Genomic DNA, 70,178 nt, shown 5'->3' on the forward strand with positions numbered 1-70,178 from the left:
CTCCATGAATTGCCATCTGATTGCTCTATGGTTTACAACAATGCCCTGGGGCAGAAATTGCTCTGCAGCCTGGGCTCCTTGGAAGGAGTAGCTCCTTTGGTTAGTGTTCCTACTCAGGAGGGCCCCTGTGAGCTGTCCCCTTCCCTGGTTCTCTCCTGCAAACTAGCTGGCTTACTCTTGAACCTATAGCTTCATCAAATCTACCAATCTTCTCCCAGTTGCCTTTCACCAGATAGACCTTACGATTGACCTTCTCCACCTTCTGTTGCAAATAAAGCCAGTTCCTCTAGGAAGAGATTAGGACCTTATATGGTTGAGTTTGTGTGTGTGCGTGTGTTTTGTTTTATGTTTTTTCTGTAGTAGGCTCCATGCCCAGCCTCGAGCCCAATGCAGGCTTGAACTCATGACGCTGAGATCAAGACCTGAGCTGAGATCAAGAGCCGGACCGATCCATCCAGGTGCCCCAGGACCTATGCATTTTATAGCCTGCTTCTGTCCCGGGCCAAATCTCTAAGCCAGGGCTCTGGAGCTGGGGTGGGGGACAGTGGTGTGCTTCTGTCTGAGTGATGCCCTCGTTTAGGAGTGGAGCATGGGACAGAGGGGAGACAGTAGCCTCCAGTCCTCTCAGCTTGCCTCTCCTGGCACGAAGCCACCACCTTACAAGCCAGGACAGCCACAGCCAAGCCCTCTGTATCCTCGGTGACATCACACTCAAGGTGGAGTCTCCATTTCAGGAGTGGAAGCTGAGCAGAAGCGAGTCCCCACCTCTTGGCCACACTTGCCCAAACTTTGCCTCAGCCACAGGTAGCTGGTACAGGATGACAGACGCCAGTGGCCTGCCCCTCCCTTGAAGAAAGTCCTGTGACAGGGCGCTGAGGGGAGAGGGGGTCCTGTGTTCTCGGCTGCACCGATCTGGAGTGGGGGTAGGGAGAGAGGGAGCAGTTTGGGCTCAGATACCGCACACTCTTCTCAAATTTTAGTGGATTTTCCTCAATAGATATTTTATCATTTGTGTATAAGCTTAGGACCACTTCTAGATACTGTAAATGATCTTTTTTTTTTTTAAATATTTTTATTTATTTCTAGGAGAGAGAGAGAGAGCGTGAGCAGGGGAGGGTCAGAGAGAGAGGGAGATACAGACTCTGAAATAGGCTCCAGGCTCTGAGCTGGCAGTCAGCACAGAGCCCGACGCGGGGCTCAAACCCACGAACTGCGAGATCATGACCTAAGCGAAAGTTGGACGCTTAACCGACTAAGCCATCCAGGCGCCCCATTGATTGATTTTTTACACTCTTCACCCATTTTATTGGAGCCTGGGTCTGTGGAGCCCCTCATGCTGTCATGCTGAAATCCATCTCTCTCTCTCTCTTTTTAATGAGCTCTAGGCTTGATGTAGGGTTTGAACTCTCGATCCCAAGATCAAGAGTCACTTGCTGTATGGCCTGAGCCAGCCAGGGGTACCCTGAAATCCATCTCTTGCAATGGTTTTTACAATTGTTATATCTTATTGTTGGCTTGATCATTATTATAAAGATCCTTCTTTGTCTCTTGTTACAGTCTTTGTTGTTTTTTTAAATTGTAAGAAATGTCTATTTTTGAGAGAGACAGACAGACAGAATGTGAGCAGGGGAGGGGCAGAGAAAGAAGGAGACACAGAATCCGAAGCAGGCTCCAGGCTCTGAGCCATCAGCACAGAGTCCGATGTGGGGCTCGAACCCATGAACCATAAGATCATGACCTGAGCCGAAGTTGCATGCTCAACTGACTGAGCCAGCCAGGCTCCCCTACAGTCTTTGTTTTAAAGTCTAGGGGCGCCTGGGTGGCTCAGTCGGTTAAGTGACCAACTTCAGCTCAGGTCATGATCACACGGTTCGTGGGTTCCTGCCTGTGTCTTCCTCTCTCTCTGCCCCTCCCCTGCTCATACTCTGTGTCTCTCCCAAAAAACTAAATAAACATTAAAAAAAAATTTGTTTTAAAGTCTATTTTGTTTGATGTCAATATTGCTAGTCTGACTTCTTTAACTCATTTCCATTTACATGGTAAATGTTTTTCCACTCTTCACTTTCAGTCTGTGTCTTTAATCTTGCAATGGTTTTTAACTCACTGTTGGCTTCACTGTTGATTTGTTATACTAAAATTCTACTGAATCAGAGAAATTTGAAATGCAAACTGGATATTTGGCAAATCTAAGGAATTGTTAACGTTTTTTGATATGGTAATAGTATTGTGCTTATTTTAGAGTTCTTATCTGTTAGTAAAACATACTGAAGTGTTTACAGATGAACAATATGGTGCGTGGGGTTTGCTTAAAATAATCCAGTCTAAGCTGTAAGTGGGGAGGGCATGAAGGCCCCGATGAAAGAAGATTGGCCATGAGTTAATAATTATATTAATAATTACATTAATTTTTATTAATATGAGCTGGACAGTGGGAGTTCATTACACTATTCTTTCTACTTTTGTGTATGTTTGAGTTTTTTCTAAAATGAGATGTTAATTTATTTTCTTTTGCCTCCATGTGTAATATACTTCATTAGATTTTTTTTAAAAACAAATATAAGGTCATCATTAAGTTGAGTTCAAATCTTGAAAAGTTGGGGATCACCTGGGTGGCTCAGTCAGTTAAGCATCTGACTGCAGCTCAGGTCATGATCTTTCGGTCAGTGAGTTCGAGCCCCGCATTGGGCTGCGTGCTGACAGCTCAGAGCCTGGAGCCTGCTTCAGATTCTGTGTCTCCCTCTCTCTCTGCCCCTCCCCTGCTCATGCTCTGTCTCTCTCGGTCTCTCAAAAATGAATAAACATTAAAACAAAAAATTTTTTGAAAAAAATAAACTTAAAAAAAATCTTGAAAAGTTGGGATGCCTGGGTGGCTCAGTTATTTGAGCATCTGATTCTTGATTTTGGCTCAGGTCATGATCTCATGGTTCGTGGGATCGAGCCCTGCATCAGGCTCTGTACTCAACTCTGTCTCCTCCCCCACACCCCGCCCTTTCCTCCCTCTCTCTCTCTCTCTTTCAAAATAAATAAACTTAAAACATCTTGAAAAGTATCTATAACATACTTTTCACTTATGACGTAGATTATGGCTTTATAAAACCAAGAAGACTTTAAAACTTCAAGTTCTCCACGTTCTGAAACAATCTTGGGTAAGCATCTTCATACAAAAACATTCTTATTAAAATCAATTCTTATTTTTCAGTATCTGAAGTGGCCTGCATTTCAAGCCAGTTTCTAATCAAAATTTATTAGATATTCTAATTATGTATCAGAGGCTGGTGTTGTCATTTCAATCAAAACTCCTTTCAGATGATTAAGTGTTTTATGGGGGAAAAAAAGCCATGATGAAAATTGTCCCAGTTGTATTTCAAGAATTTATAAAAAGACAAATTTATGCACTGAATGGAAGCTGAGTAGAACGGCACTTGCAAAAAGAAAACACATGTGATGACCAAATTTTAAATATCAGCTGAATGTTCTGGATCAGAGTGTGATTAGCACTTGTGAATCAAACAATTAGAGCCTAATGCTTTTCAAGAGTTAAAAGGTTTCTTTTTTTATATTTGTTTTCTATAGACCTATTAATGGGATGGGGTTTTTTTACCCCAACCTCTCGAAAATGTCAACTTCTTGAAAAAAATTAATGTCATTTTGGAAAACACGAGAAACTCATTTTGACAATAGATGATTTGTCCACTTGCATCACACAGTGTCACTGATAAATTTTGCACAATTGTAATTGGTCTTGGTAACACTAGGAAACAAAAATGTTAAAATTACAGAACGTGAAATGATTGTATCATTCATCTTAAGTATGATGCCATAATATTGTATTTATTTTAACCCATTAACTGTTTCAGGATAGATCATAGTGATTTATTATTTTTTGGTCTGTGATGTTGAAAATTTCACGATGACTTTTTGGTGTATTACTTTGGATTCCAAATGGAAGCCATTTGCCATTCACCATCTTGATGCTGACTGTTTTGCAAATCTGAGCTCATTTCTCCACCTCTACTCCAAGTGGCCCGATGGCCGTGTGGATTATAGTTGGCTTCTAATTCACTTCCCTGCCACCCATCTGCCCTCCAACTCTCCCCGTTCACTCAGCCAGCTGCTGATGTGATTTATATATAAACGTCCGCTAGCAAATGGACTGGTGTCATTTGGACATTAGCAAATGGAGTGCAAACAGGTATGTGTGCAAATACCTGATAGCCGCGATACATGGTGTTGGCCCTAATGGACAGTCCCTGTGGAAAGATTTGGACCCAGTTCGGCTGCCTAGCAACATGACCACCTATTCGGACTTAACTGTATGTGTTGTGAGGGTACCCAACAAGGGCTGGGCGTAGGAAATGAGGATGCGTTGACATTTTGTGTGTGTGTGTTTGTGTAGGGTGTGTGGTGAGGGAAGTGCGAACCAGTGGCCTTCGGTCGGTCCCTTGAAACTGCGCACGCCTGCCCCATCCTCCCAGACTCCTCTTTGGGAACCCCTTTGGGGTGCCCTTTCTCCCAGGGTGCAGGATCAGCCGAGTTCTCTTTGCACCTTGTCCCTGGTGACAGTTCGCACCTCAGCCCTGAAACCAAATGCTTCCTTGCTTCCTTTCCCAGTGAACCCTTGGGGTTCAGATGTCCTTCCCAAGCCTCGCCTGCTGGCCTCGCTGCTCTGCTAGTTCAGAGTGGTAGCCGGGGGGGGGGGTGGGAGGGGGGAAGAGAGAGAGGCAGGGTGGTGCGCTCCAGCCTCTATCCCCCCCGAATTCCGAGGATGAGACAAGGAAGGAAGGAGGAACGCTGAGGAAGGGGATACCTCCAGATGCCTAGAATGTTCCAGAAGGTGGGTTGCAAAGCCAGAATCGCGGTTCTGCTGTGTGGGCTGGGACAAGTTCCTTAAGCTCTTATTTCTGTATGCCCCGTGTCTTCATTTGTACCGTGGGAGCGGTAATAATACCAACCTCGTAAAGACGGCCGGGCTCGCCGACTGTGACTGCAGCGCTTCGAGGAGCGGAGGGAGCCCCCAACAAGAGTGGGCTGTTCTGGCCCCGCGCAGACTGTTGGGGACGGACACCGGGCCATGAGAAAGACGGAGTCCTTCTTGGGGAAGCCCTGCGTCTGTCCCGCACCGCCAGGCAGCGGACGGCGTAAGAGCGGTGCCATCCACGCGGACCCCCCGTCAGCGGGCACATCGCTGCTGGACGGCCGCCCGGGTCCTGCCACACTGGAAATTCACACCCTCCCCCCGACAGAGGGCCAGTCTGTTTCCCGGCGCCTTGACTCTGGCCTGGCTTCGTGACTTCCTTTGGCTGGTAGAATGCGGCCGAAATGACATCTGCCTTCTGATAATGGGCCTCTCCTGGCCTTGTAGCTTTTGTTCATGTGCTCTGGGGTCCCCTGCAACCACGTCCAGGGGACGGAGAGGCCCAGCCGGGAGCCGGCCTCACCTACCAGACCGGGGAGTGAGGCCATCGTGGGCCACAGCCCCAGTCCAGCCCCTGGATGTCCACAGTTGCGTGGGGCCACCCCGGGCCAGAGCAGAGGGGTCAGCCCCGGGGGCCGGTCCATAAAATCACGAGCAAGCATGTGGCCATCTTTTAAGCCTTCAGATTTGGGGAGACCTGGAAGGCAGCTTCCCGGGCAGCTGGTTTGGGACGGTGCTGCCAGGGGGCCCAGGAAGGGGCCGTTCTCCCCTTTGGCCCACAAATGTGGAAACTGATATTCTTACCTCACTTCTCGCATCCTAGACGGACGGCCTGGTCGCCGAGGAAAGATGGAGCCCTGAGCAAGCCAAAGAGAGCGGCTAATTTAGAAGGGTTGCACAACCGGAGGAAGGAAGGTCAAGTTGAACAACCACGACCACCCACGGCAGGAGAGCGAGGGAGGGCCGATGGGAGGGCCAACTCGGTCATGTGAGGCTTTTCGTGGAGATTCTATTAGAACATTGAAAAAAGGGGCGCCTGGGTGGCTTAGTTGGTTAAGCGTCCGACATTGGCTTAGGTCGTGATCTCGCGGTTTGTGGGTTCGAGCCCCGCGTCGGGCTCTGTGCTGACTGCCAGCTCATAGCCTGGAGCCTATTTCGGAGTCTGTATCTCCCTCTTTCTCTGACCCTCCCCTGCTCATGCTGTCTCTCTCTCTCTCTCTCCTAGAAAAAAAAAAAAAAACATTAAAAAAAAAGTCCTGGGATTAAACCCACAGCAAACAAAACCCATGACTGATACATTTAAAAATTCACTAGACAGTCTGAAAAAAGATGGTAGTCTTTGCTGAAACTCAAATAATTAGTACACAGGGCGGAACCCTCTGTCCCCGTTTTTCTTTTTTAATCTTTATTCATTTTTGAGAAAGAGACAGAGCATGAGCGGGGGAGGGGCAGAGAGAGAGGGAGACGCAGAATCTGAAGCAGCTCCAGGCTCTGAGCTGTCAGCACACAGCCCGATGCGGGGCTCGAACTCACAGACCATGAGATCATGACTTGAGCTAAAGTCGGACACTTAACCAACTGAGCCACTCAGGCGCCCCATGTTTTTAAGATGTGAATTATATGGGGGAACCTGGGTGACTCCGTTGGTTAAGCATCTGACTTCGGCTCAGGTCATGATCTTGTGGTCTGTGAGGTTGAGCCCCGTGTCGGGCTCTGTGCTGACAGCTCAGAGCCTGGAGCCTGCGTCAGATTCTGTGTCTCCTTCTCTGCCTCTCCCCTGCTCATGCTCTNAAAAAAAAAAAAAAAAAAAAAAAAAAAAAAAAAAAAAAAAAAAAAAAAAAAAAAAAAAAAAGATGTGATTTACAAAATGGACAGAAAGGGAGGACAGATCCAGGGAAGAAAAGAACACCGGAAAAGATGGTGAAAAGATACATTAGCAGGTAAATGGTAAAGGGTTTCCTGATCTGGGAGAAAGGGAGTTGGGCTTGCAGATTAGAAGGGCTCTCGGACCCCCAGGGGGTATTACCTCTGCAAAGACAGGCATGGTGGCCCCTCCTGGCAACACTCCAGAATGCCAGGGACAAAGAAGCTCCCAATGACAAGAACAGGTTACGTCAAAAGAAGAGAGAATTAGCCTGACGTGGACTCTAGCCGCCAGCACTGGAGGCTGGGAGACGGGAAGGCAGAGAAAGAGGCTCCGAGGGCTGCGTGGGAGTATTTGCAAGTCCATAAATCCCCCCAGCGAGAGGCAGGTGATGTGCGAGGCTCTACACCCAGCCAGAGACTATAATTGATGCTCTGCCTGTCGAAGTCAGAACCCTACCTGTCCCCAAACACCTTGTAGACAAGCCTCCCTTGGCAAATCCTATCCCCCACCGCCCCGAGTGATTTTTCTGATTTCCTTAGCCCCTAACTCTGAAATACTGCTAATCCCTGCAGTTTTCTGATAATCCCAAAGCAGGTCCAGATCACCAGGCCTGCCTCCGTGGGCGAGAAATTCCCTGTCTATGACAGGGGTTCCGCTCTGCCAAGTTTGTCTTTCATTCGAACGGAGCACGGTGCCTACAGGAAATGCAAAGGCGTGCAGAGCCATGTTTCTTCCTGCACTTAAGGACCAGCTAATGGTGGAAACTGCCATGCATCACCCTGGGTGTGCTATGGGCTCTGAGATCGAGAGGAAGCATGTGTGTGCATGCATTGTGCATGCACGTGCGTGCGTGTGAACGGGGTGGGCGCAAGGCCTGTGGTTTCCTGCTTCCCATCCCAGGTAGCCTGCACACTGCGGCCTGTGCATCTACCCCGGATGTGATGACCCGGAGAATGCCGTGTTTCAGTATCTATTGATTCGCAAACAATTTCTGTGGACACGTATAAATCCTTAGGTGTGGTCAGGTGTACTTTTCCTCCTTCTGGGAACACACAGGTTTGACTTTAACCTCTGCATACTGGTCAACAGGATATGTGAGGACCGCCGTGGGGAGAAGCTCCAAGAGCCACCATCCTCTCCTAAGTAAACATCAGCCCTCCCACTAATAACATGAACCTCCATCCTGGTTCTTAATCTCTCCGGATCTCTGTAGCACTGGGGCAGAACAGAGGTGGACAAAACAGGAAATTGTGTGCGGTGTTAGAGATCTACCTTAACCTATTTTTTTAATGTTTTATTTATTTTTGAGACAGAGAGACAGAGCATGAACAGGGAAGGGGCAGAGAGGGAGACGGGGACACAGAATCTGAAGCAGGCTCCAGGCTCCGAGCTGTCAGCACAGAGCCTGACGTGGGGCTCAAACCCATGAACTGTGAGATCATGACCTGAGCCAAAGTCTGATGCTCAGCCGACTGGGCCCCCCAGGCGCCCCCAATCGGTTGACTCTTGAAAGAGGAGGGAAGGAGGGAGACAAGGATTCGGGGCACAGGGTGGGCCCCAACCTTGAAAGCACAAACCGAGACTCCACCCACTGGTAAATGGCTCCATTCCTGGCCCTGGCTCGGCATTCTTCCCAGGTGACTCCCGGTGGGAAGAGGCCTTAGGGTTTGGAAGTGTGAACTTGTACTTGGGGTTCTTGGTCCAAACCGGAAAGGGTCAAGGAAGAGGGTGCAAGCTATTTAGTGTGACAACTTCTCTCCTGGAACTGTATTTTCCTGTTGAAATTTTACTTCAAATTTGTGAGAGAGCTGGGCTTTCAAGAAAGCCAGTTCGGAATGTATTTCTGGTTGAGTGTCTTTATAGCAAGAAAGAATGACTGGCTAACATTGTGGGATCAGATATAGCAAAGTAACGGCTGCTTAAAAGTGTTTGATTCACCTCCAGAATTAGAGTGAATTGGCAAGTGTGGGCAAGTGAATTAGAATGAGTTAGAATTAGCGGTGTTTCAAGACTGCCCAACCACTGTCTCAGGTTAGTTTCCCAGAAGCAGAGCCTGAGGCAGGGATTTGGAGGCGTGTGGCTTATCGAGAGGTTCTTCTGGAAATACCTGGAAGAAGGGCGAGGAAAGGGACCATAGGGAAGAGGTCTCAGGTACAGTCTGGACGCGGGAGTCCAAGCAGAGACCTCACCACAGAAATGTCCCGACCTCAGCAAGGGGGAGGGCTTTGTACTCCCTCCCTCAATGAGATGATGGCTTCCAGGAATGGGGTGCAGGGTGGAGAGTTCCGTCAGCCCAGGGCAACCCTCCAGAGAAGGGCACAGGCATCCGCCAATCACCTGACCGAGGCCACACTAGGGGATGTAGGGGAGTTCCCTGCGAGAGTCTGTTATTCATGCCAGAGTCTGCTTCCGACGGCCCGTCAGGAGATTGCTCAACTATTGCATTAGAAACGCTAGAGAAAGGGATTTCTCCTTTTTCTCAGGCTCAAGGCTCTTCCCTTTCCCAAAAGCATGTGCCTTATTTCCTTTCCTCGGGGCTTGTATGTTTCTTGGACGCACAAGTCATACACATGACGGTAGCTGACGAAAACGCTAAGGGATAAAGGTTTTTCATGGTCTCCTTTTCCCCTTCCTCCTTGAACTGTAGGGTATTTTTAATTTTTTTTAAAATATTTTTTTAAGTTTATTTATTTAAGCAGTCTCTACACCCAGCATGGGGTTCAAACTCACGGCCTCAAGATCAGGAGCGGCACGCGCTACCGACTGAGCCCACCAGGGCCCCCCTGGATTCAAGCATTTTTATGTATTTGTTTATTTTTGTGTGTGAGAGAGAGACAGAGTGTGAGTGGGCAAGGGGGAGAGAGAGAGGGAGACACAGAATGTGAAACAGGCTCCAGGCTCTGAGCTGTCAGCACAGAGCCCAACGCAGGGCTCAGCCTCACGAACTGTGAGATCATGACCTGAGCTGAAGTTGGACACTCAATGGACTGAGCCACCCAGGCGTCCCAATACTGCATCTTTTAAGGAGTCCAATTCAGTGGATGTTACCGTATGGTTTAGTATATTCACAAAGTTGTCTAAGTTTTCCTTCATGTTGTCTCTATTAGGAGATCCCAGGCTGCCTCCTCCGCCACCTCCTCTACTTTGACACAGAACACTTCACTTCTGACACTTTATGGTCACGAATTGTGTGTGTGTGAGGGGGAGCTTCTCCTCACACCAAGCAATTCTGTGACACAGCCAAGTGGCCTACAGATCACTTCCTTTTAATTCTATCCTGACACTTTACCAGGAGGCAGCGTCAGACCCCACGGGTTAGGGGCTCAGCCCCATGAGACTGCCCCCATCCTGCTGCAGACGCCAGTGCATGTTGTCACCTGTGCATGTCGTCACCTGTGTGTCCGATTGGCTGTAAAGCTGAGGTTCCCACGCTCCCCTCCTTGGGTTTGATTAATTTGCTAAGGCAGCTCACAGAACTCAGGGAAACGCGTTTTTCAACAGGGTAAGATAAAGACTATGGACAGATGGGGCCGCCTGGGGGGCTCAGTCGGTTAGGCATCAGACTCCTGATTAGCTCAGGTCATGATCTCCCCGCCCCACCCCGGGCTCTGAGCTGACAAAGGAGAGCCTGCTTGAGGTCCTCTCTCTGCCCCTTCCCTGCTCCCTCTCTCTCTCTCAAAATAAATCAATAAACATTAAAAAAACAAAGGAATACAGATGAACAGTCAGATGAAGACATACGTAGGGTGGAGGCTGGGAGGGCCCACAGCACAGCCAGGGGCTTCTGTCCCTGTGAAGTCGGGGTGAGTCACCCACCCAATTCGTGGATGTGTTGGTACCCCTGGCAACTCTCCGAGCCCCTTAGTACTGGGGTTTTGCGGAAGCTTCATCACATGGGCATGACCATCCATTCATCCATGTATGGCCCCTCTGCCCATTCTGGAGGATAGGGGACTAAAAACTCCAGACTTCGAATCTTGGCTTGGTCTCTGTGGTGACCAGTCCCCACCCCAGAGCCCACCTAGACCCCCCTCATTAGAACAAAAACCATTCCTGACACCCAGGGAGTTCTAGGGTTTTAGGAGCTAGGTGCCAGGGGTAGGACTGGCCGGGGGCAAAGTGGGGGGGCAGAGCCCAAAACATACTTATATTTTTTCTATTACGTCACATTCACTAATTGTTCTCTGGCCCAGTTTCCTTCTCACTTCCTTCTTCTTTCCAGGCTTTGATAGGACCATCTTCTTCCCTCTAGAAATACATTCTTTGGAAGTCCCTGTTGTGAGGGGCGCCTGGGGGGCTCAGTCGGTTAAGCGTCCAACTTCGGCTCAGGTCATGATCTCACGGTTCATGGGTTTGAGTCCCACGTCGGGCTCTGTGCTGACAGCTCGGAGCCTGGAGCTGCTTCTGATTCTGTGTCTCCCTCTCTCTCTGCCCCTCCCCTTCTCGTGCTGTATCTCTGTCTCTCAGAAATAAATAAATGTTAACAAATTAGAAAAGAAGAAAATCTGTTGGTGGTAAAATCAGTTTTCAGACATGGGAAAGGTGAACATTGGTTCACCCTGTTCTGGATCGTTTTACTCAGTAGGAAGGTGAGTTCTCTCTCAGCGCTTTGAAGACAGAGTTCTACTGCCTTCTGGCTTCCGTTATGTTATCGCCGTTGAGAAAAGCGGCTATTGATCTCATTACAGGTCCAGTGTCCGTGTTCTACATTTTTCTCTCTGGCTGCTTTTCCTGTGGTGGCGTGTCCTTCGCCACCATGTGTCTCATGCGGATTTCATATTTATTTATCCTGCCTGGTGTACGTTGTGCTTCCCGTACTGAAGATTCATATCTCAGTCACATGTTGGGAATTGTTGGCCTTTACCTCTTCTAATGTTATCTCAGTTTCATTCTCTATTTATTTTTTGGAGGGTGGGGAATGGAGAACTCTGTTTAGGCTTATATTAGGTCCTTTTATTTCATCTTCTATATTTTTAAATCTCTCTTAGTTTAATATCTTTATATCTCTGTTTATTCTTTTAAAAAAATTTTTTAAAAGTGTTTATTTATTTTTGAGAGAGAGAAAGAGCGTGAGCAGGGGAGGGGCACAGAGAGAGAGAGACACAGAATCTGAAGCAGGCTCCAGGCTCTGAGCTGTCAGCACAGAGCCCGATGCGGGGCTCGAACCAACCCACTGCGAGATCAGGACCTGAGCTGAATTTGGCCACTCAACCAACTGAGCCACCTAGGTGCCCCGTTTCTGGGAATTGCAGTTTTAAAAATTCCTTCAAGGGTTTTGTACATATGCACCTTGTATTCTGTATCTGCTTACTCCAATATCGGAAATCCTTGGGTGAGGGGTGGGGAGGTGCTTGGGTTTTGTTGACTTAATGTAAGGGAAACCTGGGGGCCTCACTGGAGGCGACCCTTTCCACAGAGGATTTGTATTTGCTTCAGCTGGTGGCCAGGGAGTTCTACGACCTTCATTCTCCTTCTATTATCTCAGCTTAATACGAGAGTGTCAGGTCAGCCCCCCAACCCCAGCTACTGGCTCAAGGCCTAGTCTTTCTATAGATGAAGTCTTGACATTGACATTTGTCCTTGAAGAAAGTCTGTATTTCTTGGGTGTTGGATGCTTTCTATTCCCAACTCTGGTTTCAGCTCAAATTTGAAGATTGGGTGAGGAGCATGGGTGGCATAGGAAAGGAGACCTCCCTCACTGTGAAGTCAGCAAGGCATTACACAGACATTTATTATCCAGGATTGAGCTGCTTAGTCGTAGGAAGGCTCTATACAGTAGTGAACCCACCATACTGCTCCTGACAGAAATCCTACATTTTTAGCATCCTTGCTCTTTTTTTTTTAATTTTGAAATAATTTCCTATTTCCAGAAAAGTTGTAAGAACAGTCACTTCCTCCAGATCTCCCAATCGTTGATATTCTGCCACATTTGCTTTTATCATTCTTCCTCTCTCTCTTTCCTGAACCATGTTCCCTAAACAATTTGTAAGGCAAGTTGCAGACGTGATGTCTCTTTATTCTTAAATACCCCTTCAGTCTATTGGCCAAGGGCAAGGATATTTTTTTTTTTTTATTTCTAGGAGAGAGAGAGAGAGAGAGAGAGAGAGACAGCGTGAGCAGGGGAGGGTCAGAGAGAGAGGGAGTCACAGACCAAAATAGGCTCCAGGCTCTGAGCTGGCAGTCAGCACAGAGCCCGACACGGGGCTCGAACCCACGAACCGCGAGATGATGACCTAAGCAAAAGTTGGACGCTTAACCGACTAAGCCACCCAGGCGCCCCGGGCAAGGATATTTTCTTTTGCAAAACCACAGCGTAATTATTTTACAGGAGTAGAATTCAGTGATTCGCCACTTACATACAACACTCAGGGCTCATCACAAGTGCCCTCCTTAATGCCCATCCCCCCTCTAGCCCAGTCCCCACTCGCCTCTCTCCATCAGCCCTCAGTTTGTTTTCTATCTGTAAAAGTTCCTAGGGGCGCCTGGGTGGCTCAGTCAGTTAAGTGTCTGACTTCAGCTCAGGTCATGATCTCACGGTTCGGTTCGTGGGTTTGAGCCCCGCGTCGGGCTCTGTGCTGACAGCTCAGAGCCTGGAGCTGCTTCAGATTCTGTGTCCCCCACCCCACCCCTTTCTCTGCCCCACGCCCAGCCCCTCACCCACTCACACTCTCTCTTTCTCTCTCAAAAGTAAATAAACATTAAAAAAAATTTTTTTAAGTCTCTTATGGCTTGTTTCCCTCTCTTCCCCCCGCATATGTTCATCTATTTTATTTCTTCAGTTGCACATGTGAGTGAAATCATATGGTATTTGACTTACTTTGCTTAGCATAATACACTCAAGCCCAAAGCAGGACTTGAATCACAACCCTGAGATCAAGACCTGAGCTGAGATCAAGAGTCGGATGCTTAACTGACTGAGCCACCCAGGCATTAAACTATAAATAATAGTTTAATAGTTAGGTTTAATTTTTTTCCAGTTACTTATCTTCGTATTCCATGTTAGGATTCTCCTCCCCCCATCCTTGCTGATTTTTAATACTTTTTAATAATATTAAATATTAAGCTTCTGTTAAAGGAAAAAAAGAGACAACATGCTCCAAATAGAGTCACTTGTGCTAAGGCACGTCAGCAAGCGAAGACTTAATATCTAATGTAATTGCAGATTTGCCTCCCGGGGAATGTGACCTGAGACTTTTTTTTTTTATTCCTAGGAGAGAGAGAGAGAGAGACAGCACGAGCAGGGGAGGGTCAGAGAGAGAGGGAGTCACAGACTGAAACAGGTTCCAGGCTCTGAGCTGGCAGTCAGCACAGAGCCCGACGCGGGGCTCGAACCCACGAACCGCGAGATCATGACCTAAGCGAAAGTCGGACGCTCAACCGACTAAGCCACCCAGGCGCCCCGTGACCTGAGACTTTTAACCATCGGTAATAATCCTGATGAGCAGTAGTGAGGTGATCTGCATGATGAACCCCCACCTTTCCCCTCCAAAAAAAGTAACCTCGCTTGAAACAATTACTCTTTTGTTAGAAACCGCACCCCTCCCCCCCAACCGCCTTCTGCCCACATCTCTTACTTTGCAGAGCTCCTGGGAGTTCCTTTCCGTTTGTTAGACGGGATGCTTCCCAATTCCCAGTTGCTGAGAAAAGCCAATTAGCTCTTCAAATTTACTCAGTTGGATTTTGTTTTTTTAACAGCACAAAGGGAAACTATGCCAACAGGTATACTTAGAGAAGTGTCACTCCCTCCCCGCGCCCTGTTCTGCACCCTCATCCCTTCTACCCTGTTCTACTCCTGAAGAGGCTCAGAACAAGTCTTTCCAAAATGTGCCCCTTTGTGGACTATTTAGAACCGAAGGCAATCAAGATCTGTGGCTGGAGAGAAATTCTCGACCTTCCCTAACTACCTAGAAGAGTCTACATTAGTTCTTTCCCAGAATAAGAGGTGCTACCAGAGATAAATTTTACTGGAGTGACCCGTCTGTGTGGCAGGGCAAACATCTAATTATGAAATAACTGCTTTTCTTACTGCCCTGTGAGTTCCCTCCTCCCCTGGGAAGCCCAGACTTCCCTCCCATTCCTCAGCTCAGGACGGCACACACACCTCATTTTACTTTTCTGTCTTTGAACCTCTCCTCCATGTGAGTTTCCCATGTGTATGAAACTGAAGGACATTTTCTCCTATTAATCTGTGTCATGTCAGGGCGCCTGGGTGGCTTAGTGGGTTAAGCGTCCGACTTTCGCTTAGGTCATGATCTCGCGGTTCGTGGGTTCGAGCCCCGCGTTGGGCTCTGTGCTGACTGCCAGCTCGGAGCCTGGAGCCTGTTTTGGTCTGTGACTCCCTCTCTCTCTGACCCTCCCCTGCTCACGCTGTCTCTCTCTCTCCTAGAAATAAATAAAAATATTAAAAAAAAAAAATCTGTGTCATGTCAATTTCATTCTTAGGCCGGCAGGAAGAGCCCTGAAGGGTAAAGGAAAACTTCTAACCCCGCACCCTGCGTAGGTCACCAGCCTCACTAGTTTCTGGTGTCTTTTCCTTGTCTGTCTTCTTGCAAAAATAAGCAGATACGTGATTATTATTTAATTATTTCCTATATAAAAGGTATAAATAGTATAAATAGCCTTTGTCTTTAGTTTTTCTTTTTTTTTAAATTAATAATATACCCAGAGGGACACCTTGGCTAGCTTGGTCAGAAGAACATGAGATTCCTGATTGCAGGGTCCTGAGTTTGAGCCCCATGTTGAGTGTAGAGATTGTTTAAATAAATAAGTAATTAAACTTAAAAAATATGTGTAACTATACATACACACACCCTTAAAACCACTCCATGGTAGTCCACAGAGATCTTCCTCATTTTATTTCAGCTGCCTCGTCCTCTGTTGCACAGATGTATCCTTCTTCATGTTCAGATCTCTTACATTAAAAACAATTTTTTTTAATGTTTATTTATTTTTGAGAGAGAGCGAGCATATGAGCAGGGGAGGGAGTCACAGAATCAGAAACAGTCTCCAGGCTCTGAGCTGTCAGCACAGAGTCAGACGCAGGGCTCAAACTCACTAACCACAAGATCATGACCTGAGCTGAAGTCAGACGCTTAACCGACTGAGCCCCCCAGGCGCCCCTCTTTCATTTAAGTACCTCAGCATTTCCCAATATTTTGTGCTTTTGAACAATCCTGAAGTTGAATAATCTTGTGCATATTTATTTTTGTATTACTGAAGATTTACATTCAGGGTAAATTCCTACAGAAAAGGATTTGTTTTGGTCAAGGAGCTATTGATCTCGATGTGTTAATTTTATATTCTACTGCCTTACTCTATCGACACTATGTAGCACATCCTGTCTTATACTATCAGCAGAGAACTCCAAATCTACTTCCTCAAATTTAAATTCAGGCGAACCCAAACATAAAGGCTGAGTCTCGTTTATCTGGATCCAAAGGGGAGTAAATTGTGTTGGCTCATTCCTGACATACCAGTCGAAAGACTTGGGAAAGAGAAATAAATTAGAGGCATAATTTGAAAATAGTCTATGTGCAGATGCTATGATAGCATTTGTCAGCCTTCACAAACATAAATAATAACCAGGGAGCGGATATATCATGTTGTAGCATGTTTTGTTTCAACAGCAACAAAGAAGATAGAAGACTGAGTGCTGCATTCAACAAGGAAAGTTCGAAATCTGTATGAGGAAAACATTAAAATACTGAAAGACACAAACAAGGAATTGGACAGATGGAGGATGGTCTTGCTCTTGGAAAAGAGAACTCAACACATCCGTCAGTTCTCCCCAAGTAAATTTATTTATTACACAATTTTTTTTTAATGTTTGTTTTTGAGAGAGAGAGAGTGTGAGCAGGGGAGGGGCAGAGAGAGAGGGAGACACAGAATCCGAAGGAGGCTCCAGGCTCTGAGCCGTCAGCACGACACAAGGGGCTTGAACTCACACACAGTGAGATCACGATGTGAGCCAGTCGGAGGCCCAACCGGCGGAGCCATCCAGATGTCCCTCTCCCCAAGTAAATTTATAAATCTAATGCAATTACAATTAAGATACCAAAACATTTTTCCTAGATTTTAAGCGGATACTAGAATTCACACGGAAGGATAAACATGTAAGAATAGCTAGGAAAACCTGAAAAAGACAAGTTGAGCATCCCAGACAAGGGGTCGAGAGATGTTGCCACCTGCTGCCCAGAGCTGGTACTGCAACCCTCCTGAGCAAAGCAAATTCTGTCCTATTGATATCAAATAACTTTTGAACCCTGTGCATGAAGTCTGAAAGAAAGCTTGTGTTTGTTTTTTGTGTTTGTGTTTGGTTTTGGCCTTCCGTGTCCTCCTTCATCAAGGGCCTCTATTCGGTTTAGCATCTTTAGAATTCTTTCTGGGCTTCAGAATCTTAATCCTGGAGACAGAGCTCAGGGGGGATAAGATGAAGTGAAATGCCGTGGGCTTGGTCCAAATTCTCTACGTGGGATTTGAGAAACTTTTGGACGATGGGAGGATAGAGAATGAAAGGGGAGGACACTGGGTCCCTGAGTATCAGGCTTTTTACATACGGTAATTTTCTAAATCCTTGCGAAATGGATACCGTAAAAGTCCTGTCACAGATTAGAAAACGGTGGCCTAAGGACATGGTAAAGGGTGTGTTTTTAAGGGTAAAATCGTGATTCTCATACAAACGTAAAATGAACACATGTCAAGGATTTTATTTAACTTATTAATTAACAAAGGAACCGTTGAGATGTAAATACTAGTTCAAAGGACAGTCCAAAGCACAGACACACATGTAGGCAACGAGGAATGCTAAAACGAACTTGCTTGTACGTATGAAATGGGGTCACCAGCCACTGGGGAATCATTATTTGTGTCTTCATTATATAAGACTTTTTGCATCTTCATGGACAAGAATCATTCTTTTTTACTATCAGTTGTCCACAACCCAGAGAGTTGCCAAATAGCTCAAAGACAAGGAAAGGTGTAGATCCTTCTAGAATATGATAAGCCCCGGAAGGATCCTCTAGACAGTCTACAGTGAAATTAAGTAAGACCTTCAAGATTTCACAGCTGCTAAGTACAAGATTTAGAATTCAAAAGCAAATCTAGGGGCGCCTGGATGGCTCCGTCAGTTAAGCATCCGACTCTTGATCTCAGCGAATGTCTTGATCTCAGCATCGTGAGTTCAAGCCCCTCAATGGGCTCCTCGCTGGGTGTGAAGGTTTTTCAGGCAAAAAACCCAAAAGGCCAGATCCATGTGCGTCCATAGGTTCAGGCATTCCACCCCCCCACCCCCCCGCCCCGGTGTCAAGCATCTTCTGGACAGCGAAGGGGGCGGGGATTTGTGGTATTGATCAGTCATTACCCCGTTTAGTTCAAATTCCTTGGTCTCAAGATAAGAGTTGTCCTTCCTTTGAAAGGAGCCCGTAGCAATGTTCCAAGGTCTCCAAAACCTCAGTCATTTGCCACCTTGGGAGTGTCTCCTCCTTGGTGCCAGTGTCCCCTAGGGAGTCTGGAGGGGCTTGGAGCCTGGCCTGAGCCCTGGGAAAATGGCGGAAAGTCTCAAGACCCCGCACTCCGCCCCGTGCCTAGGGACGGACGAAGAGGCTGCTGCTGTCCTGGCTCCTGTCACACCTTTGGTTTGGAAATGACGGAACGCTGGTACAGCCGGATTATACCTTCATCATGCAGCCGCTTCCAGAGCGTTCTCTCTAGCGGGAAGTCGTGGTTGATGTAAAAGACTGTTTTTTTCCAGGACTTATCATAGTAGTGATCAGAGAATTGCTCGTGGCCTTCGGTGATGAAGCCATAGGCACTCACCTGCATAAAGGTTAGAGGAGAGATAGGTCCGAAGTTGCTGCTCTCTCTCAGGCTCACTCTCATGGGCTGTGTGTATGGGGGGGGGGCGGGGCTGAACTCTGGCTCCATCCCTAGAGGTCTGGATGCAGATCCCTGGATGTACACTTACGTAGCCACACTCACCCCCACTCCTCACCCCTGCCCCCCCTTGCTCCGTCACGGCCGTTGTCCCGTCCCATGTGGACACGTCCAGGGACAGCCCACAGCTGTCTCCCCAGGTGTCCCTGCTCGTGCGCCGGGGCCTCACCTGGTCACAGAGCTGAAGGGCCGTGAGTAGCAGGAGAGCGCCGGTGGTCGGGCGGTAGATTCTCCAGTGGACAGTGTCCAGGGTCTTAGACCTCAAAAACCTGTGAAATACCCCAGCCCCCGGCCGTCAGGAGGCTGCGCGGCCCGCAGGGACCCAGCACCTGCCGTGCGCCTCACCTGCCCGCACCTGTTCTTCATGTACCGCAGCGAGTCCGGGTGCAGCAACAGGTATCTGTCCAGCGGCAGGTGTCCCCGGAAAGCTACCTGGGGCCTGTGCCTGCGGACGGGAAAGGGTCCCTCAGGCTCCGTCGGCTCACTTCCTGCTATGTGGGCCTGGTACCCCATCCCCCAGTGAGAGCTAAGGCTGTGCCCACCTGCCCAGCCCCCTTCATGGCTCTGCCTGGGGGAGGGGGGGAGGGGACAGGGGGTACCTGAACCAGGAAAGGCCAGTTTTCTCCAGGCTCCGATTGAAAAGGAGCGCCTCCAGCCACTCATAGTCTCGGGTGCCTTCCAGGAAGTGCAGGTAGCGGACATGCTGAGGACCAAGGACAGTGTGTGGCCCCAGAGTCCCGCCTTCAGGCCCAGGGGCTGGGGCGGCCTGGCTCCGACTCCAGCCTGCCCCCTTGCTCTCTGGAGCTCTGCCTGGCCGCCCTCGGAGGGCCAGAGCCTGCACCTTCCAGACTCCAGACCCAGGACACTAGGCTCCCTCCTTCAGATGCTGTGTGTGGCAGGCCCGTCCCTCTCACTCACCTTCCCCAGAGGCACGTGCCAGAAACCTCGACCGCCCAAGGCCATAAGTGACTGGGTCAGCGAGAAGGCAGTGAAGCCGTAAAAGGACGTCCGGGTACCCACATCCTTTTCGTAGCCCTTAGTGACCGCTCCACTCAATCTACGCAGAGAGACAGAGCCAGACAGAGCCCATGAGTGCAGGAGGGAACGCACAGAGGTGGGTGGGGGCGAGAGAGGGGAAATGGGGGAGGCAGCAGTTACAGAGGGGATCTCCGGGGAGCCCAGGAATTCCACCTTCCGGACCCAGGCGGAGAACGCCCGATCCGATCTCTCAGAAGAGTCAGTCTCTGCAGGAAGGAGTCAGGATGGGAGCCTGGGGGCGGACAGCTTACCGGAACACGTGATCGTGGCTGTCTATCTCCTGGCCCATGTGGGAGTTGTTCAGGATGCCCCCGTTGCCCACCACTGCACAGGTGATGCACTGGGAGCTCCCAGCAGGGAGGCTGGCCAGGAGCAGCTGCTGCTGGGGCACCGGAGGGAAGTGGGTCACAACCTTCTGCACCACTGAAACAATGTGAGTTTCAACTCGCATTCAGAGCCCTGGAAGGGCCAGGGGGCAGCCCATCATTGCTCCCAGGGCTGCCGGCCCCCAGGGGAGAGGCAGCCCAGAGGCAGAGGCCAGCTGCCCCCTTGCCATGGCGGTCGGAGGCCCAGGCTACCACCCCCGCCCCCACCCCAGGGAAGACTCACAGGAGTAATTGAGCTCCATGAAGCCAAAGGGAGGTGCAAAGTGTTCCAGACGGTCCCACTCACTCTGGTTGAAATTGCTGGAGTCCATGAAGAGGGTGAGGTTGGCCAGAAAGAGTGTCTGGAGCCAGGGTGACTTGGAGGCCTTGACCTTCACTGAGTCGGAGCAGGTCTACATGCAGGAAGGTGGGTCAGGCAGGGAAAGGCCCAGGAAGGCCACGGCCAGGGGCTGGGCGGGGAGCGGGGGCAGAAGGTGGGCCTCACAGTTTGGAAGGCACTGCCTTTTCTATCGTATGTGGAGGGTCTGCTGACCCTCCCTCGCCATTGTCCTGGCCGCCATGGCCCTGAGGGTTCCGGGGAACAGGCGATTCTTGGTCCTCTAGGGAATGCATCTTGGTGGGTGGGAGGGGGATGGAGACTCTGGGAGCCTGGAGGGCTTCCTGGGCGAGGCTGCAGTTATGTGTGTAAACATACATATTTTGAACGCTTCCCTCTGGTAGGTGTGAGCCCAGGGAGAGAGGGAAGGTTGGGGAATTATCTGTGCGGGGAAGACGAGGCATTCCCAGGAATTAGGGCTGGGCAGCAGGACCGGGCGCCTGCCCCTCCACACCGCCTTTCAACCCTCGACCCCTCCCCCTGCGGAGGATGGAGGATGCAGGTGTGGACATCGGGCTCCAGAGCCGGGAGGACTCTCTGACGCTGCCCAGGGACCCTCCTGGCCTTCGGGGCTCCAGGGCAGGCTGTGGCCAGGATCGGGGCCACCTTCCCCTCCTGCCCCCACCAGGATGGGGTGAAAACCAGGTAGCAGAGGGCTCGGGGAGGGACCAGGCAGAGCCTGGGGGCGGAGCCTGGGCGCTCAGGGAGGCGGGGTGGACTGTGCGCTCAGGGCTAAGAGCAGGGAGCCAGTGGCCGGACTCACCGTCTGTAGGGCCCCCGTGTCAAAGCTATATTGCTCCTCAAAATCCCACCGGGGCTCAGACCTGAAGTTGGCAGCCCGCAGACTTGGGCTTCTCTGTGTGGTGTGGCCCTGGACACGGGTGGAGGGTGGCTTGGCCCGGGCTGTCTCCGCGCAGGGGGTGGCGGCTGAGGCCACTCCTTTCATCGACCCCGCGCCTGGGGTGGCCAGCGCCTGGCTTTCTGGCGTGGGTGTCCTTGCCGAGGTGGCCGCTTTGGCCAGAGGCTTCGAGGGCACCATCCTGGTGGCTGTGGGTTCCCCATTCTGGTCCTGCCTTCCTGTGATGGCCCTCCTGTCCTGACTCCTCAGTGACAGTCCCTTGTCCCGTGCCCTCGGGGACAGCGTGTCCAGCACAGTGTCCCTCCACTCCTGACCCCTCGGTGGGGCCGGCTTAGGGGAGGTGGCCCCACTGGCCTCTCCTTTGATGCCCCCGTGGGCGGGGTGGGCCGTGGTCTGGGCCCCGGGCGTCTGCTCGCTCTTCTCCGGCGCTGATGATGACGCAGGAGCCATCATCATTCCTTCCCATGGGGGTGCCTGCCGTGCAGCCTGGTGAGGTGACTCTGGAGACCTCTCCTCGTCATCCACGTGTTGACGCCTAGGGACGGAAGTACACTTTGGTTAAGGCCGAGGATCGGATCAACAGGTTGGAGCATAAGTGGTATTTCTTCTTGTGCATTCGGTAGGCTTCAAACCACAAGACATGAGTATCGCCATCTATGCCCCGAATTAAGCTGCTGGCAATCGGTCTGGAAACTTACCTGTGACCACTAAAGAGACTGCGGTGGTGGCTTGGAGCTGGTTCTGGGAACCGGGTGTCAGGAGCCGAGGTGACATTGCTAACCCTGGACAGCGCTCTCTCCACCTGCTCCAGGAACGACTGTGACCCTGGCCTTGTCACTTACTATCTGTTGACCTCTTTTTCTTTCTTTCTTTTTTTTTTTTTAAATTTTTAAAATGTTTATCTATTTTTGAGAGAGAGAGAGAGAGACAGTGTGAGCAGGAAAGGGTCAGAGAGCAAGAGGGAGAATCCAAAGCAAGCTACAGGCTCTGTGGGCTGTCAGCACAGAGCCCAACACGAGGCTCGAACTCACGAACCACAAGATCATGACCTGAGACACTTAACTGACTGAGCCACCCACGCACCCTAGTAGCGAGATCCTTTTAATTAAAAACATTTTTTAAAATTTATTTCTGAGAGAGAGACAGAGACAGCTTGAGCAGTGGAGGGTCAGAGAGAGAGGGAAGTACAGAATCTGAAATAGTCTCCAGGCCCTGAGCTGGCTGTCAGCACAGAGCCCGACGCGGGGCTCGAACCCACAGACTGTGAGATCGTGATCTGAGCCGAAGTCGGACGCCCAACCGACTGAGCCACCCAGGCGCCCCTAATTTAAAATTTTTTAATGTTTATTTATTTTTGAAAGAGAGACAGAGAGACAGAGTGTGAGCAGGGGAGGGTCAGAGAGAGAGGGAGACACAGAATCCAAAGCAGACTCCAGGCTCTGAGCTGTCAGCACAGAGTCAGACATGGGGATCGAACTCATGAACCATGAAATTGTGACCTGAGCTGAAGTCAGACACTCAACTGACTGAGCCACCCGGGAGCCCCGATCCTTCTAATTTTTTTTTAAATTTACTTTTGAGCGAGAGAGAGCCCACGTGCACACAAGTGGGGGAGGAACAGAGAGGGCGACAGAGCATCTGAAGTGGGCTGACAGCAGAGAGCCCCATGCGAGAGCCCGATGTGGGGCTCAGACTCACAAATTGTGAGATCATGGCCTAAGCCGACATCAGACGCTTTACCAACCGAGCCACCCGGGTGCCCCATCTTTTTTTTTTTTTTAAACGAAGGGTAGGTAACAAAGATCACCTTGTTCGTGAGGAAATAGGAAAAGATGCGTTCATGTCAAGACTATGGCTGCCAGCCTGGACTGAAAGATCTGCCTGAAGTATTTACTTCAAACCCTGCCTAACGACACGGGTGTGTGGTGGCACCGTCAGGAAACATCTACGTACTCAGCAAGTAGTCATTTGTCAAGAGCCCACATCTCATGTTAGATGCTGGACATGTCGGGTGTGAGCCGTGTTTCCCAGCCGCGGGGAAGGGGGTTCTAGCGACTACACATTTGTGTGATTACGACACGGAACAAGTCTCGCCCCGGGTTGGAGGGGGGGAGAGAAAGGCGTGCGGGCTCGGTGGGCATGAGGGAAGGCGCTCTGCCTGGGCAGGAGACGGGCCCAAGCGGGTAGGGAGAACCGGATTACTGTTTGCGTTGTAGGCCCGACTAAGGAGTTTGGACTTCATCATTGGTCTTCTCGTCCAGGAGGAGCTACTGAAGAATTTCAGGTGGGAGATGGGGGTGGGGAGGGTGCCCTCGCAAGGCAGTGGGGGGCCCGTGAGCTGAATGCCACCCTATGATGCTTCGTCGTTATTCAGGGTGCCTGGCCTGGCTTGGGGCACTCAGGGCTTTGGCTCCAAGGATTAGATTTACTTTTTCTTTATTTTCTCCTTTTGTGTGAGGCTGTCAGAGTATCACTTAATTTATGCAAATTAGCTTCAGGGGTTCTGCCGAGAAAAGCGTGGGTCCTCCACCCTGCGTGGCTCTGTCATTGGCCTTCGAGGTGGGGTCTCTGTGCTCACAGGTTTTGGGGGGACTTCTGGGAGACTTGGGAGGAAGAATCGTTCTCTCTGGTAACCTGGCCATCCCCCTGATGGATTTCCAGGTGTCCCTAACTCCTGCCCTTTGTACGTGGTGTCCCGGGCCTCCCTGGCTTATCACGGTCATTCATGTCCCGAGCAGCTCCCTTCTGTCTGCTTCCATCATTCTTCTTCCAAGCCACATATCACAGACTTACTGGGGCCACGGAGAGAAAAGAGAGAGCATGAAATATGCAGCCAAACGGACCTGAGTGAGAATTAGCCAGCGCGACTGGGAGAAATCTTCACCCTCCTGGGCCTTGGTTTTCTCTTCTGTAAAATGGGCTGCAGCCTTTTGCTTCTGAGAAAAGTCTGCTGTGAGCATTCACTGACAGCCTGCGGTTAGCATCTGGTGCAAACCACACACTCAGCGGGGCGCCTGGGCGGGTCAGGAGGTTAAGCATCTTCGGCTCAGGTCACGATCTCACAGTTCTGCGGGTTCGAGCCCCGCATCGGGCCCTGTGCTGACAGCTCGGAGCCTGGAGCCTGTTTTGGATTCTGCGTCTCCCTCTCTCCACCCGTCCCCGACTCACACTCTGTCTCTCAAAAATGAATAAACGTAAAACAAAACAAAACACATGTTGGGCCAAATAAGATCCACCCTCACTCCCCGACTGTGGTGCTTCGTTCCCGCTCATTCTTGATTTGTCATGTTCAAGTTGGGGGCTCTCCTGAGTCCGGTCTCCCACTCCTCTGGTTGCAGCTTTGACTTCCACCTTCCCTCCCCCCCCCAACTCCACAGCCCCTCGTTTATTCTTTTATGCAGCCACTATTTTTGGAGCGTCTGCCATGAACGCTGTGCTAGTTACTGGGCCTGGGTGATGAGCTCACCCAGGCCCAGTCCTTCCCCCACGGAACCCAGGATGTAAAGGGGATGACGGATCAACACAGAGATAAAATGCCAGGTCGTAACCCTGGCATGCCGGGAAATGAGTGAGTATGATGAAGCCCTGGGAGGTAGCCTGACCCGAGCTCTACGTCCAGGTGACAACGTGAATGCTGAACCTGTGTGTGTCATCGAATTGGGCGTGTTTTGGAGTTGTATTCGCTCAATGGAGATATCAACTCTTCCCTAAATAGCAAACCCCGAGGGGGGACGGGGCAGAAATCATGCTAAGCAGCCCTTACTACAAAGCCCGCCGTGGTGACATATCACATCAGTGCTTTCAAAAGGCTTTCTGTTTCTTAAAAAAAAATTTTTTTTTTAATGTTTGTTTATTTTTGAGAGACAGAGTGTGAGCCGGGGAGGGACAGAGAGAGAGGGAGACACAGAATGTGAAGCAGCTCCAGGCTCCGAGCTGTCAGCACAGAGCCCGACGCGGGGCTCGAGTCCACGAACCATGTGATCATGACCTGAGCACCTACTGAGCCACCCAGGCACCCTTTGAAATGGATTTAAACAAATGTGGAAGAGAATCTGAAATACACACACGCAGAAGAACATCTCATTCAACAGATGTTCACTGTGTATGTGCAACGTGCTTTGTAAGCCCCGGAGATATGAATCTGAAAAAGACACAGAAGTTGAACCCACAGAATACACAGTCACTGTTATTACAGGTGGAAGACACAGGAGACTTTGATCCCTACAAAAATACGGGGCTGGCCCAAGGTGGTACACACCATAAGCAGATTACCCGTGTTTATCCTTCCTCGCTCGGGGCCTCCCTCTGCACTGCGGCCGCCCCTGTAGGCGGCCGCCGTGCTTCCTGGTACCTGGACCCCAGGGAAGAATGCTTGTTCACATCCCCCAGGAAGGGTGCTCTCTGTTCTGATCTTCAAACTTCTCTGGAGGCTGTTAGGGAAAGGCTGGCAGTGGGGTCGCTCCTCCTGGGAACTCACGCTGTTGCCTGGCCTCACTCAGCAAACGCCCCTGCTTTTGTTACACGGGTCAAGGAAATGACTTGAACGAGAGCTATCCCAGACCAGCAGGGAGGGAAAGGCCGTGAGGCAGGGCTGGGCTGTGACATGGAGTAGCCTGGAAAAGCTAATCGCCTTCCAGATTTGAAGCTTTTATTCTTTTTTTGTTTTATTTTCTATTTTTTAAATATTTATTATTTTTGAGAGAGAGAGAGAGAGAGTGTGTGAGCAGGGGAGGGACAGAGAGAGAGGGAGACACAGAATCTGAACAGGCTCCAGGGTCTGAGCTGCCAGCACAGAGCCCGATGCGGGGCTTGAACTCACAGACGGCAAGATCATGACCTGAGCTAAGGTGGGCCGCTCAACCGACTGAGCCACCCAGATGCCCCTATTTTCTATTTTTAACTAAAAAAAAAAAGTGGGGGCAGGGAGATTTATCATAAGGAGAGAAAACATCTTGAGCCCAAGACCAAGGCATGGTTGAGGCTCTAGGAGGTTCTGGAACTTGGACTTTTTCTTTGAGGCTTGTCCCTGTCCCTACTTCTGTTCTTCGCAGCCTCCTCTCTTCTCTCTGCTCCGCAGCCCGCATGGTGGTGGAGGATATGGCCACCCCAAGTCACCTGCTCTGGGGACTATTGACGCTCATGTGGTCTCACGTGGGTCCTTTCTCCATCCCTGGCCACATGGTAAGTGACACGGGTCATACGGCAAGTGGCCACCTGGGGTCCACCCTGCGCGTGGGAGGAAGACAGTCTCAAGAGAAAGAGGGGTTCTGGGCTCAGGAGCTGGAGAGACACCCCTGGAAGTACCCATTCTGAAAGAGCACCACCCATGCAGAGAGGGAAAGCTGAGAGCGTCCAGAACACACATTTGATGGAGTCGGGCTGCCTTTCTTAGGTAGAAAGGTTGGAGAGCCTGAAAGATTCACCCTTCTCCCCTTCAAGGTCACGACTGAGCTGAAGCTCCAGGCTCGGGGCCCACGGCCAGGGCCTAGCTGTTAACTCTGAGAGCAGACAGCTCTGGCCGCCCAGCTGCCGGCCTTGCATTCCCCTTCACGCCCAAACCGCAAGAGACGTCTAGAAGTTTTCCTTCCAAACTGCAAGCACCTTCGTGTGGCTGTGGACAGGGAAACGGTGGGATAGGGTGGTCTTCTGCCCTAGACATGGTGCAGCCCAGACAGCGGGCCCTCTGCCTCGCGGTCGCGCTGGCCCCGCAGAGGGAGCACCACGCACTCCTTCCTGCAGCTCCTTCCAGAGACGGGAGACCCTCCAAATTCTGAACTATAGAAGTCCCGGGGGTATCTGGGAGCTAAGAGGTTCAAGGTTTATTTATACCTGATGCCATGAAACAAGGGTTGGCAAGAGAGCACAGTTGATCCTTGAAGGGTGTAGGGGTTGGGGGCGCCAACTCACACACGGTCGAAAATCCACGTGTAACTTTTGACTCCCCCCCCAGACTCAACTACTAATAACCTGCTGTTGACTGGAATCCTTATCGGGAGCACAAACAAGTCAATCAACACATATTTTGTATGTTATATGTATTGCATACCTGTTCCTACGATCAAGGCAACCAGAGAAGAGAAAATGTCATTCAGAATATCAGAAGGAAAATATACGCACAGGGCGGTGCTGTAGGAAATCTGTGTATAAACAGACCCATGAGGTTCAAACCGCATTGCTCAGCAGTCAGCTCTGTCTACTAAGCGATAATGTAGGGGATGTTTGGGGAGCTCGCATATGGAAGAAGTCGTCCAAACTGAAATTTAGCAATAACACCCCAAATCAAAAGCCACCAATAAAGCCACTAGGAATAGCAGATTATTTCATCATGGGACCCAGGTGGCTCAGTCGGTTGAGCGTCCAATTCACGATCTCAGGGTTGGCGAGTTTGAGCCCCAAGGCGAGCTCTGATGCTGAGCCTGCTTGGGATTCTCTCTCTTCCTTTCTCTCTCTCTCTGCCCCTCCCTCACTCGTGTGTGCTCTCTCACTCTCTCTCAAAAATAAATAAATGTTAAAAATTAAAAAAAGAGATTATTTTAGCAAGGAAGAGAAAAGAGCTCAGAAAACCTCCTCGATGATCCAGCAATTCCACAGCTAGCATTTCTCCGAAGAAAATGAAAACGCTAATCTGAGAAGACACACACAGCCCTGCGTTCATTGCAAGGTTACTCACAACAGCTGAGATATGGAAGCAACCCAAGTGTCCATCGGTAGATGGATGGATGACGAGGCGGCATACGAGTACATAAGAGAGTTGCCCAGCCATAAAATGAATGAGATCTTGCCATTTGCAGCAACCCGGGTGGACCTAGTGGGTTTTTACACTAAGTGAAATAAGCCAGCCAAAGACAGATACTATGATTTCACTTATATATACAATCTCAGAAACAAAACAAATGAACAAACAAAACAAAACAGAAACGGATTCATAGAGAAGAGAGCAGTCGTTGCTAGAGGGGAGGTGGTGGTGGTTGGGGGGGATGGATAAAATAGGTAAAGGGGATTTAGAAGTACAGTCTTCCAGTAATAAAACAAATAAGACACGGGGATGTAAAGTCCAAGCACAGGAAATATACAGTAACATTGTAACAACTCGGTGTGGTGACAAACGGTAACTAGCCTTATTGAGAGCACTTCATAATGTATGTAAATATCGAATCATTATGTTGTACATCTGAAACCGATAGATGATATTTCGTATCAGTTATTGTTCAATAAAACCCTCCAAAACCAAAACCCTTTGATTTCCCTAAATAGTTCTGGGCTCTGCCATTCAATAGAACAGACACTGAAGAGGCTCCTGGCTACGGGTGCCTCGTCACCAGCTGGAACCCCTCCCCAACCCCCCCACCATCTGATTCCTCGCTCATTTTATCTTGATCCCCCTTGCCTCCTCAGGGTCACAAATCTGGTTCCCCAACCTCGGTTTTCATGATGCCTCTCCTTGAAAGGGGAACCAACCTTAGGGTCCCCACAGTGCCTTTCGCCAGCCATGCTGAGGACCCTCTGTGACGGGCTGCTCTCGCCTCCGGTACCTATTTTCTGTTAAGGGTTCAGGGGGACAGGTAAATTATTGGTGGATCACATCAGGTAAAAAGCAACCCAATATCAAATTCTAATCTATGTGGGAGGTAAAAATAGAAAATGTTGCACTTTTGGGGCGCCTGGGTGGCTCAGTGAGTTGAGCATCTGACTTTAGCTCAGGTCATGATCTCACGGTTCATGGGTTCGAGCCCCGCGTCCGGCTCTGTGCTGACAGCTCAGAGCCTTGAGCCTGTTTCGGATTCTGTGTCTCCCTCTCTCTCTGCCCCTTCCCTGCTTGCACCCTGTCTCTGTCTTTTTCTCTCTGTGTCAAAAATAAACATTAAAAATTTTTTAAAATAATAAATTTATCATTCGTCCAGCTTGGAGCTTCCCAAACTCCCTTGGTTCCAGCCACCATAATAACTCTTTAGGGGCTCCGGTCTTATCTGAAATGAAAACTAATCATTCTGCTTCCCCCTCCCACAAACTTTGAAGTTTATTTTCCCCAGGAAATCCTGCAACTTTTTTTTGCATGATTTACATGCAAAAACTTAACTTTGAACCTTTAGATGTGCCCACAAGTTGCTTCAATCGCTAAAATCTGTACTTTGCCTTAATTTGCCTTAATTTTCTTTGTTGCTGGAAAGAAAACACACAGAAATCTGTATTCTGTTGTCATTCCAAGTATCCTTTTTTTTTTCAACTCTAAGCCAATTCTCTCATTTGTTTAGTTTCCGGCCAATTAAATCCTAATGAGGAACAATAGAAAGTGGGAACAGAAGAGGAAACACTTCTGAGCCACTGCTCCTAATGGTGCAGCAGCTGGAAACGATTTCTAAAGCTCTACCCCCCACCCCCACCCCACAGGGGAGCCCTGAGCATTTTCTGGGATCCCATTCAGCTCACTGAACTCACTGGGGCCCCGGAGATGGGAGGCTGCTTTAAAAGTTGGACATTTTCCCTCCCTGTGATACAGAAATACAGAGAGAAGCCTACCTCTCTCCCCAGACCCATAGGCATGAGTCTTGAGATTAATTAAGAAGAATAGGGAAGGCCTTGAATGGGGGAGGCGGGGGTCAAGGTAATTGTTGCAAACCAAGGAATGGCAGGTATGTACAGGTCAAGAATCACAGATACAGGGGGCGCCTGGGTGGCTTAGTCGGTTAAGCGTCCGACTTTTGCTCAGGTCATGATCTCGCGGTTCGTGGGTTCGAGCCCCGCGTCGGGCTCTGTGCTGACTGCCAGCTCGGAGCCTGGAGCCTGTTTCAGTCTGTGACTCCCTGTCTCTCTGACTCTCCCCTGCTCACGCTGTCTCTCTCTCTCTCTCTCTCTCCTAGAAATAAATAAAAAAACATTAAAAATTAAAAAAAAAAAAAAGAATCACAGATACAAGATAAGACCCTGGGGCCCGCTGGCTGGGGAACCCTTGTGAACCAAGGTTGTTTATGTATTTATTTTTAAATTTTTTTTAATCTTTATTTTTGAGAGAGAGAGAGAGACAGCATGAGCAGAGGAGGAACAGAGAGCGAAGGAGACAGAATCCGAAGCAGCTCCAGGCTCTGAGCCATCAGCACAGAGCCCAACACGGGGCTCGAACCCACGAACCGTGAGATCATGACCCGAGCCGACGTCGGACGTTTAACGGACTGAGCCACCCAGGCGCCCCAAGGTTGCTTAAAGCAAAGTCCATTTTTGTCACCTGCATCTGGTACTTAGCTTATCTCTTTTGGGGATAATCACACCTGTGAGTAAAATTTGTTTCAGGGTTTAGCCCGAGATCAGGTGACATTTTTATACTGGCATTTTTGAGATAGCGACCTGGGAGGGGCGGGGGGAAGGACATTCCTCCCCTTCCCCATCCCCAAGGAGAAGAGCAAAGGGGCGCACTGAGCAGCCACCCGTCCTCTGCTGGGGCACGAAGAGCTCCACAGAAAACTGTGTCAAACCCCACGGCGGTGGCCGCATTTAAGGACTTCGGGATCAGGCTCTTTCCATTTCTGTTTCTTGATGGCACGGGGCGGCGCTAGCAGAGCGAGCCGCCCGTCTCCTGTGAGGTGACATGATGGCAGCTACCTGGAGTGTTACAGCTGTCACCTACCCATGACTTAACCTCCTGAACGCCGCTGGCTATCTGCAAGCGTTGAACTTGAGACTGACAGAGAACTAACTTCCTGGCACTTGGAAAGCGGGCAGCGGAGCTCACCGCGGCGGAAAGTCACCGCTTGAGTTCCAGCCCGGCCACTAACCAGCCTGCTGTGCGATCTTGGGCAAGACACAGAACCCTTAGAGCCTCTGTTTTCTCATCCATTAAATGGGACTCTTCTTTTTTTTTTTTTTTCTAAGAACGTCAAACATACCTTTATTATAATATTTAGGGAAATGTGTCACTAATATTTCACTGTTACCAATGAGGCACTTACATTTTACAAAGATTTACCACAAATAAAATAAGTTTATCTCTCATTTTGCACATGATTGACAAAATGTAGTGGCCTTTTCATTTATTTATTAAGTTTTGCTTTTCGGGTTTTTTTGTTTGTTTGTTTTTTAAATTTGCATCCAAGTTAGCAAACATATATGAAATAATGATTTCAGGGATAGAGTTTAGTGATTCATCACTTATGTATAACACCCAGTGCTCATCCCAACAAGTGCCCTCCTTAATGCCCCTTGCTCACCCCCCACCCACTTCTCCTCCAGCAACCCTCAGTTTGTTCTCTGTATTTAAGCGTCTCTTATTGCTTGTCTCTCTCCCTGTTTACAAAAAAATTTTTTTTCTTAATGCTTTCTTTTATTTTTGAGAAAGAGGGAGAGAGAGACAGAGCAGGAGTTGGGGAAGGGCAGAGAGAGAGATGGAGACACAGAATCCAAAGCAGGTTCCCGGCTCTGAGCTGTCAGCACAGACCCTGATGCCGGGCTCGAACCCACAAACTGTGAGATCATGACCTGAACTGAAGTCAGATGCTCAACTGAGCTGTCCAAGGCGCCCCTCTCCCTCCCTGTTTTTATATATTTTTTGCTTCCCTTCTCTTATATTCATTAGTTTTGTACCTTAAATTCCACATATGAGTGAAGTCATATGATGCTTGTCTTTCTCTGACTAATTTGACTTAGCACAATGAATACACTCTAGTTCCATCCATGTTGTTGCAAATGGCAAGATTTCATTCTTTTTGATCACTGAGTAATATTCCCTTGCATATATATACATCTTCTTTATCCATTCATCTGTTGATAGACATGTTAAATGGAACTTTTAATGCCAGTCTCACAATAGTGTTGTAAAGACCTCACAGGCCAGTGTATAAAAAAGGCACTTGGGGGCGCCTTGGTGGCTCAGTTTGTTGAGCATCTGACTCTTGATTTAGGCTCCGGTCATGATCTCACGGTTCATGAATTCGAGCCCTGAGTCAGTCTCCACGCTGAGCTTGGAGCTTGCTTGGGATTCTCTGTCTCCCTCTCTCTCTGCACCCACCCTCCAAAATAAATAAATATTTAAAAGGCACTCGGAAAAATACAACGTTATACAAATATACTCTAGTTGAATTGGGTCAATTGCTAACATATAGTGACACACAGTGACAGTCAGAGTCCCCATCATATCCCCTTTGGGCTCACATGTCCAGAGATGAAAACCTAAAAGGGTGACAGGCGTTAAGGTCATGGGTAAATGATACTTCATGTAGAGCTAAACCACTTAATTGAGCAGTCAAGAAGTAGTGGGTAGTTGGGGCGCCTGAGTGGCTCAGTCGGTTAAGCTTCCAGCTTCGACTCAGGTCATGATCTCATGGTTTGTGGGTTTAAGTCCTGGATCGGGCTCTGTGCTGACAACCAGCTCAGAGCCTGGAGCCTGTTTCAGATTCTGTACTTCCCCCTCTCTCTGACCCTCCCCTGTTCATGCTGTCTCTCTCTCTCTCTCTCAGAAATAAATAAAAACATTAAAAAAAAAAAAGTAGCAGGTAGGCATGTGACTTAGAAATAGGGTGGTAAGTACCAAAAGAAACAGCAAAAAGAAATGAAGTAGTGACCTTGGGAATCAGGATTTTGGAGTAGAGAAAGGTCATGGGGACCACTCTATTTTGATGTAAATCTTGAAATATTATTTGACTTTAAAATTTGCTTGTTACCTTAATAAAATTTTTTAAGTTTATTTATTTATTTTGAAAGAGAGAGAGAGAGAATGAGCAAGAGAAGGCAGAGAGAGAGGGAGAGAGAAGGTCCCAAGCAGGCTCCATGCTATCAGCACCCAGCTCGAACTCACAAACTGTGAGCCAAAACCAAGAGTCAAAACTTAACCGACTGAGCCACCCAGGCGCCCCTTTAATATATACATTTCTTAAATTAAAGGGAAAACCATGAAAAGTAAATGAGACATTTTATTGAAAATTCTATGAAATTTTGAAAACAAATGCAGCATTTATTCCACAAATATTTATTGAGTGGTAATATATGCTGGGCATTTAGGACTATCTGTTAGGGATGAAAGATGAGAAAGATATGGTTACAAGACACTCAAGGTCTGGGGCACCTGGCTGGCTCAGTCCATTGAGTGTCCGACTTCGGCTCAGGTCGTGATCTCACAGTTCGGGGGTTCGAGCCCTGTGTCGGGCTCTGTGCTGACAGCTCGGAGCCTGGAGCTGCTTCGGATTCTGTGTCTCCCTCTCTCTTCACCTCCCCTGCTCCTGTGCGCGCGCTCTCTCTCTCTCTCTCTCAAAAATAAGCATTTAAAAATTTAAAGAAAAAAAGAGCCCCATGTTCATTGTCTCCGTGGACACGTGTGGCCAATAAAAACCAGATTTTTTTTAACGTTTATTTATTTTTGAGAGAGGGAGACAACGCAAGCAGGGGAGGGGCAGAGAGAGGGAGACAGAACCCGAAGCAGCTCCAGGCTCTGAGCTGTCAGCACAGAGCCCGATGCGGGGCTCACACCTGCAAACTGCGAGATCATGACCTGAGCCGAAGTTGGATGCTTAACTGACTGAGCCCCCCAGGCACCCCAATAAGAACTTGAAAGTAAAGGACTCCCTGCAAGACGCTAAGCGGGGAGAGGATTTGGTGAAATAGATAAAATGTCTCGGAGAAGGACCTGTCTGTTTCCTCCCACCCCGCCCCTCCCTAGAAAGTTTACTCTGGGCGAAGAGGAGAGAGAGAAGGATGGAGAGAAGAGAGGGGTCTCTGGACCCCGAGATCGGAGGGTGCCTGAACCCTACTTCTTGTCGTGTTCCTAGGGTCTAATGGGACCCCTGAAAGGAAACGACTGTGCACTGAACCTGGGAGACAGAACCGTAGTTCGACAATCTCAGAAACTTCTCCCACCTAAGCCAGGTGGGCATGAAAGAGCCAAGAGGCAGGGACAACGGACGTCTCAAAGGCCACACGATGGCTATGAACGAGTTGCCCCCACCAGGGCCCTGGCACGGCCTCAGGCATCCGGGAGCCCCTGACATCATCCTGGGGTGGCCGCAGAGGTGGTGAGGACGGCCGAGACCAAGTTTCCCCACAGCTCGATGAACGGGACTCTGGGATCGGAAACCAGGACATTATAGAAAAGAAAGTTCTATTTCTCAGCCCAAAACAAAATAAGATGAAAAAGAGAATCCATACAGCTCCCTCGTACCAGTCGACTCTAAAGCCAAAACAGGGCATAGAATCTTTGAAGACAAATTCATTCCAGACCAGGGAAGCCTGGCAGGTAGAGACAGGGTCTTAGATTGTATCCACCTACCCGGGGGCGCGTTGGGGGCTGGGACCAAATTACGAAGATGGGAGAGGTCGTCCAATAACCTAGGTTTGAAATCATACAGTTGTCTCTCGGTCCTTCCTCTCCACTGCCTTCGCATTCTGTTTGTTGCCAAATCCAGCCGATCTGACTTATTCAGTCCTTTCTTCCTAATGCCGTTCTCTGCCCAGAGCTCTTGGGCCCTAAACCACTACAACAGCCTCTAACCTACCCCCCCAACACCACCTTCCCCCCACCGTCTACCGTACAATCTAGTAAGCACGAATCTGCCCAATGCACAAATGTATCCAAGTTACTCTGTTCCTGTGAAGCTTTTCATGGCCGTAGAATCAAGTGTAAACTGTTGGTCCATCAAGGGCCACGCATTCACTCTTTCATCAACAAACATTTAAAACAGCACCTCCCAGGGGCGCCTGGGAGGCTCAGTCTGGTTAGGCGTCCGACTCTTGATTTCAACTCAGGTCATGAGCTCACTGTTTGTGGGATCGAGCACCCCCTTGCCCCCCGTCAGACTTCTTCTTTGATAACAGGGATCCTGGTAGACCTTCTCTCTCTCTCTCTCTTCCTCTCTGTCGCTCCCCTGCTGTGCTCTCTCTCTCTCAAAGTAAATGGATAAACTTTAGAAAAACAAAATTAAAATAACACTGCGCTACACCTAGCCGGTGTCCAGGACCTTCTCAAATTACTGAGGAAAGAGAGAAAAGTAAGATGCAGTCTGTCAGGAGACAAATAAACTTTGGGTTCATGACAACGTTATGATGTTATGATGGGTGTGAGAGAGGAAGGCGGGGCGGGGGGATGGGGGAGGTGGAGGGATGGGGGGCTGTGCCACCAGCCTGGGTGGTGGCATGGAGCATGGACTCCGGAGCCAGCTGGCCTGTGTCTGAACTTAAGTGACAAGGGTGACCTCGGGTGGGAAAGTTGCCTAACCGCTCTTATCTGTAAAAGAGGGATACTGTTGATAATAGTATCTGCCCATAAGGCTTGATATGTGGTCAGTAATCGCGGGTTTTGGAGACCATTGCCTGGCACGCTGAGCCCCTATCAGCATAATTGACATTAGTCATTGGTCCCTCGCGCCTGAACGCATCCCGCCCCCCACCGTTTCCCCTGCTTCTGAGCCTCCTTAGTGTGCGATGTTCCTCGGGCTGACATGTCACCCAGCCCGCTGGCGCTCTGCAAATGCCACCAGGATGTTGTCCTTACCTTGCCCCCTGGAGGGAATTACTTTTTTCAATTTCCTCCCATAGTGCTTATCACCTTGGACTTAAATTGGAGGGTGTCTATCACGACTAATAATATCACACGACTAATAATATCACGCGCCCTCTCTTGCTTCTTGTGAGGCCCTCCCCTCCATCGGACTTTGAGTCTCCTGAGAGTCAACACGTGGGGGGGGGGGGGTGGAGAAGCGTGGGTTTTGGAGCCCAAATCCCTGGTGTCCAAATCTCTGTCTTGCCACTTCCTGGCTGAGTGGGATTAGACTTAACCTTTTGGAGTCTCAGAGCCTTTTTTTTTTTTATAAAAGAATAGAAGTGCTGATCTTGGGCGATGATGGTGAATATTGGAAATAACCCCCAGAGGGACCCCCGGGTGGCTCAGTCGGTTAAGCCTCTGACTTCGGCTCAGGTCATGATCTTGCAGTTCATGAGCTCGAGCCCTGCGTCGGGCTCTGTCGGGCTCTGTGCTGACAGCTCAGAGCCTGGAGCCTGCTTCGGATTCTGCGTCTCCTTCTCTCTCTCTGCCCCTCCCCCACTCATGCTCTGTCCGTCTCTTTCTCTCAAAAATGAATAAATGCTAAAAAAATAAAATTAAAAATTAAAAAAAGGAAATAACCCCCAGAAAGCTCGTGAGCACATGTTCAGGTCTGGGCCAATCTCCAGCTCTGAGATGATAATGATGCGTCATTAACATGCAAACTTCTCCTGAACAGGGACCTTCAGAAGCCGCTGACACTACACCTGGGTTGGCATTTTAGGACCTCCTTTTATCTCTCATTTTACTGTCACCCTTTGCACAGGCAGCACTGTGGGGACAGGTGGGCCACCCCCCACCCCCGTCTCTAACTGCACACTTGCCTGCCCCTCCCACCCCTTCTTCTTCAAAGCGCCTCCTGATGTCCCACTTCTTCCTACCCCACCCCTCCCAGATCCTCTTCGCCTTATGTTCCAACGACTAAATCTGCCTGTGAGGGCATCTGCCAGGCCCAGTCCTTCCCTTCGCGCAGGATAATCTGCTGTTGAAGTCTGTCCCTTGGTTCCTGCCCTGGGTCAGGCCAGAGTGGTGGTGACTCACACCTCCCTTCCCGTCTATCCTGTTCCCCTGGGGCAGCCTCGTCATTGCGCAACACTACTCTGATGCGGTTGCCTCCCCGTCTGAAAGCCTCTTGCATCAACCCTGGGCCCCACCCGCTCGCGGTGCCCTTGCTGGGCTCCCCAGAGCGAGCCCCTCATCCCGCAAGGCAGAGTCTGCCGTCCGAGGCTCAGCCAGGAGGACACTTTCGGCCCCCTTGCTTGTACTGATCTCCGCACACGCCTGATCCGAGCCCTGCCTGCCTCCCGCCGTCTCACCGAAGCTTTCATCAGACACATCCTCTCCTCCAGGGACCTCTGCTCTCGAGGCGCTCACTCCCCGCCCTGCGGTTTGCAGCGTAATAAGGAGAGACCACTCACTGAGACGTCTCGGTGTGTGGCCCCTTCCCAGGCTCTGATGCCTACGGTGACTCAACAGCTTTGCAGTCACCTTTGATGATTAAAACCCAGTCCAAAAAAAAAAAAAAAAATTACAGAAAAGATGGAAAAAAAAAAAGAACAACCCACCTAAACCCCAAATTCAGTCTCATCCGAGTTACAAGTGTCCTTACTGGTTCAGAGTTTTTCCCACCTGCCTCCCCCCAGCCTATCAGGTCAGAGCCGGAGACCCAGGCTTGGCAGGGGTGAGGCAGGAGAGGTAGGGGAGGTGAGGGAAGCTGGGGGGGGGGGGGTGGCGGCAGCAAGAATCCTGGTCAGGCGCAGAGTAGACCTTCCATTCCTCCTGAAGGCCTGGCTCTTCCAGATTATTACTCAAGGGACCACTTGTGTGGGAAGAGTTGGGGACACGCGGTGTCCTCGCTCACACTGAGGTTCAGGGGGCTTCTGTCTGCTGACCTGGTGTTCTGGGTAGCGTCCGGAAGTGTGGCTTCCCTGGGGCGGGGCTCTCCTTTGTGCTGAGGGTCCCCTCATGAATGCCCCCAACAGAATTCGATGTCCCCTCACACTTCTCTGGAATGGATGTCCCGTTAGTTGGCCCCAGCGGGTAACTGGGGCCGTGGTCCCTCCTGCCACCACAGGAATGCTGAATGGCCCTCCAAGCCTCCGGGGTTTGAAGGCCTAGGCCAGGGCCTTCCGACCAGATACCTTACACCACGGACAATTCCACCCACCTTCCGCCTTCAGGAATCTCTAGACCAGAAATAGACATCGGTCTGCTTACATCTCCCCCTAACTCCGGGGCACATGACATTGGCTGGGGAAGGAGCCCAGGCATCCGGGTCACTAAGAGCAAGTCTCCAGCAGCCCATTCCCCCTCTGAACATGTTTCTGCAAGGGACAATGTAATACTCTGACCTTCTCTCCCTCCCTGGTCTTTTTTTTATTTTTTAAAAACTTTCTTTAATGTTTATATATTTTTGAGAGAGAGACAAAGCACAGCCAGCGGAGGAGCAGGGAGAGAGCAAGAGAGAATCGAAGCAGGCTGCAGGCTCTGAGCTGTTAGCACGGCTCAGCACGACGCTAGGCTTGAACTCACAAACCGTGAAATCGTGACCTGAGCCAAAGTCGGATGTTTAACCAGCTGAGACACCCAGGCACCCCTCCCTCTCCAGTCTTCTTATTGAAGCTAGATTGAGTTGGGTTTTTGTCACTTGTGATCAGAAGAATTTAGCATATGCAAACCCAGATTCACACAGTACACAAAAATAAACTTCAGATAGGTTAACTATTTAAGCTTAAGGCGGAAAAAAGTACAAAATATTAGTAGACAGTACAGAAGGCAATGGGAAGGGAAGGAAAAATAAGATAAAAACAGAGAAGGAGGCTGGCCCTAAGTGACTCTTAAATACAGAGAATGAACTGAAGGTTGGTGAAGGGGAGGTCGGTGGGGGTGTGGGGTAAATGGGCGATGGGCATTAAGGAGGGCACTCGTTGGGATGAGCACAGGGTGTTATGTGTGATGAATCACTGGGTTCTGCTCCTGAAGCTAAGGCTACACTGTATCTTCATTAACTTGAATTTAAATTTAAAAAATATATAGAAGGCAATGTATATAATTTTGCGGTGGGACAGCCAAATTTGTACAAATGCCAGTGGCCATAGAGGAAAAGATAAATAGATTTCATCCCCATAAAAAGTAGTTGTGTGACATGAGAGAGCATGAACAAGGCAATAAAAACAAATATTAGCCTGAAGAAAACATTTGAAGTGTTGTTACAATGATAGGATGATAGGATGATACAATGATATGATAGGAAAGCGTTACTATCCCTAATTATTAAATAGGGGTTTACTTAATAATTAAATAAAAGAGAAACTCTTATAAGTAAATAAAAGAGAAATAATTCAGTTTTCTTTTTTTTAGGGGAGCAAGAGATATGACCAGGTCAGTCACAGAAAAATACAAGTGAGTGTGGCTGCCTCGGTTAGAAAAAATACAAATGATTAATAAATGTAAGAGGATCCTCAAATTCACAGTGGCCTGAGAAATGCGAATTCAACAGAGAAACATATTTTCACCTCTCAGTTTAATTTATTTTTGTTTACATTTTGATTATTTTTGAGAGAGAGATCACGAGTGGGAGAAGGGCAGAGAGAGAGAGGGAGACACAGAATCTGAAGCAGGTTCCTGGCTCTGAGCTGTCAGCCCAGAGCCCGACATGGGGCTCGAACCCACGAACTGTGAGATCATGACCTGAGCCGAAGTCGGACGCTCAACCGACTGAACCACCCAGGTACCCTTTTACCTCTCAGTTTCTTAAAACTTCAAAAGCATTAACGATCCAGTGTGGTGACTGAGGAGAGAGTTAACACTCACACCTGTTACTGTAGCCTTTTCAGAGTTGATCTGATGGCATCTGTCGGCACTTAATGTGAACATACCCATTGCTATGGCAATCCCATGTCTAGAAATCTACCTACAGAAATACCTACATCAGTGGGGCGCCTGAGTGGCTCAGTCAGTTGAGTGACTGACTCTTGACCTTGGTTCAGGTCATGATCTCACACAGTTCATGAGTTCGAGCCCTGCTTCGGGCTCTGTGCAGACAGGGCAGAGCCTGCTTGGGATTCTTTCTCTCCCTCTCTCTCTGCCCCTTCCCTGCTTGTGCACTGTCTCTCTCAGAATAAATAAATAAACTTTGAGAGAGAGAGAGAGAGAGAGAGATACCTACATAAGTGCACAAAGGTGTGTGGGAAAGGAGTGGGAACCCAGCATCAACCACTAGAGATTGATTCAATAAACTCACATCTGTATCATGCACAGTGAATAAGATGGGACTAGATTTGTGTTATCGACGTGGAAGGAAGGATATCTAAGACATAGTGTTGGCTTAAAAAGTCAGCCTGTGGAACAACATGTTGAGTGTGATGCCTACCTATTCGCCTATGTGTCTACCTCTCTATCCACTATCTCTTTGCCCATCTGTTGCAAGGGTGTGTCTAGCATCAGGTAAAAAGCACAGGCTATGGAAACAGGATGCGAGGTTTGGGATTCTGGCCCTGTGACTTCCTGGTGGGGTTTACTTCGGGCGTTTCCTTAAGCTTTGTGTCTCTGTCGACTCACCATCCTCAGAACTAATCAGTTAATATACAGTAAGCGCTAGAGCAGAGCCTGGCATACAGTGGGTGCTGTAGAAATGTTGGCTATGATGATGGGACATTTATATCTACACCAAAGAATCAAGAGTGGCCACACCAGAAGGGTGGATAGAGATGGGGGTGTAATGGGCAGACCCTCATTTCTTGCTTGACTTTTCTGTATCTTTCTAAACTTTATGAGAGCCTGTATTCCAAATTTTAAGAACAGTGACATAAACCCATTCTTTTTTTTTTTTTTAATGTTTTTTTTTTAATTTATCTCTAGGGGGGAGAGAGAGAGAGAGAGAGAGAGAGCGTGAGCAGGGGAGGATCAGAGAGAGAGGGAGTGACAGACTCTGAAACAGGCTCCAGGCTCTGAGGTGGCAGTCAGCACAGAGCCCGATGCGAGGCTTGAACCCACGAACCGCGAGATCATGACCTAAGCGAAAGTCGGACGTTCAACCGACTAAGCCACCCAGGCGCCCCGACATAAACCCATTCAAAAAAAGTTCAGTATGGAAAGAAAGGGATCTTCCACTGCCCGAGATGTGTTTATTTTATAAGAAAACTGGTCTACAGTGTCCTTTTGAAGGATGAACTTGGGGCCCAGAATCAAGCTAAGGGAGAGGTCATTTTCTGACAAACTCCGCAGGGAGAGCATGATTTTGAATTTTTTTAATTTTTTTTTTTTTTTTTTTCTAGGAGAGAGAGACAGAGACAGCGTGAGCAGGGGAGGGTCAGAGAGAGAGGGAGTCACAGACTGAAACAGGCTCCAGGCTCTGAGCTGGCAGTCAGCACAGAGCCTGACGCGGGGCTCGAACCCACGAACCGCGAGATCATGACCCAAGCGAAAGTCGGACGCTTAACCGACTAAGCCACCCAGGCGCCCCGGGAGAGCATGATTTTGAAGGGAGTGGAATCCGCGGGGTAAATCTTTCGCTTTAGGACACAGCGAGTGGCATGTAGGAACTCACCCCGAAGCTGCTTGTTATTACTCACGGTCCCAGAGGAGGAAGTCGTTTTCTGTCTACACCTTCCAGAGACCCAGACGCATAGTTCTCAAACTCCTGCCCACATTTGCCCTCTGCCAGCCCCAAGACATCCGGACCTTTTGGTTTTCCCACCCCTGACACCTGCTTGTCCCCCAGGGGTCCCCTGGGAGCTTTCTTGCCGTGTTTCCTGACAACATTCCTGACGATGAAGCGGTTCTCCACACCTCCCTGGACTAGAGTCTTTCACGTTCCCTCTAATAAATTCTGAGGCATTTGGAAAGGGGTCAGAACCTTACCTGAAAGGTTTCGTATTGGGTTCCTTAATAAAGGAAGGCAGGATGAAGAATAAGGAGAGCAGCACGGCCAAAAGCAAGAGCCATTGGACAGCTTGGTCCAGACGACCGAGTCTACGCAGGCAGGTCCTCATGGCGGTGGCTCCAGTGCTGCGAGAAAGTTCTGCATGTCATGAAGCTTTGATGTGGACCGCGGGTGGTTTAAGTGCTTAGGTTTCCTGGCCAGGGAGTGCACACCGTTTGTCTTGACTATGAACCACTCTGGTAGGCACAGAGTCTATCAGAGTCTGCCAGCGAAAGGAGGGGCTGCCTTCCCTGCTTTGTGGAGGCTTATAAGCTGGCGTGGCTTGAAGGAAGAGAAACTCCTTTTGTTCAAACAAGTTTACTTTCCTTCTCTTTGTCTCCGAAGCCAATTTCTGCATGTAGAGCTTTATGAGAGACATGCACACGTTATATGGAACCTCACTTTTATCGGGTTCCAAACCCTTGGGGACCTTGGACAAGTGCATGGTCTGGAAGCACCTTGAACGGCCCCCAAGTTCAACGTGACCTTTATAAGGAAGGTATGGGGAATCTGCTTAGCTTTGAGACCTTTTAGCAATCTTTCCTAAAAGAACATTGTGCAGCCGTAGATCAGAGTTACGAGAGTATCTCATCTTCAGACTGTTCAGAGTCGTAGCTCTCTGAGCTGGGTGCACATTAGAATCACTTGGGAAGCTTTACTACATCCAGTGCCCCGACTGTACCCCTCCCCCCACCAATGAAACCAGAATCTCCAAGGGGTGGCTATATTTCCAGGCAGGGGTAATTTTTGAGTTCCCCCAGGTGATCCCAACATGTGGCCAAGTTGAGAACCACTGATTTACCGTCTTTCGGCTCAACCTTCCCTGCGTCTCATCCAGAGTCATGACCGTGACAACAACGAGTGGCACATAAGCAGGTGAGAGCTCCGAGCCGGGCACTGTGAACGGTGCACAGGCAGTACCGCCCTCACAGACACCCAAGCCGTTAGTGATATCAACCCCCGTTTGTGGTTGGGGACGTTGCCTTTGAGAGCAGGCAGCTTGCCCCAGATCACAGAGCGAGCTATCAGCTCTGGGACCCTTCCACCTGACCCACAGTTTGCATCCTTATCTGCTGCATAGGGACACCTCTGAGAAATCATTAACTCTGTTTTGATCTGAAGAACAAAAAACATAAAGCCTAGGGGTAATGTATAACTCAGAGAAGTAACACCGAGATTGGCTGTAGAAGTCTTAGAAAATTGAGTGACGCAGCCCTTCGTAAAATCCCACGGGTTATTAATTTTCAAAATATCGCTTACAGGATGTTGAATCACGCAGGTGTTTTCCAGCAGCTGAAATGGGAAAGACGCGACTCGGGATCATAAGCTCGGAAGGTCTCAGGACCTGGGTTCATTATTCACACACGGCACAGTGCACTTGGCGGAATCGCATAGCTTCCCATCCTGTACCCAACGTCCTTGGCCTTCACCCAGGCCACGCACCAATAAATGTTTAAACCGCCTTCCGCAGGCGGGATGAAAAGGGTAAGAACATGCTTCTGAGTGGCCGTGAGTAAGAGACTCACGATGGGCTTCATCTGCCCCCGTCCCCTACGCCAGACTCGTGGCACTGTTCCAAGGGAGGGGCTGGGAGGGAGCAGAAAAGTGCCTCTCACTACTGATTCAGCCTCCCTCTCTTCCTGAACACACCTAACCTGTAAATGACTCTATACACTGACTCTACAAATATTTTCTGAATAGACCCGGGTCAAGTCATAACTCTGCTTTAACCAACCCTTCATTGATGAGCGTTCCCTGGTGCACTTGGTACAAGCAATTACCCTATGCCCTGGTGCCCATCTGCAATGCTAGACAAACGAAGTGCACGCGGGGAAGGCATTTTCTTACCCTCAGCACTGGTTTGATTACAAGGAATATCTCTTTCATTTCGCCCCCTGCTTTTGGAGAAGGCTCTGGCTGCCAATGTTCTCTCTCTGCCCTCCACGGAGTGTAGACATCTAGATGGGCTCCTGGGTGCGAGCTGAGCCGCCCAACACGGTCAGTGCCGCTCACCACCTCAGGTGTGGGTTGAACTGGGAGCTCTCAAAGCCCGCTGAGTGGGTGGGAGGGGGGTGCGGATAATCCAGACGTCTAGCTTCTTGGTTCTCGGGTTCCAGCCAAGGTCACTGCTGTGTGCGGTGTGAGATCCAGAGAAACACAGGTTCTAGTGGAAACAGACTTTCCGAATGGGTTTCTAGCCATCCCCATGGTTTCACGTTAGGTAAGGTGGACTTTTCCTCTCCTCTTGAGGCTTTTGACTTTAGTCTTTATACACCACCCGGCAGGATGCACGAGGCCTTACACGCAGACAAAATTGGTAAAAAGTCATTTTTGGAAAAAGGTAAGATTGCGACTCTTCTACAGTTATGAAACATGAATATATGTTAAAGATTTTATTCTACTCATAAGCAAACCGGGCAGGTGTCATATTGATTTAAAAGAGAAGCACAGGGGCACCTGGGTGGCTCAGTCCCTTGGGCAACTGACTCTTGACTTCGGCTCAGGTCATGATCTCACAGTTTGTGAGTTTGAGCCCCACGTCGGGCTCTGTACTGGTTGCTCGGAGCCTGCTTGGGATGCTCCCTCTCTCTCTCTTTCTCTGTCCCTCCCCCAACTTGCACTCTCTCTGTCTCTCTCAAAATAAATAAATAAACTTTAAAAAATAACAATAAATAAAAGAGAAGGGCAGAGGCACAAATTAATATAGAGTAAGGATTGTTAACGATGAATTGCAAATGGGGGCAAAATGGGTTTTTCCCAGAGATAAGGAACATTCTATAGACAGGACGGAATCTGCATGCCTATCAACTGCCTGCAATTTACAGAGCTATAAAATAGTTCAAAGGCCGTGGAAGGCTGAAATCCTCTAAGCTGGAGGGGTGTCTGGTACACAATGCACCCTTTCCCACTGACACACAGCAGTGTTTTCAGAGTACGTGTACCTTAGAGTCATTCCAGAATGAGAATTTCTGGAAACTGTCAGCTGTTGGATTCCCTCTGTTGGAAGAGACTCTTGATGACTTAGAGGAATGCTGGGTTCAATGGCAAGAGGTCCGTTTGTTAGGGGAAGTGGCCTTCAATGCCCCCACTATATGTCCTGCCTTTTCTAATTCTATTTTCTGTACCAGACCCACTCTTAACTTTTTTTTAAAAAAGAAAACAGCCCGATTGAAATATAATTTATAGATACTATATAGTTCACCCACTTAAGTGTATAATTCAGTGGATTCTAGTATGTATATACATATATATACTTTAATTTTTTATGTTTTATTTATATTTGAGAGAGAGTGTGTGTGTGTGTTTGAGTGGGGGACAGGCAGGGAGAGACGGAGACAGAATCCGAAGCAGCTCCAGGCTCCAGGCTGTCAGCACAGAGTCCGACACGGGGCTTGAACCCAGGAACCGTGAGATTACAACCTAAGCTGAAGTCAGATGCTTAACCGACTGAGCACCCAGGCACCTTGGGCCTTAGTATATTATATATAGTTAGTATAGTTATGTATAGTATAGTATAATATATATATTTAGTATATTTATGGAATGGTGCGACCATCACAACAATCTAGCTTTATTTTTATTTTATTATTAAGATCTTATTTTTATGTTTTAAAATATATTTTTATATTTTTACTTTTAGAGAGAGAAGCAGGGGAAAGGGGCAGAGGGAGAGAGAGAGAGAGAATTTTTTTTTTCTTTTTATATTTGTATATTTTGGGGAGAGAGAGACAGTGCATGCATACAGCGGGGAAGGGTCAGAAAGGGAGGGAGACACAGAATCCGAAGCAGGCTCCAGGCTTCCAGCTGTCAGGATAGAGCCCAACGCGGGGCTCAAACCCATGGACCGCGAGACCATGACCTGAGCTGAAGTTGAATGCTTAACTGACTGAGCCTCCCAGGCGCCCCCCCAAAATAGAATTTTAATTCCTGTGTCCGTGTTGTCTAATGAAGGAAGTGATGACCGAGGGCGCCCTAGGCAAGCATTCACTACTGTGCTAGATAGCCTCCTTCCATACACAGTGTCCTACCTCCTGGGCAGTCATGGTCAGGGGTGTGCTCATTTTGGAACACTGGGTCTGGGTCAGGTAGCCTGTGGAGAGCCCTCTGGGCTACTGCGGTGTTTGTGGAGGCGGCTAGAAAGGCCAGGTGGACCCTGATGGACCTCCTCGACATTGTTTTAGTCTCGGACGCAAGGACAGTATTTCCTGTTCTCCGGAGACTCACTATCAAAGAAGAATCTTACTCCATTTTCTGAAATCACAGCCTGCCCTTCCTGAGCACGTGGAAACGCGTCTATCCTTCCCACCTCCTCTCCTCGTGGAGAAACTCGTCTGATGGGAAGGGGGATGTGCGCTGCGGCCGGTGCCGCAGTGTCAAGCACGATCTGAAAGAAATATGACGCGAGAACCAAGTTTTTCCTGGTGAATTTGTTTATTTCACACTTACTGAGAAACGACTGTATGCTGGGCTCCTGGGTGACTCCGTGATGGAAGATGGTCATCGTGCTGACAGCTCGGAGCCCGGAGCCTGCTTCGGATTCTGTGCCTCCCTCTCTCTCTGCCCCTCCCCGCTGGTGCTTTGTTTCTCTGTCTCTCAAAAATAAATAAACCTTAAAAAGGCAGCTCCAGGAAGGCCGAGGATGTAATTTACGCAGGAAAACTCCATCCTGCCCACAGCCAGCCCTGACTGCCCAGAGCGAATTAACGGCCAAATGGCACTGCAGGCTACCTGCGGCGTTAATAATTGCCCTGTAGAAGGCAGCTTTGTGGAGAGCCTTTTCTGGGTTGGCAGGAGATTGATTTTTGATGATACCTCCCCAACACAGGGCCCTGGTGGTGCTGCAGACACGCAGATGAGGTCCTGACCTCGCGGAGGCTGCCTGCCAGGCAGAGGCTGATGAGACTCTGATAAACAGACAGTGATGGGTTCTGTGAAGGGGACCAGGGAGGGGTGAGAGCCGGGGTCAGGGACAGCCTCCCCGGGGAGTGAGCGGGTGAAGGGAGGAGGCAGGCCACGAGGAAGATATGGGCAGACCCCGGGCTGAGCCAAAGGGACGGGAATGCAAGGCCCAGAGTCGGGAGCTGCTTGGCACAGACAAAGACCAAATGCCTGGCTGGAGCTGAGCCAACGAGGGACCAGGAGGGAGGGGCAGCTAGTGTTGGCAAAATAGAATTAAAAACACATCTCCCGACCCAAAACCCTCTCCGCAGAGGTGGACGAGAAAGAAAACACTTTTGCTGGGGCGCCTGGGTGGCTTAGTCGGTTAAGCGTCCGACTTTCACTTAGGTCATGATCTCGCGCTTCGTGGGTTCGAGCCCCGCGTCGGGCTCTGTGCTGACTGCCAGCTCAGAGCCTGGAGCCTGTTTCAGAGTCTGTGACTCCCTCTCTCTCTGACCCTCCCCTGCTCACACTGTCTCTCTCTCTCTCTCCTAGAAATAAATAAAACATTAAAAAAAAATTAAAAAAAAAAAAGAAAACACTTTTGCTGTTGAGCAACCTTAAACCTGGATTCAATGCGCTTTGCAGGCAATCCTCTAAGAGATGGCAACGACGGAAAGAAACCTTGCCCTTGGATCAGCCGAGAGAGCACATTTACAACATAAACAGGGACAGGTCCTCCGGTGAGAGGGCTTCACGGTGCACCTGGCACGCAGAGTTCATCCTATCTCCACTCGGTGGTCGGGAAAACCAGCTGCGTGGGCTCACCAGCTGTAAACAAAACAAGAGAAATAGGGCTCGTGCTGCCCACAGACGCTGGGCGATGGAGGTGCTATCTTCCTTGATCACATTTCAAAGAGATGCTTCCAGAGTCTTTGAGAAAGACCTTCCTGCGTCCAGCAAGAGGGTTCTTTAGCCTTCAAAAGACTCACAACATTTCAAACAGAGAAAGAACTCACATTTTCTAAAGCGAATGCCCTAAGAAAAGGGAGAAGGGAAAGAGCTTTCTAGCCTTACTTTCAACAGGGGAATTAAACCTCTTATTTTTCACTTGTGTTTGCTCCTACCCTAGGAAAGCTGAGCATGTGGGTCTTACAAGTCTTGGTGAGGAGTTTCGGTTCATTCTGGGCCTGATGAGCAGGCCGGGAGGGGGGCTCAAGCTGGACAACGTTCTACAGGCTCAGCCTGGGTGCTGGGTGGACACCAGGGCCCCCAGGCTTAGCCTGACCTTCTCGGCCAGGAGGGAGGGGACTTTGGAGGCTCCAGAAGGTTGAGAGCGATACTGATTTCTTTTTATGCCAAGTAACCAGGCAGCTCTGCTGACTACAGCACTCGTGGTGCATTCTTTTTATTGTTCTGCTCGAGTCCTGAATTTCTGCGTAATAAGCATCATACGGTCATTACGGTACCTAACATTCTCCCCCTTTCCTGGTCTTTTCTCTAGGACGCTCTCTCCCAAACGTTTCAAACGTTTCCCTAAAAGGCGGAAGTAAAGTAGAGCCTTGGGAAACAAAAATCTGGGGAGCTATTTATGGGAAGAGCAAAGAAATACGAAGGAAGACAGTGGCATAGCAAAGCAAGGAAGGTAGAGAGGAATGCGTGCAACCACAGGGCAAGGCTTTGAATGTGCCCAGGTCCTGATAAAGCAAGCAAAGAGAGAGGGCATTACCCAAATCAGACCAAAACCAGTTTTTTTCTTTTCTTTTCTTTTCTTTTCTTTTCTTTTCTTTTCTTTTCTTTTCTTTTCTGTTTTCTTTTCTTTTTTTTCTTTTCTTTTCTTTTCTGTTTTCTTTTCTTTTCTTTTCTTTCAGGCTTTCCACCTGGACCTTTGTGCTCCCCTCGTTCTTTATGTCACCGTCAGTAGAATATTCCATCTAAACAAACAGGTCTCTGAAAAGAAGCAAACTAATTACATAGTTTCTTTTATGCTTGTAGCACGGAATCTTAAATAGAATTACACCCCGACGGCCTCTGAAAGTTTCCTCTCTGCCTGGCAGGCTGAGTGTTGAGATCAACCAGCTCACCTGAATTTATGTGACATTTCCTTTTGTTGTTGTTGTTGGTTTGTGTTAGAGCACTCACCCTATATCCGAACCGCAGGCTGGTCAGAAACAAGAAGCTAATTGAATCTTTTCAGTACGTCTATAGGAAGATTCGTTTTGCTTGTTTTCATGTTTTTGCAAGGTCTTGGCTCTCAGAGGGGCACAGTTAAATTCAGGGCGTACACGATGCTTTTACCGTGGAGACCTTTATCACCTAACCGTCCAAGTGCCACCAATAAAGGCAGCTGTTTGCCAAATCATAATAAGAAGGACCTTCGGCGACTTTGGGAATGAAAGTCTATTAATCCTTGGGTAGCCCTCTTCCTTCTTGGGGTGGGAAGGCTGTTTTTCTGCAGCTCAGGGCTCTAACGGGACATCGGTGGGCTCCACAGCTGGCAGGCTCCTTCTGGCAGCAAATGCATTTCATCCGCCACCCCGTCTCTCTCGTTACAGCCTGCCACGATTTAGCTGTATAACCTTAACCAAATCACACGTTAATGGTATCAGGATAACAGCCCACAAAGGCAGACTCTGTTCTAAGCAGTTACATATATTGTCTTATTCCTCATCATAACCTAACGAAGTTGACAGTTAAAATCCCCGTTTTACCATTTTACAGATAAAGTGAAACACACAGTAACTTGCCCGAGGCCACTCAGCTGGGAAGTCGCTCAGGCCAGGATTTGGGCACTTCCGTCACTCCACTGTGTGGCCAAGGGCTTTGTGAAGAAGTACACATCATCTGTAACATGAGCTGGTTGACCAGATGGCCCCAAACGTCCCAACGAGCCCCATAAGTGTCTGTGATGTTCAGCGGCTCACTAGTTTGCACGCTGAAGAGGAATTCTCCATACTGGCTCTGTTGCTTCCCCAGAACATACGCCAGCAGGCAAGTTCGGAAATCACTGCAGGCAGGAGAAACTGAGTAGAACTCTTCTTCATGGACAAATCATTCATGGAGCTCTACCGTGTCTGACAGGGTCTTGCCCGACATCATCATTCATATACTAGATGACAATTCTTATGTCTGATGGAGCTCTGAAAGCTTCTGGAATCAACTGGTTCTTGGGTTGTTGAATGAAATTAAAATTAAGCCTTCTGGGGCGCCTGGGTGGCTTAGTCAGTTAAGCGTCCGACTTTCACTTAGGTCATGATCTCGCGGGTCGTGGGTTCGAGCCCCGCGTCGGGCTCTGTGCTGACTGCCAGCTCAGAGCCTGGAGCCTGTTTCAGTCTGTGACTCCCTTTCTCTCTGACCCTCCCCTGCTCACGCTGTCTCTCTATCTCCCAGAAATAAATAAAACATTAAAAAAAAATTAAGCTTTCTGTACCTCAGGTGGCTCCTCTGTCCTTCGCACTCACATACACCCTACCAAGATTTGATCGATCATGTTTATTACATGTCTTATTTGCGTCTCCCTTGACAATACAGTGAGGTTTTTTTTGAGCCAGGGACCACAACTCATTTGTATGTGGTTCTAGGCATTTAGTGAATGTGTGGCAAATCGAAGGAATGAAAACAAAACAAAATGAAACAAATACACAATAACATACGTAGTGTAAGCCTTGGCAGGCTTGTTTCTTCTCTGGCTTTTTTGTAATCCAAATGCTTAATTTAAGCCTTACTTGCCAAGGCATCCTCTTCAAAGAGGCTTCTGCTTCTAGGACAGCTATCTCCAATAAACACATTGCCAGCCACACGGCTTGATAAAGAGCCAGCTGTGTCCCCCTCCCCGCCCCAGGCTCCTTCCTTGTAGAGATCTTGGTTGATTTCAGGAACTGACCACTGAGGCTGCTTGCCTGGTCTTTCCCCTCACTTTAAAGTCCTGCTGTTATGTTTTTAAATCACTGGGAAAGGCTGAGCCCCCCGATCCCTAGGCTCCTACCCTCCCCCGCAGTAAAAGCAGAACTCCGGGCCTGTGCACTCTCTCTCACTCGACCTGTGTGGCCTCAGGGATGTGATGTAATTTCCAGGTCCTGTAAGCCATAGACCTCTAGTTTTCAAAATTTCCTGATGGTTGTGGCTGAAGAGCACCACACAGTAAGAACCCCCAGGGCTGGTGACATTGGTTTGGAAGGAGGAAACATCTGAGGGAAGTTCCCTGGGGTTGAGACTGGCATAAGACCTCATAAGACTCTTGTGTTTTAGCCTAGATGTCAGGATTCAGTGTGATCAGAGAAGAGCTCAGCTTAGTCCGGGAAAAGGGCTCGGGAAGAGAATGACCTCAAGCTCTTCAGGCCCATTATTATTATGGTGGACACCCAGAACATCCTGCAAAATGGAAATTTCACTTAAGTTATGAAGGGGCCTGAGGCCAGACCGCCCCAAGGCGGACCGCTTTGGCAAGAAGATTCTTTTTAATTTCAAAGTAATCAAAACCGAGCAGATTCAGGGAAAGCTCTTTATCTCCGGGTGCACACCCCACCCAACGGCCTAAAGAGAACTTAGACAGAGGACCTGCTCCAGGGACAGAGCTGTCACCATAGATAACTTCGATAGGATACGAACAGGGAGGCTAGACAGGGAGGGACCCAGCAGGGCCTGTGTGATCAAAGTCCTCTCTGTCGCATTATTTCTGAGGAACCCAACCCACATTTGCACACTGAGCATTTACTGGTTTTCCTCTTCCTGAGAATTGCATTCCTTCCGTTGGAAGTCCCAGATCCCTACCCCCTCCTCCTTAGTTCAGGGTGACAGACACACTTCCTGGTGCCTGTCTTTGCAATTTCCACGTACGTGTGGCTTCTCCAGACGTACACAACGAAATCTGATTTGCTCCTTAATCTGTCTCATGTCTCGTTGACGCTTAGCTCAGCCAGAAGGATCTTGAAAGGAGCAGGAAATTCTTGCCCCACAACAGTTACCTGCATAACATGGCCATTCCACGCATCCGACACTTCCAAGGATTCTTTTTGTGCTATAAAACTTTCCTATGCCAAGACCCGTAACACGTACTCTGGAGAAGACAGAGGGTAAATGAGGGTCTTTATTGACGTACTTGCGATAACAACCTAGAAGGATGTCCATGAAAGATGTCCTGGTTTTGCGCCCCTTCTGTGCCCTGTGTTAAGAAGAAAATACCATTTCTCTAGACTCAAAATACCAGCCTATTTTTGGCTAATATTTGAGTTTTGACTCAAACCTTCTTCCCAAGGTTCAAATTTCAAAAATGAGGCCCTCAGACAGACTGGTACCTTGAAAATGGAAAAGGGCTGGACTTCCTCGAAAGGCTCTGAGTAGGAAGTACCTCGTGGCCGCACCAACGAGTAATGGTGGTTGAGTAAGCCCAGTAGCTCCGGGGAGTGGTCAAAATCCAGCTTCTCTGTCACATATGCCAAGGTGTTGAGTAGCATTCGCCGCACTGTTCCAGGACTATGGCCAAGACTCAAAGCTGAGGACCAGAGATGCCAAGTGGCCGTGGGTGGGGGCAGCGATGTAGACAAGACCACCAGTGCGGTGGGCAGGGGAGCCTGTGACTCCTGCTTCCTGAGCGCAGCACCTGCAGCTTGGGGCTGCCCCCAGGACGCACCTTTTGGGAGGCAGTCGCTTTTGCGAAAAATTGACACACGTCCCCTAGGGCCTTGGAGTTCATACAGGGGAACACACAGACCGCTCATGATACCGAGGCTCTTGTTTCCAGTCTGGAGATTTCTGAAGGCAGAATCCTCGCGAGACTGGCCCAAGCCAACGGAGTCTGAAAACACTGTGTGAGGCTGGGAACGAGGATGGGGGTGCCCCCATGCCAGTCTCCTGTGGCCCCTGGAAGCTGCAGAAAAGCCTGGGCATTTTCCTGAGTTTCCATAAGAAGCACAAAGGTCAGAGGAAGGGCAGGCCCCATGGGCTGTCCAGGTGGCCTCTAGACCAAACCAAATCTTAGAGATTGGGAAGTAGCCACCTGTGGGGTCAGGGAAGACTAGGCTGACCTTTCTGAGGGCGGTTCGGTGATGGAGGGGTAGCTGGGAAGCCAGGCCTTGTGGAGAGAAGGGGGCGGGAGGCACCACCAAACCCCCGTCCCCCAGGGTCCCCATTCTGCCAGCAGCCACGGTCGGCATCCCAGTGTGGACCGGGGGGGGAGGCCACCGAGCTCTGAGCCAGATAAGCAAGTGCAGTTGAAGCAGAGCCAACCTGAGTGTTACTGGGTGCGGTGACCGAGCCTGCCAAGGGGCCGCTAAGGGACAGAGCAGGGAGCTGGCACAGACAGGCTGCCAGCCAACAGAGAATTGTTTCGTGGTGCTGCCCCGACCCCCCAAGGTTCAGTGAAACTGCTCTCAAATTCTTGTCTGGAGCACACGCCGCCTGCCCCTCTAACACTCACAGTTCTGTCCCGAGAGACCCTTTTCTCAGACAGCCTGGAGTGTTCTCGGCTACCCTTCAATTTGGGACACCGAGGAGCCAACAGTGACCGTTCCTTAGCACCCCAAGGGTAGGCCTTGAACTTGAGAGATCTCTGGTTGTGACCCCTCAGACCGGTGTGGGTCAGAGGAAGCTGGGACAAAGGGGATCGCATATCACTTGAGAAGTTTGTTCTTTCAGGGAATTCACAAGAATAAGAGGGAGGTTTGCTGATAGGAAAGGCAGTTCCCGGTGAGTCAAGAGCCCTTCTGACCACAGAGGGAAGGACTGTGCCGAGGACAATCGCCTCTGGGGATAACAGGCGGGCTGCGTGGCCTGGGACAAAGCAGGTCCTCAGGGGCACTGTGCATTAATTGTTTAACTCTAACCGGGTTCAGTGTCGCTTAGCCACCTCATGCTTCTACGGTGTTCTGACACTCCCTTGACAGCCTCCTGACGCCCCGGTTTCTGTGTTTGCATTTCTGTTGCTACAGTAAATCAGTAATGTTAGATAAGGAAAAGCAAGTAGATCTTCCAGGCCGCAAGATAAAATAAAGCCTGTCATAAAAAATGAGTAGGTAAACAACTCAGGATTACACCCAAAGCCGCTCCAATGGACGAGGGTCGCATGTCCTCCTGATTCTCCTGGTCGGGAAAGCTGGTCTTCCAAGGCCGGCCTGAAACTACTATTGCCGCCCCTCCTACCTTCTTCCCTCCTCCTTCCCTCCCTCCACCCCACCTGCTGGGGTCCTGGGTGCAGCTGGAGAGCCAGCCCCCCACCGCCACTACTGCACACCTGTCCAGAGCCAGCCCCCACCCCCACTGCTGCACACCCGCCCGGAGCCAGCCCCGCCCCCACTGCTGCACACCCGCCCGGAGCCAGCCCCCGCCCCCACCGCTGCACACCCGCCCGGAGCCCCCACCCCCTCACATCTGGCCTCCACCACCAGCGGTGGCACTGGAATTCAGTCCTCTCTCTAAATCCCATTTTCCACAGAAAGAAACCAGAGATCTCTGGACAAGCAGCCGATTAGGCTCCAGAGCAGGAAATGGCCAGATGGATTTGGGACATCTTGTTATGCCAGAGAGCAAGGAAGCTATCAAAGATGAATCACATCAGAAGTTCATGGAGTCTAGTAAATGACTGGCCTGTATTCTTCAAAAATGTCAAGGTTACGGAGGACAAAGAGACTGAGAAGCCAGTCCAGATGAAGGGAGATAAGAGAACCAAAGACAGTGTTTAATTTCTTGGATTGGATCCTGGAATAGTTTTTTTTTTTTAATGTTTATTTATTTTTGAGAGAGAGAGAGCAAGAGTGAGAGCACGAGAAGGGGAAGGACAGAGAGAGAGGGGACAGAGGATCAGAAGTGGGCTCTGAATGGTTTGAAGAAGAAAATACTTAGGGCTCAGTTGGCTCAGCATCCGACTTCAGCTCAGGTCATGATCTCACGGTCCGTGAGTTCGAGTTCCGCCATCAAGCTCTCTGTTGTCAATGCGGAGTCCGCTTCGGATCCTCTATTCTCTCTCTGCCCCTTCCTCGTTCACGCTCTCTCTCAAAAATGAATAAACGTTAAAAAAGAAAAAACCACCTTGTTGGGACAACTGGCAAAGTACAAATAAGTCATAGACTATGGCCCCAAACACTGCGCTTGAACAACAGGCTTTAGAGCTAACGACCAGTTTGCAGGAAATACGGGGTATAGAAGACAAGGGAAGACCGTAACTTGAGGGCACCGTCAGCCAAATCCAGAAGGTGAACTATTCTAGAAGACATATGAGTGACCTGGTTTCTCTATTAAATCAGTGTCATTTAAAACAAACAAGAAAAATGGGTGCCTGGGTGCCCCAGTTTGTAGAGCACGCAGCTCTTGATCTTGGGGCTGTAGGTTCGAGCCTCATGTTAGGTATGAGATTGTTTAAAAATAAAATCTTAAGAATAAAAAATTAAAAATAAATAAAAGAAACAAAAAAAAAAGAGGAGGGTAGACTGTTAGCTAATAAGAGAGACTTGAAGGGCGCCTGGGTGGCTCAGTTGGTTAAGCATCCAACTCTTGATTTCAGCTCGGGTCATGATCCCAGGGTCATGGGATGGAAGCCCTAAGTAGGGTGAGTGTAGAGCCTGCTTGGGCTTCTCTCTCTCAACCTCTCTCTCTCTCCCTGTGCCGCTCTCCCCTGCTCCCATGCTCTCTCTCTCTCTTTAAAAATATAATAAAATAAAAAATGAAATTGATATGACACAGATTAGTAGGAGAAAACCACATTTAATTTCATACATATGGGAACCCCACATCCATGAGAGGTTCAAAGACAGAAAGGTCAAATGAGGTGCGTATGTCGTCCTGAGCTGAGGAACGGGATGGAATCCTGGGCTTCCCAGGGGAGGAGGGCAACTCACAGGGCAGTAAGAAAAAGAACAGGTGCTTGGTAATTACAGGTTTGCCCTGCCACATCGACGGATCACTCAGATAAACTTAATCTCTGTAAAATCTCCCATTCTGGGATAGACCTCCAATTTAAATTCTTCTAGGTAGTTAAGACACAGTCTAAAGTTTCTCTTGAGTCTGCAGGTCTTGATTGCATTTGGCTCAAAATACCCCAGCTGCCAAAGTGGAACATTCTGGGGAGACTTGCTCTGACCCCCTTCCGCAGGTATTTTATACACACAAACCAACGTTATGGTTCAAGTTGAGATCTTCTTTGATCACCAGTCTGATTCCATTCTTCCCCCTTCCTGTCGATCAAGAATGGGGGCATATCCAGGCCTGATTTTTGTACCTTTAGTATGTGGGTGTCATGTCTCAATTTGTGACCCCCAGAAAGCAAAGCTGAGATAGGACTTGGTACAGAAGGTTTATTTGGGAAGTGTCCCTAGGAGGCAGGCGTGAGGAAACAGGTGAGACACTGACACGGGGCAGGCGGGAGGGAGGCTCCATGAGGCAGCCATGTTGGCAGGCTGACACAAAGATGGCAGCCTGGGCGTTTATCCAAGGCTCCTATTTACCATTGGTTGAGGGGTCTTCCTTGCACTTCGAGGTTGCCCTAAGGGCCGAGTCCAAACAGAAAAGGGAGAATGTGGAAGGTGCTTGAAGAGGTGTCCGAACACAACAGACTTTATGGGGCAGCCACCCGGGTACTCACTGCAAGTCCTGAGCTAAGAGTTTAGTCCGGCCACCTGCAAAGTCTAGGTGCTGGACACCTCGCTGTCCCCTCAGCCCCAGTTCTGGTTCTCTAGCCCCCATGGTGATTTGAGCCCCCAAATTGTTTTTAGCATAACTCCCCTGCTTCTCAGGTCTGCCAGAACTGGTTTCTATTCCTACCATGAACTCTGATGGATACAGTGTGTCCAGCATTTGTGGAAATGATTTCCTCTGTTTGACCCCATCTTTGGCGTCTGATATCTGTATTATCGGTGGGAAAGGAGGCAGTGAGAGTCTCACTCCGGCCTCCTCTTATACTCCACTCCTCTTACACTCTTACACGCCTCCCCTGTGAGATTCCTTGTCTGCATTTACCGTTAAGAGCTACGGGGTTGCCAGGGGCGTGGGGAGAGGGTGTCGGAAGCCATAGGTGGCTCTACTGGGTATCTTCCTGGAGAGAGGGGCTTGGTGCTTCTGGGCTGGTCTGAAAAGGTGTGGGCTATGGAGGACTCACCAGCCTGACCAGTGCGGGGGTTTCTCTAACAAGGTCACCGAGCTGGGTGTCCCGGAGGGCTCCATGCTCCAGGGGCCGCTCCAGGGCGCACAGCTCTCCTGGAGGGAGCACTTCTCTGCAGCATCCTGGGCTGTGTAGTCCCTCATTCCGGCCACTCAAGGCTTCTCAGGGCAAAGGCAGTTCAGCTACAGGCCTCTGGCCACGCAGCCAGCAGGAGGGGATATGAATGCTTCCCGTGGCTTATGCACCTGCATCATTGAGCTACTTACTTAGCCTCTATGCCTCAGTGTTCTTTTCTGTAAAATGCAAATAATACTCATGGTGGATGCATTGATGTGCCGCCCAGATTCCCCAGCAGGAGCGGAGGAATTTTCCCCCACTGCCGGCGCCTGTGTGGAAGCACATCACAGGAGAGAGCAGGTCCTTTTGCATTGCAGTCTGCATCCAAAGACTGATGGACAAGCAGTATTAGGGCCTGGTCCTCACACTCCATGGAGGCAGCTCTGAATGGCCACCGAGTCTGCAAAATGCCTTCCAGGGTCTGCTGGGGGCTCTCCTTCCTCCTGCAGGCACTGACGCGGGAGCACTCCGTCCTGAACCTCTTGTACAGGGATCCCCACTTCACAGTCGTTTTCCAAAGGAGGAACTTCAGTATGTGCTCACGTTACCATATCAACTGGAATGCCAAAATGAACCCGAAAGCAAGAACTATCCATTTTTTTTGAGATATAATTCATGTATCATACACGCCATCAATTTAAAGAGGACAATTCAGTGGCTTTTAGTATATTCACAGAGTTGTGCACACTTGGCCACAATGGATTTTAGGATGCTTTCATCGCTTCCCCAAAGTACCCTGTACCCGTTAGTGGTGACTGCTCTTTGCCACCCCACCCCCAGGCCTAGGGAACCACTAATCTACTTTCTGTGTCTCTCAATTTGCCTATTCAGGACATTTCCTATAAATGGAATGATACAAGAGGTGGTCTTGGGGTGCCTGGGTGGCTTAGTCGGTCAAGCGTCCGACTTTCGCTTAGGTCATGATCTCGCGGTTCGTGGGTTCGAGCCCCGCGTCAGGCTCTGTGCTGACTGCCAGCTCAGAGCCTGGAGCCTGTTTCAGAGTCTGTGTCTCCCTCTCTCTCTGACCTTCCCCTGCTCATGCTCTCTCTCACTCCTAGAAATAAATAAAAATATTAAAAAAAAAAAAAAAGAGGTGGTCTTTTGTGTCTGGATTTTTCACTTAGTGTATCATTTTCAAGGTTTATCCATGTTGTAGCACATAAGTACTTAGTTCCCTTGTATGGCTGAATCATATTCCATTATATGGTTGGGCCACATTTTCTTTATCACCAGGTGATGGACATCTGGGTAGTTTTCACTTTTTAGCTATTATGAATAATGCTGCTATGAATATTCATGTTCAAGTTTTTCTGTGGACATAGGTACTTTGGTCTCCCCGCCCCCCCAGCTTTATTGAGATATAACTGACATACAACATTGTGTAAGTTTAAGGTGTGTAATGCATTGGTTTAATACACCTATATTGTGGGGAACCTGGGTGGCTCAGTCAGTTGAGTGTCTGGCTCTTGATTTTAGCTCAGATCATGATCTCACAATTCTGGGATTGAGCCCTGTGCTGAGCACGGAGTCTGCTTGGGGTCCTCTCTCTCCCTCTCTCTCTGCCCCTCCCCTGCTTGTGCATACTCTCTCTCTTTAAACAAATTCTTTTCTAATTTAAAAAAATAATAAAAATAATTTTAAAAATTAAAAAAAAACTACACATACATTGCAAAATGATTTCTACCATGGTGTAAGCTAACACTTCCATCACATCCCATGATTACCATTCCTTTCTTTTAAATTTTATAATTTTTTTTTAACATCGATTCATTTTTGAGAGATAGAGACAGAGCATGAGTTGGTGAGGGGCAGAGAGAGAGAGAGAGAGAGAGAGACAGAACCCGAAACAGGCTCCAAGCTCTAAGCTGTCAGCACAGAGCGCGTTGTGGGGCTCCAACCCACAAACCAACCGTGAGATCATGATCTGAGCCGAAGTCAGGGGCTTAACCAACTGAGCCACCCAGGCGTCCGTCTTTTTTTTTTTTTTTTTTTTTTTTTAATCTCGGCCATTCCAATGGCTGTGAAGTGGTGGCTCACAGTTTTGATTTGCATGCTGATTTGCATGCTGATTCTCATGTTGCATGATTTTCATATGCTTTTTGGCCAGATCCTTTGCTCTTTCCCCCACCCTTGCTCATTTTTAAATTGGGTTATCGCCAATATTGTTTGGGTCTCGTTTCTTTCTTCCATCAAAGAAGAATGTTACTGCGTCCTTCAGAGATTTGTTGCCAAGACTTCACACAGTCCTCTGCGCTTAGCACGGTTCCAAAAAGTTGGTGAGCCTTCATGTCACCTTGCCTTGAAAGTAGAAACCAAGTCAAATCATTCTGCATTACGTCACCTAGCATAGTGCTCCGCATGCGGACGGGCTCAATAGATGTCTGGAAGCATAAATGTGCCAATTCACACGGCTCAATGTTCTAATTTGCATCTTAGGTGCTTCGTCCCCTTGCTCCCATTTCTTTCGGTGAACCTTTTCTTCTGAGAACAATTTTCTTAATTCCATTCCCCTTGCCAGCTGCCTTCCGTCCCGAAATTTCATTGCCGGTATCACTGAAGCTGATTATAAGACAAGCAAAGACACCACCCAACAGGGCTGAGGTGAGTATGAGAAGCGTTTCAAGCAGCTGAATGCCTATCAGCACAACAGAGCCCCCTTTGGAGACGAGTTCAACAGAAAGTAATTAAAGTCATTACAGAAGTGTTTGAGGTTTTCAAAAAAACCCTGATGGCAGACTGAGTTATTTAACAGTTCAGTAACTCTTAACGTCCCAGCGTGGTCTGAGGCGTAGCCCTCTTTCTCATTTGTAGAGAACTAGGCCACTGGCTGGTCCAAAGATTGGAGACGGATGGACGGGGGGGGGGGGGGGGGGGGGGGGGGGGGGGGGGGGGGGGGGGGGGGGGGGGGGGGGGGGGGGCGTTCCTGCTAGGGTGTGGATGGATTTAGGTGTCCGACCAGAAACGTGTCAACTGTATTGCTCCGGTCAAGTATGAGTCCTACTTGATTGCACTCTTACTCAGAGGTGCTTTGGTAAACCCAGCTGGGTAATCATGTTTACCAGGGAAACCTGCCCGGGTCATGATGGGAAAGGGCAGGCACAGGTGAGGAAGGTGTCTCGTTTCACCTTGCACTTCTTTTTTTTTTTATTTTTTAAAAATGTTTTATCATTTCTGAGAGAGGGAGAGAGACAGCAGGAGCAGGGGAGGGTCAGAGAGAGTGGGATACAGAATCCGAAACAGGCTCCAGGCTCTGAGCTGTCAGCCCAGAGCCCGACGCGGGGCTCGAACCCGCGAACCATGAGATCATGACCTGAGCCGAAGTCGGACGCTTAACCGACTGAGCCACCCAGGCGCCCCTCACCTTGCCCCTTCTTGAAGGTAAACCCAATACCAAAGGCACCACGGCGGGAACACGGGTGCGCGCACTTGTGCGATCTGAAGGGTCTGCTAGATTTTACCTTCGGCCCGGTATAACCAGGAATGTGAAAAACAAAGTATATGTGTGTGCGTGTTGCATTCAGCTGTAGAACTGGTGTGTCTTAAACCCTGGGCCCCTGGAGGGAGGGGCTGGGCAGTGCTGGGGGAAGAAGGTGGGGACGGTGCGCTCCTGGGTGCAGGGACCAGAGCGACTACACATCCGGGGAGCGGGGGTGGGGGTGGGGGTGGGGGGTCCTAGCACGACGCACTGCTTAGGGAGAGAACTGGGAGCCAGCTCCCGGCCGCCCAGCTCACCAGGCCGCACCCCGACGCGGCGGGGTACTCGGCGCGGGCCCCGACCTCCCGACTGGAGCCAGGAAGTTGAGACGCCCGGAGGCGCACAATGAGCGCCTGGGTAGCTGCAAACCCCTAGCAAGGTCACGGCAAAGGCCAGACCCTACCAGCGGCGGAGGCGGGGGCGGGGCCTGCCGTGGGCGGGGCCTACTGTGGGCGGGACGGACCAGATAGCACTTCTGATTGGACAAGTGCCCCTGTCCGTCACTGAGGAAATGCGACAGGACGTCCGGGACGTCCCACCTCGGGGGAAGGCGGGCTCTGGCTAGATGGGAGGATGCGGTACCCAGTAGGAGCCACGAGCCTTGCCTTCGCGAGAGATTGGCAGGTGCCCCAACCACTGAGGCATCGCGGAGGGATACCAGTCATGGCAAGAGATAGCTTGAGGCGCTTGCGCGTTTCTAGGTGCCGGGTGCCTCTTATCTAGAAAAAGGACGCTAAATTCAGGTGTATGAGGCTTTGGGATGTGTCGAGTTTTTTGGCTTATTTTCTTTAGCGGGAATTTAGGCTTGTGGTTTTCCTGAAGACTCCTGAGTTTGGTAGTTTCCTGGAACTACCTAGCTTTTGTGGACTCCTTAATAGAGCACCCCCTTCCACGTTTAGGGCCAGGACTGGACACCAAGGGGCGCTGTACCCGGAGTGATGGCCGACATCCTCGGAAATGGCCGTGTTGTCCGCGTTAATGCGAAGGTTAAAGGGAGGGAATTACGTAGAAAACAGGAAGAAACAAGAACGGAAGTTTGCAGGGCAAACAACGCAGGGAGCCCTTAAATATTTGAACGGATGCTCAGCCCTTCTCGTAACAAGAAAAATGTAAATTAAAACTTGGCTGGGCTGGCCATTGTCGCGGGTGGGGGTGGAGGGAGTGTCCCCAGCCCTGTCTGCTGCTGGCGCGACCCCGGACACACTGCTGGACTGGCTCCCTGCCTGCACCGGGCACCAGCCCCGCCCACCCTGAGCCCTGCATCCTGCACCCTGTCCCTTTTGCTGGCAGTGCTGGAGACCCGTCCACCCGTTCCCCCGACTCAGGGGACCCCTTCTCCTCTTCCCTTCCCCCACACCCTTCATGGGCTTCCCAGGCTTTCCTGAGTTCCCTCCTTCTAGGGCCCTTCACCCTTTGCCTTGGCAGGCCCTCACCTGGCTCCCACTGCTCTGCCGCCCCCCCCCCCCCCCCCCCCCAACATCTGGATAGCACAGACTTTCCAGAAACCAAAAGCCCTTCAGCCTGTCCTGAGGGGCTTCCAGTCTGGGCAGTATGGCATAGGCTTGTCTCTCTGCCCCTCCTGACTAATCTCACAAGAAATGCAGGAAATAAGAGACAACCCAAACAGGGGCGCTTCGGCAGCTCAGTCCGTTAAGTGACGGACTCTTGATCTCTACTCAGGTCATGATCTGAAAATACACTTCCACAAACAGGATGCACGCCATACAGGCAAAGGTTTATTCACAGTGGCATTATTTGAATTAGCAAAAGATGGGAACTACACAAATGTCCATCAGCAGGGGAATGGATGGAGAAAGTGGGTTGTCAGCACTAGGTAGCATTATATCTATATATTTTTTAAATATGTTTTTATTTTATTTTTTTAATATTTTTTTACTTATTTCTAGGAGAGAGAGAGAGACAGCATGAGCAGGGGAGGGTCAGAGAGAGAGGGAGACACAGACTCCAAAACAGGATCCAGGCTCTGAGCCGGCAGTCAGCACAGAGCCCCACACGGGGCTCGAACCCACGAACCGCGAGATCATGACCTAAGCGAAAGTCGGATGCTCAACCGACTAAGCCACCCAGGCGCCCCTAAATATGTTTTTAAAATATATATATTTTTAATGTTTTATTTATTTCTGAGAGAGAAAGCGTGAGCAGGGGAGGGTCAGAGAGAGAGGGAGACACAGAATCCAAAGCAGGCTCCAGGCTCTGAGCTAGCTGTCAGCACAGAGCCAGACGCGGGGCTGGAACCTTTGAACCGGGAGATCATGACCTAAGCTGAAGTCAGACGCTCAACTGACTGAGCCACCCAGGCATCCCTAAATTTATTTTTGAAAGTGTTCTCTCTTTTAAAAAATTGTTTTAAATGTCTGTTTTGGGACGGGGGAGGAAGGACAGAGAGAAAAGGAGACACAGAATCTGAAGCAGGCTTCAGGCTCTGAGCTGTCAGCACAGAGCCCGACGCGGGGCCGGAACCCACGAACCGAGAGATCATGACCTGAGCCGAAGTCTGACGTTCAACCGACTGAGCCACCCAGGCGCCCCCAATCGGTTGGCTCTTGAAAGAGGAGGGAAGGAGGGAGACAGGGATTCGGGCTCACACTCACAGACTGTGAGATCATGACCTGAGGCGAAGTTGAATGCTTAACAAACTGAGCCCCCCAGACACCCTGAGATTATTAAAAAAAAAATCACAAACAAGTACAAATCACCCAAATGGGAGAAAAAAGAGCTATGTGTACAAGGAGTTCACAGAAAAGTTTACTCTAGGTTTTAGGCTACTCCTAAAGCTGCTTAGATTGCACGTTTTCTTCACCCTGGCCATTTTCAGTACAGGAAGTGAGGAGACACCTAATTTTGTCTGCATGGTGGCAGTTACAATGGACATTTTGAAGGATCGTAGCCCTGAAAGGTTTCTAGCAAGTGGAGTTTGGTAAATAGAAACGAACTCTCTGTGGACTTGGCTGTTTTAACCCACTGGAGGTGTATGATGGGTGTGATGGGTGACAGGCCACTGCTCTTTGTGACAGGTGAGGAGGCCAGCCTGAGTGCAGGGCTCCAGGGCTGAGTGGTGAAGGGGTGCAGAGGAGGCATTGAGAGTGGCTGGGCGGATGCTGTGGGCACCGATAGTCTCTCAAACCCCAGACTGGAGAGAGTTCCTCAGATTGGCCTCTGTCAGCCCCTGCAGCTCTGGGCCCTGTGTGGCGGTGACACGCCAGTAGTATCCTGCCTTCCCTCCATACCTGACACTTTTCAGTGGCGCTAATGATATCGAGGTCTTTTCTTCCAGCCACCACTGCGAGCAAGGGGGTCCCCTCTTGGCTTCAGCTTGCAGGGTGGGGTATTATCTTGTGGCTGTGGGTTACATTCTCACCATCGACTTCGGGAAACTTCTAAGAGCGGGTTCCAAATCTGCAGGTACATTTTGTCCAAGGCATTTTGGTGTTCCTGACCCGGAGCAATACTGATGTCTGGTGGGGACAGAGGGGTGTCAATCTGAAATGGGTCCTGGCCACAGATGGACTCAAGGGTGTCCCAGTGAGGCAGAGGAGGTGACAGAAATGGTGTAAACGGAAGTGGGAGCTTATCTGGAAATGGCGTCAGAGCCACCCAACAGTCCCAGTGAGCCAGCAGCATTTCCTCAAAGCACCAGGGGCCCAGTGTGGACCCTGGGAAGAACCAGCAGCCAGGAGGTGTGCAGGGTGGTGCAGGCAGCAAACTTCAGAGGCTCCCAAGTCCCCAGCAGGTGACAGTGGTCCTGGTGTCTTTCCAATAACCACCTCCCTTACCCCTTCTTCACAGAGCCCTTCACTCCTCATTGATTGGTTGAGGCATGAGCACGTGACATATCCTGGGCAATTGGGACCAGAAGGGAGGGGGGGGGTGTGCACCTGCGTGGGTTCCCTAACGCCTAGAGACACAAGCCAAAGGTGTCCCGTTTCCTGCTTCTGGACGGGACACCTGAACTGCGGCTGCCTCGCGACCGCAGGAAGAGCTAGTCGGCCACAAAAGCCCACCTGTGACGAGGACTGGGCCACAGGGACTGTGGTTTGGGCCCTGAGAGTCTGGGCCTGCAGCCAGTCTGGGCCCCTCACGTGACCTAGCTCTCCTCTTGTTTAATGGGGCGCCTGGGTGCCTCAGTTGGTTGAGCGTCCCACTTCAGCTCGGGTCACGATCTCACCGTTTGTAGGTTCAAACCCCGCACTGGGCTCTCTGCTGACAGCTCAGAGCCTGGAGCCTGCTTCGGATTCTGTGTCTCCTCTCTCTGCCCTTCCCCCATGCATACTCTCTCTCTCAAAAATAAATAAACATTAAAAAAAAAATAAAAACGAACCAGCAGAGTTAGAGTTTTCTGTCCTTGCTGTTGGAGCCTCATAGCTGATGCACGTATATGAAAGTTCCTTGGGTTTACTGTTCCCACAGCTGTCGGAATTTGGACTCAAGCGCGCACGAGTCCCTCCTGCTTGGCGTGATCGGAGAAGAGGGGCCCAGGCAGACAGGAGAAGAGGAAAGCCAATAAAGTGGCCCCGGGGCGATGCCATCGGCAGGGCAGCCCAGCCCCGGGAGAGGTGGCCCTGCCCGCCACCGATGGAAGGGGTCCCTGGGAGGTGACAATGCGACCAAAGAACTCTAACATCACATTTTTTGGTAAAAAGCAGTGTCCAAAAGCTTTTTCTTTTTTTTTTAAGCACTGACATTTGGGTAGAACAACAGAGAACAGACCTCCCCCTCCGGTGCAGACTGTCGGGAAGGAAGTAAAAGGAATGAGTGGCAGACAGTGGAGGTGCCCAAGGGGAATTCCAGAACCCAGAGGAGAGGATGGAAGGAGAGTAACTTACCCCCACCCCCGGAATCTCTAATGTGAGGGGCACAAAATGCCACTGCCGCTTGGAGTTCGCTGTGTTGATGTAGCTTTATTTCAGCAAGTACAAAATATTTATACGAACGTCACAGGCTCTCTCTGGAACAGACCCCCTCCACTGCGGTTGGCTAGGAATTTTCCTGCTGGGGGTGGGGGGGTGGTGGTGGTGGACAGAAATGGCCCTTGAAGCAGGCAGGAGCTGCCGCTATGCTCTGTGTCCTAGAGCTCTGGGAATCCCAGAGATTGACCACCTCCTAACGTGTCCTGGATGCTGTCCCCTGAGGTCATTCTGGTGTTTTATTGAATGCTGCCTGGGGACACGCTCTCTCCCTGCACACATGCCTGTCTTCTCTGAAGGACTTTGATCTCCCTAAAGGCAGGCCCCATGTCGCACCTTGGATTTCTTCTACCTCTAGCAGGTAGCGTGACCCTGGGGACATTATAAACACTCAGACGAGCCTCTGTGTAAAGTGAGTCTCAGGCGTCCACGGGGGGAAGCCCTTCGAGGGTCCCAACTCTGATGACACGGGTCTGCTCAGTGTGGAAGGTGAGTGTTGAGTTAGAGTTTTTGCTAAAAGGCTGCTCAGAGCGCCCGGGCACGGCCCCCTGGGCACACGGGTGTGGGAAGGATTCAGGGGTGCTGTGTGCTCTCATTCTGCCTCAGAAGGCTTTCTGGAAGCTTCTGGGACTGCACGGACACAAGCCGTAGGGAACATTCTCTTGGCAAAAAAAAAAAAAGTTTAATTCTAAAGACAACAATCCTGCTTGCTGGAAACGCACGCCTAAGTTTTGAGAACCGCACACCGTGGTGTAGTACCTCTATAGCTACAGACGCGAGAGAGAGAGAGAGAGAGAGAGGAGCCTGCTGAAGGCGGCAGGTAGGGTGGAGGCCTCACGGGCCGAGGCGGCCTACATGTCATAGAGCCGGAGCTGCTCCTGCACGTCGCCGTCCGTCATCTCCCCAAACGTCTCCTTGTTATCCTTCATGAGCTTGAAGATGGCCTCCAGCTGCTCCTTTTGCACTCTGTGGGGACAGAGAGGGGACAGAGGAAGAAGGTGCCCCGGGCCCGGCGCTCTCTGGGCCGGCACCGCGTTTGCATCCCGGGACGGCAAGAAAGGTAACCTGGAGCCAAACCCCATGAAGACACGCGAGCTGGCTGGACCGAACGGCTTCAGCTCAAGGGCTCTAAAAGCAGCTTCTACGTCTTGGGTTTTCCCTGCAGGTCTGGGGACCCAAGTGACCCTGCGGGTTTCCGTGCCTCTGTTTCCCCACTGGAGCCCTTGGAGTGTCGATCTCGTGCTTCCCGGGACCTAATGGGAAGGGCCTGCTTCCATTCCGTGGCTGGGGAGCCCACGAGGAACCACGTTAGCGACAGCCTCAGTTTGGAGGTTTGAGGATGAAACCACTGCGGGCTGGGAAGCAGGGGTGAACCTGGGGGCTTGGCCAGGGCCAGGGCAGGCATGGGGTCTCGCTCCCTGGAGGAAAGGGTGCCTCTTCCTACTTTGCACATGTACCTTATGGCCAGCGGGGGGCCCGAACCGGCCTGCACGCAGGCTGGGCGGCTGCGAGTGAAGGGCTCTCATCTTTTTAGTTCTTATCTATTTATTTTGAGAGAGAGAGAAAATGAACAGGAGAGGAGCAACTAGAGAGAGGAGAGAGAGAATCCCAAGCAGGCGCTGCCCAGTGAACACAGAGCCCGACGTGGGGCTCGAACTCCCGAACCATGAGCTCATGACCTGAACCGAACTCAAGAGTCGGAAGCCCAGCCGACTGAACCACGCAGGGGCCCCTGAAGGGCTGTTATCTTTAAGAGGTTCAGCCGCCCCAGCGGACCAGCACAGGTCAGCTCCTGGGAGCACAGACGTGAAAGGACGGGGCGCAGCTGTAGCAGGTTCGGGCCTCTCTGTTTCTGCTCCAAGCGCTGTCAGCCAGGCCGGCTTCTGCGGTTTCCCTGAGCAACCGCGCCCTGCGCACCGGCCCTCCCTGCGGCCAGCCCCGCACGCCAAGGCTTGGGCACAGCCTGCGGCCACCCAGCACCCACAGCACTGCCTGGCGCGGGGCGGGGTCCTAATGTCCGCTCTCGTCCCCCCAGACTCCTTTGGCGGTGACCCCTTATCTCCCATCCAGAGTTGGTTTTGTCGCTAGAGCAGCATCTAGAAGCTGAACTACTGCAGCCCGAATCCCAGCCTCTCTTCGTCATCCTGGGAACGTGATTTCTACGGTCCATTTTCCCGCCTGGAGGAGGAGAAGGCCGCCATAGGTATTCTGTACCCTACAGTTCGAGAAAAGCACTGGGAATTGAAAGGGTGCGTGTTGAGCTCCTTGGATGGAATCAACCTCCCTCCCACCCCAAGTAAACACAAATTCTCAGGTATTTTCGATGGCTTGGGCATTGTTCAGGGTTGCACTCTGCTAGACAGTCACAGGCATCAAAATGAAGGGGGGGGTGCTCAAATTCTAACAGGTTCAAAGGACATTATTTCTTAAAAACAAAGAGAAACTGAAAAAACACACGGTAACTGAGATCATCTACTCAGAGTTTATTGGGCTGAACAAAGGCTGAATACACAGATCCAAGCCGTCAGGAGAACGTGAGGCTTGGGGCCCGCGAGCCATGTTCAGAAAGATTCCGGACAACTCGCCAGCAAGGTGACTGACCTGGAGGGAGGCGGTCACCTGCTCACCGTATCAATAAGATCCCAGCCGGGACAAGGCTGTCGTATTGCTGTGTGGGGACCCATGTGCTAACGATACCTGTCAGGTCTCCGTGTGGCTGGTGTTCTGATCCGCGCTCCGTCCCTAAACCTGAGGTTTGAGGCCCAGAGGGGAGAGGACCACTGGGAATGCGACATGACCTTCCATCAGATGGAAAATATTTTTCTAAAAAACTCACTGCTTAAAAAAGGTCGTAACCGACACATCTAAAAACTGCGGACTAGTCTGGTAGAGTATAAATATCGTCCAATATAAAATTCTGAGAAAAGAATCCGGGACTGCTCTCATTGTCTCATGAAATCCTAACTCATCTATGAAACCTTCTAGGAAAAGGCATAGTCAAGAAATCTATTTAAAGCAAACTATTATTATTGCTTCTGCCAAAGCGAAGGTGGAGATTGGGCAGAGCTTGGTAAGAGCATCAGTGAAAAGGCTTCTTAGCAACCAGAGGGCTGGATCCAAGCCTCCTCTAAATGAAGACGAAGGGCAACGCAAATCGATCGATAGTGGGTGCTGCTTCTCTGCCGCGCCGCCACCACCATAGCGCCTCTCACCCCCAACCACCGCGCCCGAAAGGGGGAAGTGGGTCCCCAGGGAGGGGAAGACAATCAACCGACCACCCTGAGCTAGTGAGCACCGGCTTCTCACCCTCGTCTGCCTGGTTTGGCATCAGTGGAGGAAAAGGCAGCGGGGGCTGGAATGAAGCTACATGGGTTTAAAACGACGAGGCGACTGCCACTGGTGAGATCACAGGTGCGAAGGGGGTGCGGGGAGCTGGGTTCAGTGATACGAGAAACCAAAGTCTCTGAAACCCTCGCTTAACCAAGCGATCCACACCAACAGGGAGGAACACATCTCCCCTGGGGGAGGGGGTGGTCAAGGCGCCCCCCCGGCATCCTCCCTGCCGAGGGGACAGGTCCTGATGGAGGCTCTAGGTCCCAGCGGGTTTAGGTAGGCAAGTGGCACCTGGGAGCCCGCGTGGGGATTCCCATTCTATCTATCAAGTTTTTAAGATGTCAAAAGGAAAAGCCTTTAGCAGGAGGCTAAGGATAACTTCATTATTCTTCGGTTCTGTAAAGAGAAATAGGGAGAGAAGATCATTTGTTTTACTCCTTCCATCTTGCGAGTATCACGGTGGCGGGGGGGGTGAGAGGAGGGCGGGGCGCATGGGGATGACGGAGAGGATGTCTGGAATTGCAGAAGCCAGGCTGGACACTGGTTTCTCAGACACGGGGTGAGTTTGCTTCTCATCGCCTGCGGCTGGACAATGTGTTTCCCAGAGCGTGGCACCTCGGCAGCCCGCCGACCCCCGTTCTGCATCCATGAGGCATTTAGTTAGGCAGAGGGGACCCCGCGTCTAGGCCGCTGGGCAGAGGGCAGATGCCAGGACAGATACTCGGGGCTCCTGATCTTTGGCTATGTGCTTCCTTGGGCCCTCCCGTCATGCTCTTCCGAGTCCCGCTGGCTGGGTCTTGTCCCCGCTGGGGCCCTGTCTAAACAACACCCAGAAGCACGCAACCTCGCTGAGGGAACAGGAGACGTTTTTGTCCCTCTGGCGCCCCCTTCTGGAGGTCAGCATCAGCGTCGCTCATGTTTCCAGACCTTCCCATGGGCAAATCCTTTGTGGGCACACCAGGTTTCGGACAGCTCAGTATCCCACGGCCTGGGTTCCTCCACCCTGTCTCGCCCTCCCCTGTTATGCTGAACAAAACACCTTCCGCCAGAGTAGTGTCCACGCCCAGAAAGGCCCGACATTCCCGAGGACCTTCAGAATGGAGTGGGTGCTGGGGTCCCAGGCTCCCATCTATCAGAGCCAGGCTGGTCTACACTTTCCTCTGGACTGGAAGGTGGGAAGAACGGACGGCATACAAGGAGAGGTGTGGCCGGGGGCGCTTTTTCCTCTTCCTGCCAAGCCTCCAGCTTCACTGGCTCTGGGAGCCGGGGAGGAACAGTCAGCAGCCCGCACCCACCATCCCAGCTACACCCTGAGGCTGGATGTGGCGCCTCCCGGAGGAGCTTCGGTGGAAATGCACAGTCCCTCCACCGGGCACGGCGCGGCCAAGGACACCTGCGAGCTCTAGGCCCCAGGGGACACCTTGGAGAGGGGCTGCAGCCAGTGAGAAGTGGGGGCCGTTCTTAGGCAGCAGCTGTCTCTGGATTTGCAAGCCTTGCCATTTCCGACCCCTCGGGCAGAAGGAACCTGACCTGTGGGCAGTTCTAAGGATGGG

At 50.1% G+C, this 70,178-nt stretch overlaps 2 protein-coding genes and 1 long non-coding RNA gene across 5 annotated transcripts in view; all 3 read right to left on the reverse strand.

The window, feature by feature from the left end:
- Positions 1-13,941: 13,941 nt before the first annotated feature.
- Positions 13,942-16,465, reverse strand: LOC120228159. Its single transcript, XR_005527418.1, has 3 exons — positions 16,413-16,465; positions 14,189-14,281; positions 13,942-13,967 (listed from the first exon to the last, which is right to left on the reverse strand). It is a non-coding gene; the product is annotated as an uncharacterized LOC120228159 (long non-coding RNA).
- Positions 16,466-18,404: 1,939 nt separating this feature from the next.
- ST6GALNAC1 (ST6 N-acetylgalactosaminide alpha-2,6-sialyltransferase 1) lies at positions 18,405-41,880 on the reverse strand. Its single transcript, XM_039226590.1, has 9 exons — positions 41,750-41,880; positions 21,277-21,907; positions 20,361-20,529; positions 20,003-20,174; positions 19,632-19,770; positions 19,313-19,416; positions 19,069-19,158; positions 18,883-18,982; positions 18,405-18,596 (listed from the first exon to the last, which is right to left on the reverse strand). The coding sequence occupies exons 1-9, from the start codon at positions 41,878-41,880 to the stop codon at positions 18,405-18,407; spliced, it is 1,728 nt and encodes a 575-aa protein (XP_039082521.1).
- A 23,386-nt stretch (positions 41,881-65,266) lies between these two features.
- Positions 65,267-70,178, reverse strand: part of MXRA7 (matrix remodeling associated 7) — a 27,302-nt gene continuing 22,390 nt past the window's right edge. For 2 of the 3 annotated variants that reach the window (XM_039226547.1, XM_039226546.1), the window contains one exon: positions 67,756-69,021. In XM_039226547.1, the coding sequence (XP_039082478.1) occupies positions 69,009-69,021 (13 nt within the window). In that variant the 3' untranslated portion in view covers positions 67,756-69,008. Of the gene's footprint in view, positions 66,259-67,755; positions 69,022-70,178 lie in introns of those variants that run through there. The other variant, XM_039226545.1, reaches the window with a different exon arrangement.

Source organism: Hyaena hyaena, unplaced genomic scaffold, assembly GCF_003009895.1.
Source record: "Hyaena hyaena isolate Hyena2069 unplaced genomic scaffold, ASM300989v1 scaffold_21, whole genome shotgun sequence".
NCBI lineage: Eukaryota > Metazoa > Chordata > Mammalia > Carnivora > Hyaenidae > Hyaena > Hyaena hyaena.

What these genes read in the sequence shown, in the direction of transcription:
- ST6GALNAC1 (XM_039226590.1), bottom strand. Translation starts at nt 41,880, where the DNA reads ATGAGGACCTGCCTGCGTAGACTCGGTCGTCTGGACCAAGCTGTCCAA. An exon ending in CCCAATACGAAACCTTTCAG is followed by an intron (nt 21,908 to 41,749) that starts GTAAGGTTCTGA and finishes TTCCGTCCCTAG; the next exon opens with GCGTCAACACGTGGATGACG. An exon ending in ACTGGCCTTTCCTGGTTCAG is followed by an intron (nt 19,159 to 19,312) that starts GTACCCCCTGTC and finishes TCCCGTCCGCAG; the next exon opens with GCACAGGCCCCAGGTAGCTT.